General features: G+C 42.0%; 1 protein-coding gene across 1 annotated transcript; it reads left to right on the top strand.

The window, feature by feature from the left end:
* The first annotated feature begins 28712 nt into the window (after positions 1–28712).
* Positions 28713–57441, top strand: LOC116862993 (fibronectin type III domain-containing protein 3B-like). Its single transcript, XM_032850460.1, has 3 exons — positions 28713–28851; positions 50624–50699; positions 57265–57441. The coding sequence occupies exons 1-3, from the start codon at positions 28741–28743 to the stop codon at positions 57342–57344; spliced, it is 267 nt and encodes an 88-aa protein (XP_032706351.1). The 5' UTR covers positions 28713–28740; the 3' UTR covers positions 57345–57441.
* The last annotated feature ends 14301 nt before the right edge of the window (positions 57442–71742 follow it).

Below are 71742 nucleotides of genomic sequence, written 5' to 3'. Positions count from 1 at the left end.
GAGTGACACTAAGCTTGGGGGAATCCATTGCTTTCATACTATGCAGCAAGTGAACTCATTCTTTATCCAGAAGAGAGACCTCATCCCACCTGTCAAGTTGTTTGCTGTGAATGGAACTCCGAGAAATAGCCTGGGTACAGAATGGCCGGGGCCTTACATTTTTGGTTACCTGGCAGGACGCGTAGGAGCACAGGAGACTGATGGAGTGTGTCTCAAAACAACAGTGCCCTGTGATTTCTGTCCATTTCTGTATGGTAAGAAAGAGGCGATCAAATACAATGCGTTTTACTAGGAACCTCACAGAGCAAAACACATGATGAGGCCGTTAGGAAGCAAGTTCAAAGTCAAGAGAAAATGGTCAGTGCTGGATAATCAGGAGAATGAAAATGGGAAGAAAATATGAGCAACGTCATTGTATTTCTTTTATAAACTGACATCTTAATTACGGTACTTCAGGATGTGGTGAGATCATATTAGAAATGATCACAGCTGAGACATGAGGGATTACAAGTCTTGTTTCTACACTGTTAAATCCATGTATCCTTTGTGAAAGGAAAGTGGTAGCCATGTGGACCTAGGGATAGGTTTAGCTCTGTTTCTTCACTGCATTGTGGCCTTAGGTTTTATTATTTGTGTTTTGTTAAAAAAAAAAAAAATTAAATGGTGCGGGGGTGGCAGGTGGGGGTGTGGCTCAGTCGGTTAAGCATCTTGGTTTCAGTTCAGGTCATGATTCAGGGTGGTGAGTTCGAGCTAGGTGTGGAGTCTGTTTGAGATTCTCTCTCTCTCTTTCTCCCTCTGTCTCTCCCCATGCCCGATCTCTCTCTCTCTCTCTTTTTCTCGCTCGAAGAAATACATCTAAAAACACACACACACACACACACAAAACCACACACAACCCAAAAAACAATGTAAACAGTAGGGAGGTATAAAAAAGCAAAAGCCTTCTTTTTACCACTCTCCTTACCCCAGTCAGTTTTCATAGAAGGTGCTACCGTTCTGTGGGAGAGGAAGTGTTCTCCCTTTTTCTGAAGGGAGAGGAAATGTTAATAATAGTTGTAGTGCCTCCTTGTTGCATCTGAAGGATAGAACCTAATAAGCTCTGGGGCATTTAAGAGCTCTTCTGAATGCCTAGAAAGATTTAAGAGGCAGTATTATTCTAGCACTAAAATATTATAATATGTTCACTTTTCTCAAATGATAGCTGAAGACTGCCTTAGAACAAGGGGTGTTCAGTAGGCTGGGTAACAGTATCTTTCTTTGAGGGCTAAGGGAACTGAAGCATACAGAAATGATTTGCCCCATTAGAGGTCAGCCATGTTAGCCTTCGTAATTGCTTAGAAAACATTTTGGCCTCAACAAAATCTTTTGTCCCACACGAAACTAAATATGTAGTGCTCTTAATGCCACTTACCCTGCTCCGTTTTTAAACATAAGGTGTCACTTTCTTACACACTACTTAACTTACCTATTATGGTCACTGCTTGTTTCCGCTCACTAGAATGTAAACTCCAGAAGAAGAGTTGTTTTTTTTTTCTCCCGTGCATTGGTGAATTTCCAACGTCTGCAGCTGCATCTGACTCACAGTAGGTGCTCAGTAAGTTGGTGATTAAATGAATCAGCAGGTAGCATACGTATAGCAGATGGTGCTGTAAGTTGATGAGACTTAGGTCTTAGGTTGTGTGCCCAGCCCAAAGCGGGACATCTCTGATTGGGCATGTCTGGGTGACATTGGTTTTTCCATCTGCTTTGATGAGATTGAATTTGTAAGCTGGGCTGGAGGATGGGGCCTGCAGATTTTGTTTGTTTGTTTTTGGCCTTGCACCTTGTGTGTTTGTTTTTGTTTTTTAATTTGGAGGCAATACTTAGAAATGGTGGGATTTCGCATGAAATGGGCTTTCTGGTTTTCCTCGAAAATCTGGCAGTATGGGCCTGCATTCCTACATGGGGTTGCATGTAGGGCTGAGCTCTCCGGGAATTTTTTGTTTTGTTTTGTTTTTTGGGGGGTATTTTTAGAGGATTTTATTTATTTGAGAGAAGGAGAGAGAGGGAGACGGAGGGAGAGAGCACCAGCAGGGCAGGGAGGGCAGAGGGTGAGGGAGACACAGCCGCCCACCCATCTGAAATCAGACAGGCTTAACCAACTGAGCCATCGAGGTGTCCCCGAGTTTTACTTTGTAGTCGCCCCTGCCACTCTCTGTTGACTTCTAGATGCAGAAGCGGTCAGTTATTTTTTTGCCATTATGTGCATACTTTTAATTCTTCAATTTTTAAATGTAAAGAGATCTTTCTCTCTAGCCGTGTTTTCCAAAAGAGGGAAAAAGGAAAGGCAGGCCACTTTAGTCATTGACGTTACTTCCTTGGCTCTTGGAGGCATCTTAACAGTGCAGCCCCTTGATGTAATGATTATCTAAGATCTCCACTTCTTTTAGGTCTAGCCTTTTTATGATTGTAGCTGAGATTGCAGATGGTATGCAAGGGGGAAGAGCCGGCTGCTCAGACATTGAGGAACGAGCTTCAGTGCCTTGACTGTGAAGTGGTAGCAAGGAATGTGAGTCTGGAGAAAAATGCTTCCTTTGTTGAACTGTTAATGCATAATTGGTTCAGATGTTCAAAGTGCCTGGCCCCATTGTTGAACGCTCAGCTACAGCAGTAGAAGGGCCCTAAAGGTATATGTCCTCCATCTGTACATTTCCTGTCCCCTAGAGAGATTCCATTTTTCTCTCTGTTTGTAGTGGTGGCCTGAAATGCAAAAGATGGAGAGGACATTTTATTGTTTGGGGAAGGTGACATTCCGGGAAAGTGACATTCCGGGAAAGTGAATGTTGTAGGTTTGTTTTTGCTTTGAAGACTTGTAAGTTGAGCCTTGTATCCCTTTTAATAGAAAGAACAAATGGCATACTATTCCCAGGGAAAATTTGAATAACTAGACAATTATAAACCATGTTTACTGTGGAAATATGACTTAGATTCTCTTAGTATGTGGATGAAGAAGATTGTACAGTCCGTCCTTTAGGCTTGTGAATTGTTTACTGGGTGATGGGAGTTAACCAGTGGATCTAGTTTTCTTTGACTCTACCTAAGAGTCAGACTAAGTTCTTCTAGGAAGAAACAATGTAAATGAAGTGTTAATAACATTGCACATTATTAGATGACTCTATAAAATAGAGATATCACATAATTTCATTTGGAGAATTGAAAATAATTACGTGGCTAGAGCAGTATTACCTGAAGAGAATTATCTCGTGCATGCTAGCTCTTGAGACACGTTTGTGTGTTCAGAAAAATTTGACCTTGTTGAGATTCTCTGGTTTCAAGCTTGGTTGATAGAATTCTTTTTCTGTATAAGATGTCTAAGTACGAAGCAGAATATTTGCTCCATTTAATATACTTTGGAAATTCCCACCTGGATGGATTTAGGGGGGGAAACCCCCCAAAAGCGATACAACATGTAGTTGGCTCCTGTTTCCATATGGATTTATCTGTTTCTCTCACTTTTACTTGGGTTTGCAATTACTTTTCTTCCACACTACTCCCAGGAATATTTTGCAGTGACATGGTTAAAATTTAGTGTAGAATCCAGATGGACCGTAGAGGCTAATTTTGAGTCATCCTGTTGGTTTAGAAAACAAATCTGTTTGTATCGATTCCCTGTTTTTTAGGTAAGGCTCTTCTCGTTAAGGCCCATGACTTACCTGTACTGTGAACTACCATTATTAGGTGTGGTTATCTTTTTCCTTGCACTGTTGCCCTTTCCTATTACTAACTTAGGTAAGACTTGCTTTCTCTGAGAGCCTCAGTAGTTCTGGTTTGGGACTTTGCAAGATGGAAGCTGGTGGGGGTGTGGGGGCTGGGAGGGGAAGGTGGGAGGATAATGAACCATTTGGAATTTGATAAGCAAGAGTTGGTGTATGTGTGAGTGGTGTGGTAAAGAGCTCATAACTTGGTTGAGTTTCCTTTATAAACTTAAGTAAAAAATATGTTCAGAAATTTGAAGCGGTTGGAGAGGTTCAAGAAACCTTACCCTTTCATTGATCAGTGGTGTGACCTCTCAAAAATAAGGGATGGATAAGATACTCTTGAAAGTGCTGCTGATTTAAAAAAAAAAAAACTTAAAAAAAATTTCATTGCAAATTTTTAAATGCTGAGGTTGCATTTTCGAGCTCTGTGTAGGTTGTAACATGCTAGAAGGGAAATCAAACCCTCATGGTAGAAAAGTGAATGCTGATGTAAAAATATGATTTGGAATCTTTGGTATTTGCCAGGGGCCATGAGATTTAAATGGTTCTGTATTTGTGACCTTCTTACACCATATGAAGGCTGCAGTCGAATTTGAAGTTGTAAGGGACCTTATTCAGAGACCTTCAGGACGCAGTTCACTATAGCAAGGAATGATAGTCTAGTATATGCCACTTCTGCCTTTAGATCTTGGAAGTTTTTAACATTCGGCAACCAACCACTCAGTTTCAGAGTAAGTAATGAGGAGCTTAGCAGAGAAGTGCTTGCCTCATCTTGTTCCTGGAAAAGCCTGCAGCCTAAAAATGCTTATCATTCAAGGTGTAACCCGAAGGAGTGTTGTACAGCTGTTGTAATTTTTCTTTAAAGATATGTGGCTGAACAAAGTACTTTCTAGGGAAAAGTTCTTCTAAGTAGACCTTTACTTAGGACTTACCCGAAATGGGTGAGACTGTTATCTAAACAGAATTTAGAATTGGAAGGGAATGGGAGGGAGATCGTCTAGTCCAGCCATATCACATTGCAGATAGACGTAGGCTCGGACAAACCCAAGTCACACAGCTGCCACCCAGATCCTCTTTCTTTCTACCATGTTTTCATGCAGTGTGTCTGGTGCTAGAATTTCTTGTGAAATCTTTATAAAAAACTGGAAGATAATCTACATATAGCAGGTTACACAGATCTGCATCTTCCTAAGGATATTTTGATTTGCAATCGTTTTTTGTAAAAAGAAAAAAAAAAGTATGGTCTTATTTGTGTTGACAGCATTCTCTTAGGATATGTGTGATATTTAAAATAATTAGCTTGTACAGAAGGTATAAAGTATTTTGCTCACTTATCCAGCAGTTAGACTTTTAAGATATATAGACAAGAGTCAAATAATTTTCGGAGTTCTGGTTTAAGTAATAGGGAAATAAGCTTTCTTACGAACTGAGTAGGTATTGGGAGGGAAGTGATTTGTCTCAGTGTTGAATTTCATGGAATTAGCTTTGAATAAATAGTATTTTCAGTGAGCTGTGAGTTATTTTTTATTTTTTAAGTATTTTATTTTTTTCAAAGATTTTACTTATTTGACAGGAGAGAGAGAGAGAGAGAGAGAGAGTGCACGCACAAGCAGAGGAGCAGCAGAAGGAGAGGGAGGAACAGGCTCCCCCTGAGCAAGGAGCCCGATGCGGTACTCCATCCCAAACCCTGGGATCATGACCTGAGCTGAAGGCAGAGGCTTTAACCAACTGAGCCACCCAGGCATCCCCCAAATAAAAATCTTCAAAAAATAGTAATTTAGGGGCACCTGGGTGGCTCAGTTGGTTAAGCTTCTGCCTTCAGCTCAGGTCATGATCCCAGAGTCCTGGGATTGACTCCTGCATCGGGCTCCTTGTTCAGGGGGAGCCTGCTTCCCCTCTGCCTGCTGTTCCCCTGGCTTGTGTGCTTTTTCTCTCTCTCTGACAAACATAAATAAAATCTTTAAGAAAAAAAAATTATTTTAAGTAATCTCTGTACCCACCATGGGGCTCAAACTCACAATCCTGAGATCAAGAGGCTTATGTTCTGTGGACCAAGCCAGCCAGGCACCCCTAGTGCTGTGAGCTTTTTAAACTCAAAGTGAGTAACTGATCTCTGTAGGACTTTGTAAAGTAAAAATTAGCTCTGAACAAATGATTTTTTATTAATTCTTACTTCTGAATGAAGTATATGAGTCAAGAAAGAATATGCATAAAACATCTTCCAGAATGTATGTTAGAGGAGTATAATAAAGAATTGGGGGCCGGAGGTTTTACCACAGGATTTTCTTAACCCCTGGGAAAAAAATGGTAAGAATTTATTAGGGGTGAGGAAATTTCCTCAGTGAGTGTTGGAAACAGAGTGCGATGTGGCACAGCTGTCTGCAGAGGTTTGAAGGATTCCCACGGGATATTCCATACTGAGTCATCAGTTGATTGAAGGTGGGGGTGGTGGTTAGCCAGCAACATACCCGCCCGCAAGTTGAAGTTCAGCTTTATTAAGCTTTCAGCAGTATGATTTTAGATCATAATTTCAATCATAGCAAAGCCTTAATACCTTTGACGGAAGGATTTGGGAACCCTGAAAAGAAAAGATTCCAGTCAGGCTGTCTTGGAAAGATCCAAGGACATGGAGGTTTGAAAATCGCACTCACCATTCTCTATTATTGAGACTGTAGCTCAGTTACGTAGTTAGCCAAGTGTGCACAGCCGGATTTCCGGCGTCTGCACGGTGCCAGGTGCGTAAGATTCCCAGGAAGGGTTTGAATAGCCGAGGGAATGAATTTCCAGATCCGTCCACTCAGCTTGTTACGACTCCAGTCACACATATGATTTCCATGTATATCATTCATTTGTAGTAGTGCTCTGGTTGTGATTTGTTAAATGAGTTGAGTGGGTGTGTTTAATCCTGTCTGTTTTTTTAATAATTATAAAACTTTTTAATTGAAGTATAATTAATGTACAGTGTTATATTAGTTTCAGGAGTACAACGTAATGATTCTACTATTCTATACTTTACTCAGTGCTCACCATGATAAGTGTGGTCATCATCTGTCACCAGATTTTTTACAATTTTATTGACTATATACTCTATGGTTTGCTTTTCATCTCTGCCACTTACATGTTTTGTAACTGGAAGTTTGTGCCTCTTAATCCCCTGACCTATTTCACCCATCTTCCTACCAATCTGAGATCTTAATTATTAGATGTTGCTTAACATTTTTAAAAAAAAGTCACTTTTGAATGATCAGATATTAGTTCAGTCTTTGAGATGTTCAATGAATCGGAGACGGAGACTAGAGACTTTGTCGCCCATTGTCACCCCACACCAGAAGTACCTCCTCTTTTCTGCCCCGGCAGTTCTTGATCTACTGAGAAACCTAAGTGGGGAAGGTCTGTGGTGCTTTTTCTGATCAGTGGGTGGCAAATACGTGACGTTTCCCGCCCCCCCATCCCTTCTTAATCTCAGGGCCTTGGCAGCCTTCTCTATTATCACTGAACCAGTGCAGTGGATCTTTCTCAGCACTATCTCTAGGCAGGCACTGAATTAGTTGGCTTGGGCATGTGAGAACAACCCTTGGGGCTCTCACTGAACAGTGCACAGTGCGGGGCTGGAGAAGGGTCTGTGCCTAGGAGTTGTTCCTGGGAGCAGAGAAAGCGTTAATGATGGAACCCGGATTCTCCAGGTGTCCTGATTGTCCGGGGTAGTGTTTATGGTCACTTTGCTCTCTCAGGTAACACGATAGGGTTATGAATATAAATTAATCCCTTTACTTAGGGTCCAGCTCACAAAACTTGTGATCTGGGTACTGGAGATAAGGTGGCAAATTTAATTTTTTCATCCCAGTCATCTCTTCATGGTCTGTGAAGAATTTGAAAAACAATTAAGCAAAATGAACCTGGGATTGGGGAACTGGGGAGCGGGAGTAGAATAAATCCATCTTCTGAAGTACTGGGGGAAATATTTTTGAAGTTAAGAGTTGTTAGAGGTACAAGTGTGTCTCACCTGTTAAGTGGAACAGGTAGGGGTTCCACTTGGCAACACTGTTGAAAGGTCTAACTGCTTTTGAATTTGCTGTTGCAAGTGCTTCCTTTCCTGTATTTAGATGGCCTTTCCTCAATTAATTTGAAATACCAAGGTTTTAATCTATCTGTATGATATTAAAATGTGAAAAGACCAATCTGAAGAATTGGATATTTTCTCTTGATTTGCAAACATCCGAAAAAATACTAGAAATTACAGAAGTCACGTAGTTTGTAGATTTATTTATTTACATTTTAATAAATAAAGGATTTAAGTTATCTATTTGACTGGGGGGGAGAGAGGGAGAGAGAGAGAGAGAGAGAGCGAGAGTGCGAGAGAGAGAGAGCGCGCGCGCACAAGCAGGAGGAGGGGCAAAGGGAGAGGGAGAAGTGGGCTCCCTGCTGAGCGGGGAGCTCAGTGGGGGCTGGATCCCAGAACCCTGGGATCATGACTTGAGCTGGAAGCAGATGCTTAACTAACTCTCTGAGCCACCCAGGCGCCCCTGTTTTGTAGATTTAGAAATGGGCATTGTAATAGCAAGTACTTCATAATTTCCTGTTATAAGAGAGAGAATGAGAGTGAGAGTGTGTGTGTGCACGCGTGTGTGTGTCCCTGTGTATTTGTTTTGGAGCATCTTGGAGTTCAGCTTTACAAAGTTAGCTTTGTCACTGTAGTTGCTGGAAATACAAGAATGCATATCTGTACCTAATAAAATGGGATTTAAAAGTTACTACCTTCTTCAAAAAAGTTGGTCTTTCCTAGTAGGCGTTGCCTTTTAACACACATTTTCATGTGGAATTTGTATTTATTCATCTTGACCAGAGTAGTCACTGAAGAGCTGTTTTCAAAATTGTGTTGCTTCCGGTAATATTACTGGAGCGCTCTGGGATTTTACTGACCTAGCGTTGTTTGGGGGTTGGGGGTGGGGGGTGGAGGGCTGTAATGAATGGCTGTAGCCAGCCTGGGAAAATAAGACTGCGGATTGCTCACAAGATAGGCCAGCTACCTTTGTTCATTGCGTGCCCTGGAATGTACCTCTAACCTTAACCACATTCGAGTGCTGTCTTCAAGCCATCATTACTGGCAGAAAGGCCAACACACATTACAGGTGTTTTGATACAGGTTGGTAGTGTTGGAAAAGAAGAACAGCAAACATCCTCTGTCAGTCAGAAGCAGTACAGAAAGTAGAGGTCTCCCCACACAAAGATCTGTATGGATGCCTCAGAAAGGCCAGAAGTCTGTGAATAGACTGCACCTGCAGGAGTGACTTCTGCGGTATGCAGGACCCAGCAGATAGCTGAGCCTTTCCATATACCACACCCTCCACCGGTGTCCTGAGGACCCTGTAATGGGTACCCTTTCTCTAGCCTTTAAAAAAAAAAACAAAACCTCAATAAGTTATTTAACTTTCCTCTGTATTAAATTAAGTAGGGGGAAAAGTTGCACAAGACGTGTTACTTGGATATAACAGGGAGATTGAATGGAAGAAGGTCTGCTTGTCTAGCATTTTTCTTGAGTCTCTCCTCAGAGATGCTCAAGCTATCAGATGTGGAGGAAAGTCTAGTAGTTCATCATGCTGGTTTCACACTTGAGGATGCGAATGCCCAAAGGGTTCTCGGTAGAGGTCATTGTGTACGGGTGTAATCTTGAGGTACCTTTAAGTAGCAGATACGCCAGACAGAGTGGTTGGGTGTATTAGGACTGAGACACATTTTTGAGAGGCGCAATCAACAAAGTCTGTCTAGATACTGTTGGGGAAAAAGGTAAGGCAGTGTTAAATTTAGCGCCTGTTAGGGTGGGTTTGTGAAAATGCACATCTTCTGCCCTTGTTTGGAGGGAAGATAATCCCGGCCTCCCTCCAGAGATTTTGCTCAGTGGTGGAATTGAGGGATCTGTATTTTTAAAGTCTTATTGAGGTATAAGTCACATAACATACCGTTTTCTCATTTAAGATGTAAAAGTCAATATTTTTAAAGCATATTTACAGGATCCTAGAACTATCACCACTATCTAATTCTAGAACATTCTTGTACCTTCTAAAAGAAACCCTTTCCTACCAGTTAGCTGTCATTCCTGACTCTACCCCTACCCCAGCCGGCCCCAGGAAGCCACCAGTCTATTTTCTGTTTCTAGAAGTTCACCTATTCTGGACATTTTGTATAAAGGAAATCCTACAGTAGTATGTGGCCTTTTGTGACTGGCCTTTCTCACTTAACATACTTTTTTTTTTTTTTTTTAAATCCACAAAAATGTTTTTTTTTGGGGGGGTACTATAGCAGAGAATTGCAATCTGGGTCAGGCAAACTGAGGCAAAACCGTAAGCACGCCCCTTAGCATACTATTTTTAAGGTTTATGTTGTAGCATGTATCAGTACTTCTTTTCTTTTTAATCACCAAAGAACATTCCAGTGTATGGATGTACTGCATTGTTGGGGTGGTTTCTGGTCAGTTGGCACTTAGGAATAATGCTGCTACAGACATTTGTGAGGGAGTTACATTCCTTAGCAAGAACCCCACTTGATTAGGTCCCAGAGTTCCTGCTTCTTACTTGGAGAAACACTAATCAGGGCCATTAGTGCTTGGATCAGCCTCTCCCGCAGTCTGAAGTCCCTCATTCCACATCTCCTATGAGTGCTTATCTAGCCTCTGCTGGAAGAATCACTGGTTTTGAGCAAGTAGTGACATAGTGCAAGCGATGTTCCAGAAATGGATTACATGGTCTGCATGTGTCTGGTAGAATGGATGGAATGGGGGCCACAGAGAGATGGTAGGCAGGACAAGCTGGTTTCAGAGGTTTCCAGAAATCTAGAGGTGATTTAATTCCTGAGTGAGGGTGCTGTTGCTTGTGGTGGTAACAGAAAGGAAGGGTCAGGGATAACCTACTTCCATCAAAGGAAGAATGCTTTTAATAGTGGTGCTTTAAAAATAATCAGCAACTTATGTTTTTCACTGACTCAGACACAGTTCTGTCTAATTCTGACCTTATCTATTCCTATCATCCTGTTATTCCAAAGAACTGTATTTTTACTGACTATTTGGGAAAGGAAATCCTGGGATCACTAACTGAAGGATATAGTGTAATAAAAAAAAATTGGGGTTGTGATACTTTTAGGCCTCTGGTCTGTTAGAGATGTTTAGATTTTGTACAAGTCTGAGTCAGAACTGAACTTTTCAGGGTTCCGTTTTCGACTTAGGATTCTCTGATCTGTCGTGAAACTGAAAATGGCTTCTAGGAGGTTCACAGTCCGGGCATCTGGTCTGCCCAGCTGTGCCTAGAGTGAAGGGGAAACCACACCTGTGAGCTATTGCAGGATTTTAGAATATTGGGCTCTCACAACCAGTGGCCCTGATTGGGAAGTCATAGAGTTGGGTTTTGTGTAATAGCATTGTCATTGAGCAGATATCCATTGTCTGTTTCTCATTTTTTCCATTAGATTCTTCAACGGATACAGTGAGATTACCCCTAAGATGCTCCGTGTTCTATATATATACCCCCCTCTGCCCCCAACAAAAGCATCATTAAAAAAAAAATCAGAACATGTTGATAAAACTTGATCCTACCTTCTCACCATAATCACTGTGGACACTTTAGGGTATATTCTTTGATTTTTTTTTTTCTCCTGTGCGAAAAATTAACATATTCATAGTTTTGCACAAATACGACCAAGGCATAAACCTTGTATTTAACATGTGATTCCCTTCTGTTGTTATTTCTCTATAAACAGTGGGTTGTGAATGTTGTATTTGTTAACAGATCTTTTGTACAGCATTTAAAATTAGTCTTCTGTTGTATGGTTGAGGTAGTTTCCAGTTTTCCACTCTTCTGTGCTGTGTTCAGACTTGTACTAAGATATTTTAGTTCACATCAGAGACTTTGCCAGTTTGTGTCTCTGTTAATGATTTTCCTGGCATCATTACACCTAGATGCTCAGGGATAAGTGTTTTGGGGCATAGTGCTATTGACCTTGATTCCTGGTATATACATTCTGAGAGGGTAGGGCAGGTTTATAGTTGTGAAGGAAGTATTATAAACAGTTAACTTAAAACATCCTACAGCTCTTAGGAGAGAATAAAACTTTTTACTTTTTAGAAAATTATATGTATATAAACATGGGAACAAATTGAATTTACAGTAATTCATGGGGACCATTCACTTCCTAATTCTGGTTAAATACTTGAACACAGTCTAAGAGTATTATGTCATTATGACCTGATGCCTTGTCGAAAGAATTCTGCCTCTGGCTGATCACTGGGTTATGTGAATTTTGGGTGTATGGATTAAATATGTTTCCCCTCCCCTATCTTTCTGCCAAAGTCAAGGACCCTTGAAGAGGATTTTGCTACCATCTCTGAAATTGAGATTTTTAGGAACAAGTTCTTGCTTATTTCTTTAAAGTTGTCAATGTCATTGTCAGGATCATGAAGTATCCAGTAAAAAAATAGGCAGATTGATCTGTGCTGTGTGGATTGTTGCCCTCTGTATGAATTTCGTGGGGATAGAGAAAACTGAAACGAAACACATCACCATTTCAACAGTGGAGGTTTCTTGGTGATAGGATTATGAAGAATCAAAACTTTTCTTCCTGCTTTTCTGTATTTCCAGATTCCTAGAGTGAACATGTGTTATATGTTATAATATATGGGGATGAGGGAATGAAAATATGGGACAAATATTTTTAGAAGGTTTCACACGAGGGAGGGTGCGGTGGCGAGAACCCACAAAGATAGGAGTGGGTAGTTAGTTTTCCGCTGAGGAGGAGGCCTGCCAACCCTGAGGGAGCTCTCTGACTCCACCCTGTACTTTCCAGAGCCAGGGTTTTGGAAATCCTTTGTGCTAGTTAAGGACTAGCATAGTTAGCACAGCTAAGTAAGTATGTAACAGATTTCTATTATTAGTTTATCTTTGCTCAGTCTCATTTGATTGACAGAGTGTTCTCCACCCACAAAGTTTGATTTATTTTGGCAATTGGAAGAGGATTTTTTGGAGTGCTTATTATCTAAAAAAAGTAAGACTGGGGAACCTGCCTTTTCCTTACTCCCTTAAAAACAAAACAAACAAACAAAAAAAACAACAAACCCCAAAAACTGTTTGGGTTGGTCCTGGTGAGCATGCCTAATCTGGGGATTACGCAGCAAGCATGACCCGAGGGCTGGTTTTGTAAATGTCACCAAATCTGTTACTTAACCAACCGGAGATTTTTTCTTCCATTGTTGTGTCCCACATTTAGGGTTGAATAGTAGAAACCAGTTCTGTGAGACTTGGCCAAACCCTTGTCCTTTAGGTCTTCATTTTATGTTGGGCGGTGATTTGAAAGTATTTCCATTACAGAAATGTAAACCATCACATGGAGCAAAATAAATGGAAATATACCATGTTTCTAAGAGTTGACTTTTATCATTGTGAAAATTACAGTTGCTCATTGTAGGATACTTTAAAAGCCATAATAAGTACAAAGGAAAAAAAATACAGAACTCATCATTTCATTTATCCTAGGGTGTGACCAGTGTTAACAGTTTGATTCTATTTCATTTCAGTCTTTTTAAATAATTGGATGTTACATACATACTCTGACTAGGTAAATTTCTTTCTTTTTTTTAAAGATTTTATTTATTTATTTGATAGAGATTATAAGTAGTCAGAGAGGCAGGCAGAGAGAGAGGAGGAAGCAGGCTCCCCGCTGAGCAGAGAGCCCGAATGCGGGGCTCGATCTCAGACCTTGAGACCATGACCCGAGCCAAAGGCAGAGGCTTTAACCCACTGAGCCACCCAGGCGCCCTTGACTAGGTAAATTTCACTTAACATTGGGTCATGAGCATTTCCTCGTGGTATTTCTGGTTTACTTCTGTTTTGTAAAAGTGACTTCCTAGTAAGTGCTATTATTTATGGTTGGCATGGGTGCAATACCTTTTATTTTTCCGGTGGCTGCCTTAAATGTTACACTTTTAGTACTTAATTCAGGTATGTGTTAATTGTGATCTTCTTTGTTGCTGGGCCCAAACAGATAGATTATTAGAGCTGGCAGGGACCTTGATCACAGAGTTCATTCCTTTAATTAGAGAAATGAGAAAAACAATCCAGAAGAGTTGCCCTTTGCCCAATATCATTAAATTATTTAATGTTCTAAAAATATTACTGTAGGAAACAGCTGCTTACCACTTTTTTGCAGGTTGAGAAACTGGGGCAGTGAGAATTTAATGAACACATTTTTGAAAGAACCAGGTTGTGTTTTTTTTTTATGTAATTTTAAGTAGGAAAGAGAGCAGTAGTTTCCTATTGAATTGACAAAACCTCTCTATTAACTGTATTTTTCAGCCCCCACTTGGTGGATTTGATGGCTTATGTAAGTGGTCACCATTATTCACTAATATACGCATCCAGAAGCCGTTACTGGTGTGGTGCTGACCATGCCTGCCTTTCTATGAGGCATTAAATAATTATTTTTTCCTTTGCAGTTAACGAAAAATGGTCAGTGTTTAAGGAAGCATAGCTTTCAGGGGAGATAAGAAAGTGATTTTTTGAAGTTTTGATATTTTAAGTTGTGTATTCAGTACAAACACTTCTCATAAGACTTTGAAAAGCGGTAGATTCTTAGAGTATTGTACAGTGTATTTGAGAAAAAGATGTTATGGCCTTGTGATTTCTTTTTATTTTCTTTTATTACTTATTTTTTAAACAAGGTGATGTCCTGAGAGATTAGCTAAAATAATGAAATGGAATCTGGGACCATTTCACTTTGACCTTGGGAAGAACCCAGGGCAGTGATTGGGGACAACACCAGCTTTGTCTACCCCCTGGTGTAGGCAGTCAGGGCCTGTGAACATGGCTGGTTCACCGACCTGCTGCCTTGGAAAAGTCCTCTCTGGAACAACCAGAGGTGCTCTTAGCAAGGCCTGCTTCCTGTGTGAGTACCTATTGTGGAGCTCTCTGTTGAATGGGAGGTTTGTGAGAAGCGGTTTCCCACCGGCACACAATGCCGCCTCTCGGCAGTGTAAATACACATTCCACTCCCGGGTCAGGCTAACAGTGACTGTCCAGAATGCCTTTGCACAGAAAGATCTTTTGGAGTTCCATTTATTTATAGTGGCCAGTGGAAAATTAATATGCCCATTAAATCTATTTTTAAAAAATAAAAGGGAAGTCTCTTATCTGGTATTGTTTGTTGAATGCAAATCAGTAGCTATGCTGTATTTTAGTTTTGTTAATTTGTTGCTCTAGGAGATGAATTTCAGTGTCTTGCTGACTTGTCTATATTTGAAACTTGACTTTCGTGTTTTAAGAGTTCTACTTAGGCCACAGAAAACTTTCTTTGGATTCTTTGAAAGATATCATAGACTGTGGCAAAAGAAAATGTTAGTGATAGAAAATACTAGGTCAGGTTGTCTCTTGGTTTAGAGTGGGCTCATTGAGCAGTAAGTAAGTGAAGGTCTAGAGATCAGAATAGGTATGATTCTTACTTGAGAAAAAAATTAAAAAAATTTTTTTTGTCCTTATTCCTTGGACTTGATTTTTTTTTTCTAACCATTTTAACTTTTATTAATCAAACAAAACTAAAGGCAGCTGCTTTGTTCTTGTAGCTTACCTGACCATATACCATATAAGTGATTTTTGATGAGGACCTATGTGAGAACTATGAATATACAGGTTCTATCAAAAGTGGGTTATTTCAATCTCTAATAAAGTTAGGTAAACGAAATTTGAAAGAGAACAGATTAAATATTAGAAATCACAGAAATCTCTCCCTCAAATATCAGGGGCCTCCTTTAACAGTCTTTAGTGTAGTTCATTTGCAATCATGAAAAATGCATCAAGATCAGTCATTGTTGCACAAGCCCCAAAGGAAAACTGAGGGAACTCATGGGTGATTTTCACAGCTCCATCGTAAAGTCCGAGATCAAAGGATGGTTATCTTCTTTAAACTGGACTTAGGATGCACACATATTGGTTGCCTTGGCCATTATTCTTCCAGCTTCTTCCGTAATTCCAGAGATTTCTTCAAGGGGCTCCATCAACTCAATGGTTCCAGATTTTCCTTCTCCATCTGGAAGAATAAACATTTTTCCAGTAGGGTGTATCTTTCCAGCCTCCCTACAAAGCAGACTTGCTGGTCAGTGAACAAGCTGGCATGCTGGCGTGGATGTGTGACCTGCGCAATCCGTCATGTCCACCATGATGGTGATGCCAGCTGATGACTTGCTTTGAATGCAGAGCATGAGTCTGACCATAGATGTTGAACGGGAGTCCCATCTAGTGGGTGTGGGTTTATTGGAGTCAGGTCCCCACCTGTTCCTGAACTCTGGTTTTGCTGATCAACCCCACAAGGTAGGACCTGGCCCTCAACATCCATTTTCTATACTTCCAGCATACTGCTCTTACTTCCTTCAAGATTTCCCAAATGAATTTGTTTCACCAAAGTGGTTTATAGAGTGTAACATAAAGTCCTGGAGAGAGAAATCAATGCTAGAGTTTGGAGAGCTTTTCATTTGCATTAATATATTTTTTGTTCAGATTCTGTCATGGGAATTATGGATATACAGAATATAAAATAGGGAGTGTAATCTTGGTCTCCTAGAGAGGGAATTTAAAATTTTCTTCTTTTTACCTATAAGTAACTTAGTTTAGTGCATTGGTTCTCAAAGTGTGGTGTGGGGGACCATTGGGCATTCCTAAGACCCTTTTGTGAAGTTTGTGAAGTCATAACTATTAATAACCCTAAAATGTTACTTGTCTTTTTCATTCTCTGTGTTTCTGAGTTCTTTAGTCATATTAATGGAAACATTTTCTGGTGTGTTTTCATGCATTTTCCTATGGGGAAATATGAAAATTGGAGAACACAGGTTTTGTATCAGAGTTGAAATTTAAAATTATTTTGTTGGAAAAGTTTTGAAGCCTTTAGGAGACTCCTCAGATTTAGAATTTGCATGATTTCAGCGTAAAAGTATCTTACACAGAGCAGAACCTAGATATGTATTCATTAAATAAATGAATGCAGCCCCCTTACATTTTCTTAACAAATAGTATTATATAATTAATGGTGTCCTCATTATTCAAAGGGAGTGCTTAGAATATCAGCAAGCACCGTGCGTTCAGACATTTCGATTCATCCATTTGCACATAAACTCTGTGTGTACACCGGTCATTATTTTCACCAGGTAAAACCAGCCTCCTTAAGGCTCTGTGGTATGTGACAGGGCATCCCCCCCCCCCCGCCTTGAAAAGTAGAAATTATTTTTTTGTAGAGAATTACATTTTTATAATTTAAAAAATGTTAGTCTGACTTAATAATGTGGTTTGCATATATTACCTCATTAAAATTTTATAAAAATGGGCTAATTTGAAATAGTAAGTAGATTAGTAAGTAGTTGTTTCCTTATAGGAGTCTTTGCACCTGCTAATTTGTTTCTTTGCAAGTTTTGTCATTTCTTGTGAATTTTCTGTTTCAGTATATTATAAGCCCCAAGAAACACCTGGTGTTTGCTTTGTGTTCCGTCACTTTAAGTGAAAATCAAAGCTGCTTATGAGAATGTCATCAGCTGTAGTGATTCTTCAGGCAACACCATGCTTATAAACTGATTTTCAGTGTATCCTATCCTATTCTCTCATTGACACCCACTCCCTTCCCCATAGAGGTGGAGAAAAGAATCATATTTAAAAATATGTATATATGTGAACCGACATCTGCAGTTAGTAATGAAATGTCAGAAATCTTTGAAATAACATATTTAAGCATAAATCAGAGAAAACATTAATGATCTTGACGGTGCAGATTGTTTTCCTTATAATGGATGTTTTATGACATCTATAGGAGTAGACAAAACTGAGTTTGTGAAATAAATGTGGTTGAATTCTGTATGAGCTGATGAAAGCAATAATTTTAGTATCCTCCTGGCTGATCAGAAATGAAGACTGAGGTGTAAGGGGCATGTTTTGAAGATAAATTCATCTTCTGGAACACTTAAGACTAGAAAAGAGAGGCCACAGCTGGGAAACCAAATTTAGACCCTGGAGCTTATCTCAGATGAAAGGTTGCATAGAGCAGGGAGGTCTGCTGACTTCGTGTTGTTTCATCAGAAGTGTCAGTGTGGATTACGTTTTCCTTACTGAGTATAACGTTTCACTGTAATGCTGTTTAGCCCTATGCCTGTGTTTTTAGAACCATAGGATCTTAGTTCAGTGCCGGGCATATAGTGGCACTCAGTAAATATTTGTTCCAACAATGGATGATAGCTTCTGTTCAGGTCCTTTGGTTTGATGCTATTTTAGAAGGTACCTTTCAACTAAGTTCTTGTGAGATAATAAACAATAATAGAATCTTGAAACCCTTGGTAGCAAAGGCCTTGTTCTAGCAGCCTCCTCCGTGACTTGCTGAGCTGCCTTCTTCCTTTGTGAGTAATTTTGCTTTTGTAAAAATCCCCATGGAGGATAGATCCCTTTAGGAGCTTAAAATCTGGTTTATGCAGGTTCGTTTTCCTCCCTGGTTAATTCCTAACCATCCAGACTACATGATGATGCAGTGAATTAGCTTAACCTTCCTTAAGCTGCTTTAAAAAAGGTTCTATAAATTGTTAAATCTGCACCTGGGTAAGGATACCTGAAAAACTCTGATAGGAAAGAAATGTATTTTTATCAGGTTTCTTTGACAGTTAATTTTTGAATTTTGTATCCTGTGCTTGTTCAGTTTAAGAAAAAAAGTGTGGGGCGGGGAGAAAGGAAGTAGAGTTGACACACAGCTTGTCAGTTGCACGTGCACAACAGCAACTCAACAGTGATGGACATTGGGAAAGACACACCATGATCATGTTTTACCGAAACTTTAAAACCACTGACCTGTGAATTCTTCATCAGAGTTTCTCCTTTTGCCTTGGTTGTGAGATTCTTGAATGTTAATCAGTTGGTTAAGACAGCAAGGACTCCTTACCGTCACTTTCTGTTGAGTCTCCTTGGGCCAATTCCTTGATGTTCGCTCCTACTTCAGGTGAATAGCGTGAGGCCGGATGAGCGTTGAGTGCCTTCACCCTAGCAGGCTGAAGGAAGAGCTTCAGAACTCTTCTCACTTTTTCCAGAAGCAGTCAATCATTTGGTGCTTAACACTTACTTCCCCCCAAATAAAGGGTGTTATGTGTGGCTGTTAGGTACTCAGTGGTTGCAGGAAAGGGAATTTAATTAATGATACATATCTTAAAAACAGTAATAGTACCTACTGGGTTTTTTAAAAAGGGGAATCTAGAATTTATGTGAAGGAACCCATATTACAGATGAAGAAACTGAGACATGGAGAGCCCATGCAGGAATACTTGGAACCACATACCACACACAGCGCTCTGGGGGTTCCAGGCAGATGGTTGTGCCTGAGGGCTGGGGAAGGAGGGAGATTCTGGTTCTGGGAAGGAGTGAATGTCTTCTCACTTCCCCTCTCATCTCTTCCTACCTTTTTATGCTGCTGGGGGTGAGTATTTGGGGGTGGACGTGAGGGTGGGAAGGCCTCAATCTGGAGGTGGGGGTGGCTTGAGAAATGACCTTTCCATTCTTGGACTGGCGTTTTCTAGACTTTTCTTCAATGTCCTACAGAAAAAGATAGAAGCAGCCATATAAGTCCAAATGACAATGAAAATGCAATTTTTCAGTTACTCTCATCCATGGGTCAAGTCTGTGGGACAGTTGGCTTGGATATATGTACAGATAAGTGCTCAGAGCTTTGCAATGTTTCCTTGTAGGTGCTAGACTGTCCTCCTTGGGATGTCACATTTACTGTGCTCAATGTAGCTGGAGTCAAGGTGTTCTAATAAAAACGTCTAATTACACTTGTAAACTTCTTTAAACATCCTTTAAAAACAATGAAAGAAGCAAACAAAGGTTTGGTCAACTTTTTTGGTAGGTGGGGCCCCTTCCTTATTAGTTAACATTTGCAGAACTGAGCATGTGGATCTTAGGTCCAGAGATTGTAAATATACAGTGACGTAATTTTTTTTTTCCTTCAGGTTTTAGGTGTTCTTAAAGATTTGGGACATCCCGGGGGTGGGGTGCTGTGGAAGCAGTATCTCTGGAGAGCTAGAAGAGTAGCCTCAGATTACTCCAATGTTTGCATCTAAGCCTTAGATCTATAGTCTTCTCCCCCCACTGAACGCAGTGCCTTCTGTATAGTCATTTTGCCTTCAGACGTGGCTGTGCCTTGATGTTTAAGTAAAGGCCAATTGAAAACACACCGCAGAAGCATCTAGGTCTTCTTGAAGGCAGGGCCTCTGTCCATGAGATTACTTGGCACCCATCCCTGTTCCCCAGATTGCCATGGACCATTCTTTTTCACTTGTTGAATCAAACCATTATTTATTTTAATACCAGGGCGGGCGGCGGCAGTGGTGGTATTTTTCATCTGACCAGGATTTCTTTGTGGATTTAAACAGTGCACCTCAATATCCTGTGTTTATTTTTATTTTGTTATTATTATTTTTTTTGTAAAGATTTTATTTACTCGTCAGAGAGAGAAATCGCAAGTAGGCAGAAAGGCAGGCAGAGAGAGGGGGAAGCAGGCTCCCTGCTGAGCAGAGAGCCCGATGCGGGGCTCAATCCCAGAACCCTGAGATCATGACCTGAGCCCAAGGCAGAGGCTTAACCCACTGAGCCACTCAGGCGCTCCAATATCCTGTGTTTATAATGGGAGGCAAAAGGCAAGAGTGTTTTTAAGGTTGAGAACTTTTTTAGACCAGTGATTTAACTTCGCTAATGAACCCATATCAGACAAGAAGACAAATTCCAGACAATCTGTGCCTCAACCAACCAGCTGGGTGCATACCTCCAGGTCCTGCTCATGTCTCAAGAGGTTTTTCTGCATGAACAGTTAGCACCACTCCTTCTTTCATTCAAGTGGCAAGCCATGGCAAGAGTCTTTCTTCCACAGCTGTGCGGAACTCAGCTGTAAAATTAGATTTCATTGGCATACAAACACCGTGATTACCATCACTCTTTGCTCAATACATTCTTTTTCCAGCATTTTACTTAGATTCTTCCTCTCTTTTATGCATAAGGCTCAGGTTCTACTTTCACGAGTAAGAATAACTATAGGTTTTCAGGGTTTCAAGTAAACCTGTCCTAGCTTGAGGTTAATCTCAATGAAGTCGAATGAAGTATGAAGTCGGCAGCGGTGTTTGAAACATGGTCTGTTAAGAGCAGAAAGGAACCTTAAAGGCTAATCTATAATCTTGTCATTTTGTAAAAGAAGAAATTAAGTCACGTTCAGAGTACATGGGCAAACCGTGGATTAGGACTCGGATTTGGCACTACCCAATCTTGGCGTTGCTCTTATTAGAAAGCTATTTACCATAGCACGCTGGTTCTTTGAACTCTCGATTGTGGAGGGGCTGTGAAAATTTCCGATAAAATTCCTTAGTCCCTCTCTGTAGCCTCTCCCCCTGCCCAGTCTCATTTGATTTACTAAAAAGCAAAGGGGAATATTTGCCTGTACCCAAGGACCTTTCCAGCCCACAGAGTACGGGAGAGGTGAGCGCAAGAAAAAGCCCCCAGACCACTTCGTGTGCAGGTTCCTACATGGCCTCACACTAATCTGCGTGGGCGGAAGCGGGCGCAGGGCACTGGCTTCTGGTTGCCTCCAAGGGAGAGCCAAACCCTGCTCTCCTAGTCACGGGGAAGTGGCCAGAACAGATGTGTGTGGATTTTGAGCAGCAGTTCTTTCTCCGTTTCAGAGGTAGAGATGATGGTTCAGTGTTTTTGTTTGAATCATTTTTTTCCCCCTATTGTTGCTGTTTCCATAGTTATTACTAGAAAGCTGTTTCTCGTTTTGCTCAGAAGGCTAGAAAGGACAACCATTTTCAGAGTTTCAAATCAGCATGGAGCCAGTAAAGAGAGAGTTGTTTCTCATGAGGAAAAGAAAACAGCAGAGGATACTGTGGCATCACGTTAGTTGTAGGAATGTGTACAGCTAACTTTTGTCCCTTCTCTCCCCTCATTTCTTCAGCTCTCTCCCTCCTTCCTGTTTGTCTTTCTAAGTCTTGCTAATAAAGCTTACAAAGGAAGACCACACTTGAGGAATTGCCAATCCTTGTGACTGATGGCATAAGTCCATAAAGTCGGGTATGAGAGGAGGTTCATGAACATAGTTGTTTCTTTTTTTCATATGCTTTATGATTCTCTGTCAAAAATTTGGCTTTTCTGCATTTTTATTTGTTGCTACAGTCGTGGCACAAACAAGCTGCACAAACGTTTGTCATAATTTTTATTAGACTTGGGTTTTATATTGGAAGCCACTTAGAAACTTGTAATCACTCATAAAGCATTAGCTGCTTGATAGTTACTTTGTTTTAAAAGAGAATACAGTAATTTCTTAGTAACCTTGCAAACACCTTTACCCAAACACAACCCAGCAAAGAAAAACTACCAGCTTCTGTGACTGAAAAGTTTGTCCTGTTGTCTTTTTGACTACTGCTGGTTTTTTTCTTTTTCATATTTTGTTTTTTGTATTTTTTTGGCTTTGCAACAGGAAAAAACTTTTTTTTTAAGCTTTATGTATTTTTTTCTTACTACTACTATATAAATCGCTAGAAAATTTCTCTGGGACATTTGTGACAATTCTGAAACAGGGCTGGCAATCAAGTCTCACTATTAGAAGTCAGTTGGTATTTTTAGCAGACAAGGAAACTTTCTTGAAGTATGAATCCAACTTTGATTTTACTAATGTTCCCATGAGGATATTTTTCTCAGGCTGTAGAACCAACATATTGTAAGCAAAATGTTTACATGCTGTTTAGTTTATGTGAATGTGATGGGTTACTTTGTATTTTATTGGAAAAGGTGCAAACTTTTTGGAATCATAGTTACCTTGAGTGGTATGAATTTTTTATTTATTAATATATATTAGATGACTTATTTGCCCTGTTGCTTTGTAAGAGGTTCCTGTCATTATTGATGTGTTTTCTGTCAATTTCCCTTTCAACAAGGAACCCATTTGATTTTTGAAAGTGCATTTTAAACTACAGAATGGAAACAAAAAGTTAACACTGATCATGTGCAGTCTTCTTATTGGTTCCCTTACTGTAGCTGCTTTTCTAGACACTTCCCTGGGATAGTCTAGAAGTCAGTCAAAAAACACATCAGAGTGTAGGTAAAGTGAGCTTGGGAGCAGGTGCCTCTGCCCTGACTGGATTTAACGCGGAGACTCAGGTCCATATCCTGCAGCCAGGCTGCCCTTGGGTTCTGATGGTAGTACTTCGTTCCTTTTTGTGTTGTGACGTTTCTTTTTCTCTTGTCATCTGAAACTAATTTGGGTATTGTACTGCTCATTCACATCTTGAATTAATGTAAGGAAATTTGGGTCATTGGCCCACGGAGTGAGGGACCAGGACGTTTTGTTATTAATTTGAAGGCCAGGTCCACCGACTTAAAACTCTCCCCGCAGTGATTAGGGTTTTAGTTTTTTTCAAGTGAGAAAAGCTTCCTAGTATATAATTGCTTTCTCTGGCCTTTGGAGGTTCTTTCCTGAGAATCATGTTTTTCATGAATTTGGCCAATGTGTTTCTTGGTATAGGCTGGGGCCAAAATACCATGGAAAACCTTTTTAGATTTGGAGTGGGGGAAGCAACATAAGAGGAAAAAGTAATAAGCCAGTTGCCTAGAGTAATGTAAAAACTGAAGACCTTTTGTAATATTCTTTTAAAATAAGGTGTTTTTTAAAAGCTTTGGGGCATATGTTTGGACAGAGAGAAATGTCTTACTAACAGTGAGGATCTGTTCATTTTGTTTCCCAGAGTGCCCAGGCCTCCCCCCGCCCCACTGCTGTTAGCTCGCGAGGGACTTCATCCCTAAGTCCCTTAGCGCTGGTCCTTGCTAGCAGGTACTGAAGGTGGCAAGGAGAGGGGGAAGGTAACCACAAGTGCTCACGTGACATCCCTCCCCTGTCAGTCAGAAGGCTAGAACTGGCTAGGCATGAAGCACTTGTGGTTTTAGTGTTAGGATGTGTGGTTAGGGGGGAGAGGTGGTGAAGGCCTGTGGTTGTTACCCAATTCTTTGAAATGGAAGTATGGGTAAGAGCACAGTGAAGACAAGGAACGAGACCTTGGAGCTGTGGAGGCAGGATGGGGGAAGTAGAGATGGTTAGAAGAGTGTTGTAGCAGGGGTCCTCTGTGGTCCTCTGTTTTCCATTTTTTAATCCATATTAGTTTTGCAGCACAATTTTATTCTTCATGTGTGAAGGGTAGTGGTCTAGAGAATGGGGTCCTTGCAAGAACTTGGATATGTGCGAGGGGGAGAGTGTGAATGTGGCACAGCCTTGAATAAAATAATGTGAGTTCTGGGACCGATTTGGCCAGCTCAGATACACACCTGTCTAGGGGAGAAGGAACCCAGACGAAGAAAATAAGTGTTTTTTGTTTCTGATTTTGTTTTTTTATTTGACAGAGAGAGAGAAAGAGAAGCAGCGAGAGCAGAAACAAGCAGGGGCAGTGGGAAAGGGAAAGCAGGCTTCCCACTAGGCAGGGAGCCCCACACGGGGCTCCATCCCAGGGACCTGGGATCATGACCTGAGCTGAAGGCAGATGCTTAACCATCTGAGCCACCCAGGAGCTCCGGAAAATAAGTGTTTTGTCAGGGTAGTTTCTTCCGAGACTTTCTGACTCTAACAAAAAACAGGCGTAGCTCAGTTTTCTGGAGGTTACCCGTCTGGCCATTCAGCTTCCCTTAGAGCTGATAATCAGCAAATAATCAAGGAAGATGGTTGAAGACACATCTGGGAGCTTCAGTGACCCCACAAGGACCCTTCCCCTTATGTATGTACATGACTAGCCCTCTGGCTTCTTAGCCCAAGGAAGATGTAAGACAGCAAGCTTAGGATATGGTCCTGAAATGCGAGGGGGTTTGGTGTGTGGCTCGCAGTATTGCCTCATGAGAAAGAGGAGAAAACCAACAATTACTCATAGGATCTTGAAATAGGGGTGAATTTCTCTGGGTATGTAAGGTCAGAATGCCTCAGTAACTCCTTAACACATCACCCTGTGACTAAACACAGTATCGTTGGGAACAATAACCCCACATCCCTAAGAAGAAGTCAATTTACGGCCAGCCTGCTCTTTAAAGAGGGGGATGTGTCATTCCTGTCCACAGTCATTACAGATAAAGTAAGTTTTGTTCCTTAAAGTTAACTGTTTGGATAATAAGGCTTCCACACTTGCTGCTTCATCTGTGATGCTAAATTGTTTGTATTCCACAGTCATTTTAAGGGACAACTTGGCAGGCCATTGCCTTGCTAAATAGCTGGGCATTATCTTGCTTAGAGATAACTTACTGACTTTTTTCATTATATCTTTTGCATTCCAGTCAAGTGAAACTATTGTATGTATGGGCAGAGAGCCTAGAAATGGGAATTTAAGTACTGATGGCTGCAAGTACCTCCCCACCTAGATGAATCTTTTTTTTTTTTCTAAATTTTAATTTTATTTTTTTCAGTGTTCCAAAATTCATTGTTTATGCACCACACCCAGTGCTCTATTCAATATGTGCCCTCCTTAATACCCACCACCAGGCTCACCCAACCCCCCACAAATCCCTCCAAAACCCTCAGTTTGTTTCTCATGAATCTTTTACCTGATACTCCACTGGGGATAAAGTTTGGTTTACTTCTGATAAAACTCTTAGGGATTAGAAAAACAGGCCTTGGATTTTAGCAAGCCGGCCTAGGGACAAGAGGATCAGCAGCTTTGGTTATGGAGAAGCGGGGCTCCGTGCCCGGCTTCACGGTGACTTTTGTTCTCTTTATTCATTCTTCAGTTTCCTCCGTGATTAACTGTGGTTGAGTTTAGGCATTAGGAGTGTGGGATGTTTATAAATTCACACTGACGGCTGTCCGAGTGATTGTCACATAGTTGACTTTCTTTCAAGCACAGTTCCCCAGTTCCCTCTGTCCTCCCTTCCCCCTATCCGGCCCCCTTCCCAGTAATCTGAAATAATCACCATACATCGGCGAGGTAGACAGGCATGGGTGAGGTAGATAATCCATTGTAGAAGGGGGAAAAAGGGATTCAGGCATCTTTTTTCTTTATAGAATGGCTGCATTACCCAAAGTTGCCTGTACAGTTTTCAAAAGCAAATACAATTATAATTATCTCTTTTCCCTAGTGGACTTGGTTTTGGTGGGTATTTTTGTAACTCTGTGTGGGTCCCCTACTCTCCCATTCTCCATCTATAGGACCTTTTAGGCCTCAGGTCTATCTCCTTATCCCACAGTTGTAGAGCCTGGATTTAACTCTATAATTTGGACCTGACATCTGTGGTTAAGAATGTTCCTATTAATAGCAAGTGCCATGGGTTAACTTGGCGCCAACCAGAAATTTTCTTAAATTGGAATTGTCACTGTTAGATACAATGTTGGCCTTGAGATACTCTTTTGTATTAAGGACAGGGGACCAGGGGACCAGGAATGCCTGAATTTGGTTTCAGATTATAGCTATCTCCTGCTGCCTAGTACCTGCAGATACAAGAGACAGTGAGAAGCAGGTTGATGGGATTTGAGTCTCAAACATGAAAAATCAGGCAGCTGGGTTGGACCATGTGGAGAGAAGGAGCCCACAGCCCAAAGCAGGTCCTGACTGAGGACCTCAGTCCTTTGTACTACCCCTCTCCCCATTCATTATTCACCATTCTCTGGCCTAATGGAAGGACCTAGAGTAGAGGCCGAAAGGACCTAGGGACAAATCCCTGAAGTCGGTTTGCTCCAGCTGCCCCTCTTGGGAAGAGAAAAGAAGGACAGATTCCGTCCTTGGGTTGGTCTGTGAGATGAAGGCTCCTGTGGCAAAGGGCTTTGGCCCCTCCCTGGGGGAAGGGGGAGAAGAGGGAGCCATAATCCCCGCACCACAACCTCCCCAGCCCAGTGCCTTGGGACTCTCCTGGGGAGGATCGAGGAAAAGGTGGAAGAGAGAGCCGCTTCACCCTGAGGCTTTACATACTCAGACCCCTGATGTAAATGACTGTCCTGTTTATCCAGCTTGCAATTTGGAAGAAACATGAAATAAAACATTCCACTTCAGAAGCAAACCTGTGTAATATCGGCAGTCTGAGGAAAGTAGCTGCCCTATCCTTATGCACTGGGAGGATTAAATATATTAGAAATAAAATTGAAATGGACATCAGTTCTCCCTCATTCGACCTACTCAATCAAACAGTGATGTCATGATCGTGTCAATGGAATTATCTTAGTTAATTTTATTGTGCAAGAATCTGTTTCTTTCATCAGGATAAACTATTGGGCTTTGGGTTTTGTACTTTTATTTGCTTAGGAACTGAGTAATTGCCTCATAAAAACAGCAGGATGGTACTATTAACACCGAATTATAAGACCTGTTATTACAGAATGTGCTTCCCTAGTTGGGACAAGACTTCGTTGTTTGGTGCTTAAAATAATTAGTTTCTCTGAATGGGGTTATAATGAACAGTGTAAAATTTTACCTTTTTAAAATAAAAAAGTTTACAGTCTCTTGGGTGGCTTTTATGCATCATTTGATACTTCCAGGGAAGGAGTTTCTTTTGGGTGGGATTGCAGGAGAGGGAAGTATATTTAATGTTCAGAATGGAGGGGTTTAAGAATGAGAAAAATATTCTATTTCTGTCACACCTGAGACAACTTTGAGATAATTGTTAAAGGATTTATCCTACCGTTTTGCTTGATTTGGACATTGGGGTTCCCAGTTGTGATTTGGATTAAAGGATTCATTGATCAGATATCCTCGATTTGATATTTGGAGGGATTTCATTATAAGTGATAAAAGTGCATGTCCATTTGTTTCTGAACAGATTTAAAATGTGTGTCTTTGTTTTCTCTTCTTGGCACATGATGTTAAACTTCTTATGCCATAAATTTTTAGGCATAAGTGAAGGATATGTAAATACTTCTTAAAGAACAAGTTATAATTTTATTTTTATTTTTTAAAAGTTTTTCTTTATTTATTTGAGAGGGACAGGAAGAATGAGTGGTGGAAGGGGCAGAGGGAGAGAGAGAGAGACGCAGATTCTGCTGAGCAGGAAGTCGGAGGTGGGGTTCGATCTCAGTACCCAGGGATCATGATCTGCGCTGAAGGCAGACTTAACCGACTGGGCCACCCAGATGCCCCAGCAAGTTATAATTTTAAATAGGAATTTGTTGTTATTTTCCCACTGTTGAATTGGAAAGGTAGTTTTTGGTAGCAGGTACCATTTTGGAATGACAATGGCTTTGTGTTGTCTTGAATACTTGTATGAAAATCATTTTTTCCGAGGAAGCAAGGTCGTTTGCTTTTCAGCCCTACTCTGCACAAGGTGCCATGGGTTCTGTCTGAGATACAGGGGAGTTCAAAATCTGCACAGTGATGAAGACATAAATGCACAGCATGTTAAAGTCAATTCAAGGAAATAACAGGAGAGAGATAATTAGAACATGATTAATTACCAAATTAGTGGCAGGGTCAGAAATTGCAACAATTGCAGTGTAAGCTTTGTTAACTTGCTTGGATTAACTGCTTATGAACAGTATTTTGATCCTAATGAAAAGGAACACCTGTTTTTGTAGGTCATCCTCTTTGGCCTTGTTTCCTATAATTAAAGATAATGATACCACCAGTTTTTGTTTGACACTTGACCTTCTCACAGTATTGTCTCATTTTAGCCCCAGAAATATCCCTGGGGTAGGGTAGTTAGAATTACTCATATATTTAAAAAATTTATAACTAAACGACAAAGTCTACGTCTGGGAGGTTATGTTCCACACGGCTGCTCGGAGACTCAGGTTGGTGGTCTCCTAGTTCCAGCCATTTTCTTGCTTTGGCTTTACCCCTCCTTGGGGCCTGGCACAATAACGCCGCACTATAGGATTAGAATAATTTGACTTTCAGCTGACTTTCTGATGGTGCACTTAAATTGCTGATGTTGTTCTACATGACTTTTTGGGGTCCTGGGTCCTTTTTAAAAAATGGTGGTTCTCTTGCAGGAAGCCAGTTGAGGGAAATTCTCCATGAATGTACGTCACAATGATGATGACCGACCAAATCCCTCTGGAACTGCCACCATTGCTGAACGGAGAGGTAGCCATGATGCCTCACTTGGTGAATGGAGACGCGGCTCAGCAGGTTGGTGTAGTAAGAGGAAAATTTAAGTCCCAACTGTCTAAGTGAAAACCATTAACCCAGTTCTTGTTCTGGTTTGAGATGCAAAGGTCTGTGCTTGTGAACATTAATAGTTCCAGAGGTAAGTGTTTTTGCTGTAGAAATAGTAATGATTTTTACGAATATCTGATTATTTGATAACAGCAAATCTTACCTCATTCAGTTGGTATTGCTGCTGAAGCATCAGAAAAATGTCTGATTTTTAAATGAATCATTTTGAAAATATGTACTAGTCTTCGGAAGAAAATGTCTGTTTATTCAGGTCCTGTGTTGTGCTTGACTAGTTGGCCTGGATGGCCAGAGCAAGACACTCTGAGGGTGAGTCAGGTTTTGATCTCACACGGTGGGGGAGAGGGGTGACCTCGGCAAGATGCACAGGTCCACGTGAACCCACCCCAGCTCCTAGAGCGGTCCTTCCAAATGGAGAGTCTGCTTCCCAGAAAGTGACGGGACTTATTCTCTGTCAGTATTACTGAATATCGCCAAATAGAAAAGATATTGCAGACTCATTCATGTAGCACTTGGGAAGAAATTTAAATGGGAAGTAAAACTTTAAAAAATCATTAGATGAACTGTTCCGATAAGATTTTTTTTAGTGACTGAGAAAACAGGGTTTGCTCAGTCTTTTACTAAATAAATACCCTTTTGTCTTTGCACAGTTCTTCAGGAGCATGAAAGTAAAAAAAGTCTTTGTCTTAGGAAAAGTAGGATTGGGAACAATTGTGTGAAAAATGTTTGCCCAGACTTGATCAGTAACTCAGATAAGTTAATCAGCCATTCCTTTAATGTCCGTGTGTGCTTGCCCCCGCCACCTCAATCTGTTACAGTACGTGAACAGCCTTTATCCATCACAGTCCATTCATACTTTGCCTCTATTGGATCTTACTTTGCTGCCTAATTTATTTATATTACTTAACTGTGCTTTAGACCATAAACCTTTCAAGAACAAAGAATATCTATGGGTGTTCAGTAAATGTTTGTTGGTTGGATGAACTTTACCCCTTTTCACCACTGATAAAGGCACTTCCCTTCCTGACTCAATCTCTTTCTCTCTCTCTGCGCTGGATCATTTCCACCAGACATCCTGTAGTATCTTTTACCTCAAACCCACAAACAACTCTCCAGCACAAGATCCTCTCTCTTGACTCCACATCCCTGTGGAGTTACCACTTCCTGTCCGCCTCCCTGACAGTAGGTGTTCTTTAAATAGAGCCTCATCTTCCTTTGCCCTGTTGCTTTTCAAGCCCAGAGTCTTCACTTGCATCTCTTGTCCTCTTTTCCCAAGCCTGTCAGCAAGGCCTGTTGGCTTCATCTCAGAAACATGTGCTGAAACCATTAATTTGCCACATCTACTTCATTGCCGCTACTGCCACTGGACTCCAAGCCAGCATCTCTCGCCAGGGTAGGGCATTCCTTCTCCCTGGTGTCTCTGCTTTCACTTTTGCCCCAGCAGAAAGTATTTGCCACACAGCAGTCATTTGAGAGAGTTTCCAAAAACACCACATCAGGGGTGCCTGGGTGGCTCATTCAGTTGAGTGCCCGACTCTTGGCTTTAGCTCAGGTCATGATCTCAAGGTCTTGCGATTGAGCCCCGTGTGAGGCTCTGCGCTCACCGTGGAGTCTGCTTGAGATTCTCTCTCCCTCTCCCTCTTCCTCTGCCCGCCCCCCCTGCTTGCACATGTGCGTGCTCTCTCTCTCTCTCCAATAAATATGTAGAGAAGAACTTGAAGAATACCCACGTCATGTCAGTGCCCCGCTCAGAGCTGCCCTAGAACACCTGGAATAACATTGCAGTGCAGGGCTGAGGCCCGTCAGCCCTCCAGGTGTAGCCCTTGGCCTATTCATTGTACTCTCCATGCTCTGCTCACGAGGATTTCCAAAGTACAAGGGACCGTTTTAGGTGTCTGGTCTCCCTTTTCACTAATTAAAAGGCTGAAAAAGCCAAGGTATTCAGATGTGACTTAACTTGGGAGGCACCTTGGGCCTCCGCTCAGTCATCTAATTCCCGTTCGCGTAGGTACTTGGAGACCCGAGGCCACGTGTCCACGTCACTGTGCACCATTTTTGTGTTTTGGTAATTTGTTCCTCGGTGCTGTTCAGTTTGCACAGAACACCCTTTTGTAGTTTATGATCTCTGGCACACCAAATCCTTAGTTACAGAATTGTTGAATTCTCTCTTCACACAGAATTTTTGAATTCTCTCTTCACACATAAACTTTCTTGCACCTAGAAATGACCAAAGCCTGAGAAAAGACTGTGGACATCTTCAGGTCATGTGGCATTTCATTGCTCTGCACGTCTACCTCAGCTCTAAGGAGAAGCTGCTTAATAATTTGGATTAATAAGATCACATTTTTATTGTATCTGTAAAGCCAGGAATGGGAAAATCTTAATTCATTTTTTTTCTGCACCATCAAATATCAAGCTTTCTCAAACGGGCTATATTTACTCTAAAAATGATCATTGGCACGAAATGTTTTAGGCTTTCTAATTAGCAGGTATGGTCGTGCTCACAGCATTAACATTTACAGGTTATATGGGCCAAGCTGTTGATTGGCATGAACCCTGAGTTTCTCTTAATGGGACATACTTGTTAAGTGGGCGGAGTGTGTTTGAAATCTCCCTCCTTGCAGGATCAACCCAAGATTTATCATGCCTTGAGGTTACCTCTTTGTCACTGTGGCTCAACCTAGGCAGTGGCCTCTGTGCCTGACGTCTTTCTTCCTCTTTCTGCCCCCAGAGTCTCCCCATCTGTGTCTCCCTCCTTTCCTGAAACCTCTGCTCTTTCCTTTGGGCCGTAACATTTAGCCTTGGCCTAGTTAGAGTAGAATCTTCAGGGCCTTTGCGTGGAACCTGGGTTAAGGCACAAGGTGAAGACAGACCTCAGGAGCAAGCAGAACCAAAAACAATGGAAAAATACCAGAGAGGAGGTAAGGAGAGAGGAGATCAACAAAAAGAGCAAGGACCAAAGGTCAGGATCCAAAAGTCTGGGACTGCACAAGTGTTGGGTGCTTGCCTAAGACACCTGTTGGTATTTGCTGCTTGTTCCTAATAGCCTGTTTGGTGTGATGCTCAGGAGACCTGTGTCAAAGGATCAGGACACGAGACACACCGGAGAATATGATCCCTACTAATGTTTTATGGTTTTGTTTTTTTTTTAATTTTTTAAAAATTTTCTGAGCATAACCTAGAGATTTTATTGTCTTCATAATATAACAAAATACAAAGCTTAGAATTGGATCTCTTGGTCCTTTCTCTTCCATCTCCTCCCAGTTCACAAGGCTTGCATCTCTTTTTTATTTTTACTTTGAACTGATCTCTAAACCCAATGCGGGGCTCGAACTTACAACCCCGATATCAAGACTAACATGCTCTACCAACTGAACTAGCCAGCCCTCCCTGCTTGTGTCTCTTAATAGCCAGCCTTCTCTTAGCTCTGCAGTTGTGCTCGATACATTCAAGCCTAGCACAATCTTCTTTGTAGTTTTAGCCTTTTTTGCAGAAAATCTGCTTCGTCTGCCAAGTATAGCCACTGTGCTTCCTCTCATAATGCCGCTTTCCCCTGGGCGTAAGGAGAATCTTTGCCTTTCTGGTGCTGTGTCTCTTTGTGGGGCTGGTGCTGGCCACGCTTGTTGCAGGAAGCCGGCTGGGTTTTAGAAATGCCCAGCATGTTCGTGAGAGCACTGTCAGCGTGGGAAGCTCTGCTAGTGTTTTCTCGTTTCCCTGTGCCGTCCCTCTGAGGCATTACCTTTTCGTCTCAACCAGGACCTTCTGGAGACCCAGGGTTGACTTCAACAATGGCATGGCGGACGCTGTCTGGCGGACGCTGTCTGGCAGACCCTTGGGGGTGACATTTGAAGGGAGGGGAGGGCGGCACTTGAGCCACCACCCAAATGAGACTGTCAGGAGGAGCTGCCCTCCGGCCGCGGGGCTGTGCCTCGACCTTCGCGTTCGAAGCAAATATGGCGAAGCTTACCTTGCGTGCGTTTACAGCATTCTTAATACTTTGCAGCTGTGCAGAGCACATTGTAAACATTTCCGTATATGCTAAAGAACCACCGCAGTTATGAGGAAGCTCCCCGGTCCCCCCAGGCCGCCGCCTCCTGAGTGTTGTCGTGATGGTTTCTGGATCCCGTTAGTGTGCGTTCTTGCCGAGATCGCCCGCTCTGTTCTGGCTTTCTAAACGAGACGCTGTAAAATCTCGGTATGCAGAGTCATGTTAAGATTGGAAACGTTGGTTTGTCATTTTATAGAGGTAGCAGGAAAAGGATGATTCTTTCCTTAAAATGAAAAGCCCTCCTCGTCACGAATGAAGATTTTAAAAAATATGTTATGAGTGGAATGAACAAGCACAGGAGTAAACACACAGTGTGGACAGAAGCCACCTAACAGTTTTTGCGTGTTGAATAGCTTTTTTGACCTATCATCCACACGCCCTGTCATTCACTTATTTAAGGTACACAGTGGAATTTGCTATAGTCACAGGATTGTGCACGCATGGCCACAGTTTTAGAACCTTCTCATCATGATAAAAAGAAACCCTGGTGTGGTCACTTCCCAGTCCTTTCTTCCCCATATTCCTAGGCAACCACTAATCTCTTTCCTTTCTCTGTAAGTAATTTGCCCATTCCGGACATTTTGTCTAAATGAAAATGTGCACGTGTGGTCTTTTGCTTCTGACTTCTTTCAGAGGTTTGTCATAGCATGTATCAGTACGTTCTGCCTTGTTAACTGGCAAGTATTAACTCTAGCACATGAATATATTACGTTTTCTTTCTTCATTCATCAGTTGATGGGCATTTGGGTCCTTTTCACTCCTTGGCTGTTAGGAATAACGCTGTTGTGAACATTTGTGTGCAAATTTTTGTGTGCATGTAAATCTTCATTTCTCTTGGATCTCTACCTAGGAGTGAAATAGAACAGTTTTATTTTGAACCACCGTTTTCTAAATAAAGTATCCCTGTTCCTCTCACTATAATTTCTTCTGCCTCTAAATAGATCAGTGTAGCTAAGTTAAGTTTGCTTCCCTGAATATGTCCGACAACATACTATTCTTGTCAGGTTTCCTGACCTGAGTTTTTGTGTATGGCCCTATATAAATTATGGCCAGTGCCCATCAATAATCAGAGTATTGGTGCCTACATTTCCAGAACCTATGATACATAAATTTAACTGTCTTTGGTTTTAGAGGTTTAGAAATGTAACCGCTAGTTTGAAGCATGAGAGTGCAAGCATCACCAATTTCCAGCTTTTTCTGTTGCCTTAGTATTTTGTTTTATTGCTTTATTTTTTTAAAAGATAAGTTATTTGAGAGAGAGAAAGAGCGTGAGCACACAAGTGTCAGGGAGGGGGCAGAGGGAGAGAAACTCAAATAGACTCCCCACTGAGCAGGGAGCCTGATGCAGGGCTTGATCCCACAACCCCAAGATCATGACCCGAGCTGAAATCACGAGTCGGACAGTTAACCGACTGAGCCATCCAGGCACTCCTCTATTGGTTTAGTACTTTAATAATCTCTGAAGAAGAATTACAGCACTCACCCTGTTTAAATAAGGAAAACATAAGGTTAAGAACCGAAGTGTTAACGCAGACTGTACTGATTTGCTAATTTAATCTGTGATACTTAGAACCTATAGGAGGTTGGTATGTATGCCTCTTTCTATCTTCTATATATGTTCATTAGGGGATCAGTGAGGGTGGGGATAGATTTAGATGCCTCTTTCTCCTTCCATTCTCAGAGGGCAACTAGCAAATGTTTCCTTTGTCGTATTTCTTACTTTTTTTTTTTTTTTTAAGCTTGTAGGATATTAATGGCTAATGAGTAATCGTACTGCCTCTTCTTCAGGAAGTGGATATCCTTAATGTAAATAAAAAACTCGATTCTCCCAGTGGCTTGGGATGACATGGGCACACATGGGCTTGCCCTGAAAGACGGAAGATTGAGATACCTCATCCGTGTCTACAGTTCTCTTGACTTTGTCTTTGCCTTTCGATCAGCATGCAGCCTGTCATTTTATCAGGATCCGGTTTCTTCCCTCTTTTGTTTCTTCATTGCCAAAGCCTTTGTTTCCCCTGGAAGGAGCACACAGCCAGTGGTGATTTCCTGGAGCGTTACTCTGAGTACACATTTCCAGTCAGCACATTAAACATATTAAAATGTTCCACGTTCTGACGGTGCTCGTCATCGGTGTGTCTCTTACATCAGATGTGCTTCTCCTCCGAGTCCGGTGACCTTTTCTGTTCTGCTTGATGTCTTCTTAATAACTTTTCCTTGATGGCTCCCTCCTTGCATTCAGTGGTTCAGGTCCTCTCACCACACAGGTTTACTCTGTAAATATCCCGATCGCCACCGTGTCAGGGAGACCCAGAAAGCGGTCCACAGTCAGTATAGCGTAGGCTAATGAATGAGCAGTTCTTGGGGACTTTGCTCAGGAGGAAGAAAGATACTCAAACGAGAGCAGTTAAAATAGAGGCTGTAGCTCTTACTGCTGAGCCACATTATATAACAGCGCCTTTTATGACAGGATCCTATTTAGAGGCTGGGGCTTGGGTTGAAAATGGAAAGAGTTAGGTTGGTCAAGCGTTGTTTTGGGGAGCTCAGCATGGGGAAGCTTGGTCTTTGGGCAGACTCTTCCGCATCCAGATGTATGAGGAGAGTACAGCTTGTGTAGGTGTTGAAAGAAAATGGTCACCGCAGACTGCTGTCCGTGTTCCGTCCACCACTCACGCTTCCAGATGCTGTCATCTCCTTTTCTTCGAGATTTGGGATCGATTTGGGCAGGATTTACGACTGAACTTGGACCGCGTAATAGATTTGTTCCTTTCAATAAGTATTTGTTGAATGTCTCCTGTGCTCGCGCTGTATTAGGAGCAACACAAAGATGAATTAGATGAATAGGACCCTGTTCTTGCCCTGAAGGAATGAGCGGTCAGGTTGGGGAGCAAAATGTGGTCCACCAAAATAGAATGGTCTGCATGTATTTACACACATGTAGAGCCATAGGAGAAGTGCTTGGATTGCAGAAGATGCCCTTGCCCTGGGAGCACCGAGGAGGGGTGGGATCAGGGAGTGGACGAGGCAGGCGGGAAAACAGACGGAGCTAGGAGAACTCACTTGAAGTGAAGTCTAGGACTGTTACTCAGCTTTGCACATCCTGTCGTCTGTTTCTGCTCCGCGTGGGGACACTGATCTGTAAGGCTGGTGTACTCCATGGAGAGCTTATGTTAGTGGGACCTAAGCCAACCATATCTGCACATTCTGCCATCTCTTCTCTGCAGCTGTGGCTAGTCCGTGTCCTTGTTAGTGACACTTTTTGGTCCTCTGATGCATCCAGTATGGCTGTCCACCCCTTGCTGTCTGTTCCTCAGCATCAGTGATCCCACAGTGATGCTGACTGTGAGCACCAACCCCCCTCCCCAGCCCCGAGCTACTTTCCAGAAGCACAGGCAGCCGCCCCTGCTTCTGAGGGCCTGCTTTAAAAAGGTGTGAGTTTTATCCAGGTCTGTGGTCTGATTTTTACAGTCCTCTCTGCCTTAGGTCTGCCAATTCTGCTCACTACAAAGGCTTCTGGAAAGTCATAGCCTCTGTGTAATCTCGGTCTCGTAAAGGAAAATGTTGATGCCGTATTATCAGAGGGTGTTGTTATATGTGGCACCCACAATAATTACCACGTACGACATGTAATTATGACAACTCTGAGCTGTCTGGGTTGAGAGACACTTCAGAATTTAATTAGCCAAAGGCAGTAATAACAAGAGACAAACTGCAGTCCGTAGCCTTCAAGTGGTAGAAATGGAGCCGCCTTCAAAAAAGGAGAGGATTAAGGAAAAACACCGGCGTGGCAAAGTTGCACTGCGAGAGAACGGCAGTTTGAAACTCTGCAGTGGTTCTGACATCGTGATTGTTTTCAGCTTACTTCAGCGTTTGGCTGTTGCCCTGTAAACTCAGTAACAGGAACTGTGTCTCCTCTTCGAGCGATGCCTGGCGCTGGAGGTAGCATCCGGTCGGTCCTTCGGAATGGTTGATGGATGAATGAAATGAACAAATTTAATTCATCCAAACCAGGGCTCGAAAACTGACCATTGGTTGTATTTGTCACACGGGCCCTCTTCTCCTCCCCGTCTCTTTATAATTGATGTAATTAATAAAAAATAATAATTAGGTGCTAGTACTTAAAATTGGAAGATTTACCTAAAATTCTGGATCTTTCTGTGATAACACTGGACTGGTCTTCCCACTTGGCAGATAGTGGCAGCCGCCTGCTCCAGCTGGGGACTGTCCTCCTCAGTCCCCACTCTGTCCCCTTCACTCCGTTTCTGCATTGCCTGCTGTCTGTGCTTGTCTGAGGTTGGAGCCTGGAAATTAACATTTTTACCTTTGAGATTGCATTGTGTGCTTACGCATCTTGTGTTTCAAATAGAGCAAAAATGCTTGATTTTTCAGGCATGGTCGTTTGTGTGTCATACTTAGGAAGTGATTTTAAGCCTCTTAGTTTTGTTTTTTTTTAAGATTTTATTTATTTATTTGACAGAGATCATAAGCAGGCAGAGAGGCAGGCAGAGAGAGAGGAGAGAGCAGGCTCCCCACTGAGCAGAGAGCCCGATCGATGTAGGGCTCAAACCCAGGACCCTGGGATCATGACCTGAGCCGAAGGTAGAGGCTTTAACCTACTGAGCCACCCAGGCACCCCAAGCCTCTTAGTTTTTTTTCCTCATGACTTGCGAAATGAACTGGCATGGGGTCTGGTTCATATGGCTTAGTGGGAGGGTTTCAGTTACCCGTCTTACAAGTTAGGACCCAAGTGTTGTCTTTTTTTGGCCTCTCCTTTTTAGTGAATAGAGTCTGAGCCCCCGATCAGTGCCACACTGAGCACTTAGTAAAGCATAGGAAGGGCAGAAGGAACGAGAGGGTGCCTTGATTTTACTGTTTACAGACTAGTTAGGGACATAAACACAGACAGATGCAAGCTATCAGCATTCCAAGGGCAGCGATACAAATACTTGTGTTTATCATCTTGTTTCAGAGGCTCCAAGAATTGAGACTTCCTTGAGGGCTTATTGAAATAGAATTTTTTAAAAAGCAGACACTTCTGGTATTACCTCGAAGAGGCATTCCATACCATTTCTGTGTTAACTTTCTCTTTGGTTAAGGTTAAATATGATGGCTTTCCTGCCTCTCATGTCTGTTTTCTTTTGGTAATGTGTACTTGTCATGTTCAATGTGATTCGACAGCCATGGCTGTATCTCATAGCGCAGTAAAAATAATACATAGACACACAGAGGAAGAAGAGAAGGGATAGTTCTCCATCTACATGTAAGACATATGTTTGCATATAACTGTTTTCATGTTGGCAGACTTTTCTTTTTTTTCTTCAAATGATTGATTTTAAAAATAGGATCATATAGAAATGATATATGTTCCGTTCCAAACGAGACAATAGTGAGCAAGTAGCATAAAATTAGTACCATGAATCTTTAAGTTCCAAATCCCTATGTGAAATCCCTCCGCGGGCGGAGGAGCCAGCTGCTGAAGCCACACAGTATTATGTGGAGATAATCCTGCAGTCAGATGCCCTACCACTGAGCTATATACCCCCATGTGTGGACATAATTCTGGGTTTAGCTGCCTTCAGACTGCATTTATTTCCCCATTTAAATTGGGATTTGTCAGAACCAGGTGCCTCTTAGTAATTTTCCAGCCACCCCCTACCTTTAGAATAAGTTGAAGCTAAGCTATAGTGGGCCTCCAGAAAAAAAAAAAAAAGAAGTCACATGTGTGCCCCTTTAGTGTTCATTCTGACGTCGAGGTCGGTGTTGCCTCTTAGCCCTGGGCCTTTTTCCTTAATAGGCTACCATCAGATCAGATCATTGCCGAGAGGGACTGTGTTTTATGGGCAGCAGGTGTGGTTAGCATGATCATTAATTAGAATATTTGGCCCTGCCTCTCCTAGATTCACTCTTTATTGATCATTCCTTACTCCTTGGGGTAGAGTAGGTGTGCATTTATTTGGATAAAATGGACAGCTTGCATTTAGAAAATTACCTCGCTAGGGATTTCTGCTTTGCAAATAACTGGGCAGTTAGCATGAGCTGGAGCAGACTGGTCTAGCTTTGGGGGCAGGTCAGCTAGAAAGTCATCAAAGTTCCATTCCTATTATTTTCAAGAAATGGAAATTAAATCATGTGAGCCAAATCTGAGATTTCGAGAGAAGGGGGCTTGTGCTTGTTACCCGTTTATGTTACATGACTTAATTTTTAAGAGGTGTTGTTAAAATGTCCATATGTTTTCTAAGTAGTTTAAAAAAATGCAGCACTGACTGAAACGTATTACTACTTTAGATAGAAGTTTCTTCGGTCTTTGTGCTGGATTGTCCTAGTTCATGTGATAAGGAAACCTTGACACCCTGAAGCGAGTGCTTCAGTTAGTGATGTGGTTTGGTAGCTGAATTGGCCAGAGTTGTGCACCTCATACATCTTTTCTGACTTTGCCATTTTTAATTTTTGTTTTGTATTGTCAGAACGGGTATGTTTGAGGCCCGTCTTCTCATTACCTTGTGAAAAGTCCATATAAAAAGCATCCTGAAAAAACTGTCTATTTATAATTGGGTGACTTTAGTCATGATGAAAAATAAAAGTAATATATAAAACAGGAATATAATATGAATTACGAAGGAATAGCATCCATATTTTTCTTCTAGGGGTTGTGATGGGAAATCAGACCTTGGGCTTATATACACCTTGTCTGTGAATAGTACCTGTTTTAAAGACCGGGGTAGTCCATGGAGGGTGCAGTTGGGTGACAGAGGACATTATCCTCTCAAGAGTCTCCATTTTCGGGGTGCCTGGGTGGCTCAGTGGGTTAAGCCTCTGCCTTCAGCTCAGGTCATTATCCCAGGTTCCTGGGATCGAGCCCCACATCGGGCTCTCTGCTCACCGAGGAGCCTGCTTCCGCCTTTCTCTCTCTGCCTACTTGTGATATCTGTGTCAAATAAATAAATATAAAAAAAAAAAAAAGAGTCTCCATTTTCTTGTTTATCAAGTGGTTTTCTGAGGGTCAGGTGCTGAAGAGTTTTCCCATTTTTTTTTTTTTTTAAAGATTTTATTTATTTATTTATTTGACAGACAGAGATCACAAGTAGGCAGCGAGGCAGGCAGAGAGAGAGGAGGAAGCAGGCTCCCCGCCGAGCAGGGAGCCCGATGCGGGGCTCTATCCCAGGACCCTGGGATCATGACCTGAGCCGAAGGCAGAGGCTTTAACCCACTGAGCCACCCAGGCGCCCCAAGTTTTCCCATTTTTTATCGATGTCCCCTGCACGTCATGTTTCTTCAAGGGGCCTTGGAACTTTAAAGAGCCTCCCTCAAGGAGACTTGAAGATAGGCCTCACACCAGGTGTGTGCTGTTTCTTTGGAGGGAGGCAGTGGCTCATTTCCTAACCCTTTTTCTAACAACAAGGATAGAAGATTCTGTAAGGTTTGCCTCTTCCAGAGATTTCAGTGCCGTAACAATGTAGAAGATTCATTAAAGGTCAGATGTTTGACATTGAAAGAATTCCAAGTGTCTGAGTTTTTGGCATTTACTTCAGACCTAAATGTTACTCTGTAAGCTTGCTGATCGCCAGCAGGCTTTTGGTCTCCTGCTTTTAGTTGAGTGGTTATTTGTGGGCAGTAAGTTGAGTTGGTGGAAAGAATGGCTTTTATTTGATATTTTGATTTTTCTGTTCCCTCTGTGGTGGAGGGAGTGAATAATAACTGTTTGAGGAATGGTGCTAAGCACTTATATACATCATTTCATCCAGTAATCATACACCCCATAAGGTGGTGATCATTTTTACAGACAGAACCGGAGGCGAGAAGGGTTAAGTACTTCCAGCTGGCAAATCACAGGACTGGGATTTGAATCCATTTAGAACCTTCCCAGAAGGGTAGGGTTGCTTGGGTTGGGCATGGCTCATTGTCTTGTTCAGGTAAAAGAGTTGGGAGAGATTTTGGGGACTGGGTTTTGCCAGATAGTAAATTATGAAAGTTCATTGTGAAGACTCTTCCTGTTCTGTGATCTTCGTGTTGGTTCTGGAAGGTGATAGTCATCATTTTGGATCTGCAGCTTCTGACAATTGCTAACCAGGTGCTGGTGGTGGTGGTGGTGTCTGAGGCTTGGAGGCAAGAGTTGAGTTGGAAGGAGGAATTGGGAATGAGGTCATCAGAGGTCTGGGTCACTAGAGCTCCTCCCTTTCTTTAGGCCAGTGGTTCTTTCCCTGAGATTAGCCGCAGGGGGAGTGGTTCCCACTGGGGTCAGCAGCTTTGGACCCAGACAGAGTAGCTGGGGTTCCCTGTCCCCTGGAGTTAGGAGATGACCTTTTGGTCAGCCTTCCTTTCCTCCCAGACCCCGCCTTTCATTTTCATTCAAAAATTACATCACCCCGGAGGCACAGTTTTTGTGTCTGAAGAAATCTGAAAACTTATTGTAAGACTTGAAACTATTAGCTTGTTTTTCATGCTGAATTTATAATTATGTCTCTTAAGTAATGCCAGAATGACAAGAAAAAACACCCTAAGTTTATCCTTAAAAGAGAAAGAAAATGGCCACTTGGCTACGGGAGCGTTTCTTAAATCTTTCACCTCTGCTAGCTTCTTGTTCTCAGGGGGAATACAGAATTAAGTGGCCTGCAGGGTTTGTACCCTGAGCCATGATACCACACCCATTCGCTAGCCAGTTCCTCTTTTCTTTGTTTGAGATTGATGAAGGGCTGTTTGGATTTTGTCTCTCCTCAAGATGTTAATTATATGTTTCAAAATCATGTGTTCTGTTAAAAATCACTTACGCATAGCCTTGGAAAGAGAACTGGAGGCCGGGAGTTGCTTCAGGGGTGCAGAATATTGTTTTGGAGGCCTTGGGAAATAAATCTTAAGAGTTAGTTCATTTACCACCAAGACATATTTAGTCAGTGTATATAAACAAAAGAAGTCACAGTGTGCCTGGACGTTATTTGTCCCAGATGGAGTTTAAACTTGGCTCATTATACTGCACTGATGTCATGGCGCATAAACGGGCCTGCGGATTAGAGCCGTGCAGAGAGTCGCTGTGTGCTTGTGTGCTGCAGGCAGCTGAGGAGGAGGGGAGGGGCTGGCCGGAAAATCTTTGTCACATTTTTCCTTCGTTGTCTGCAGAGACGAGTGTGTCAGTCCTGAATTTGGACTCGGTGCAAAATGAGAGAAGAATTGGAATAATCTGTTCATTTGTACAAATTGGTATGTGTGCGCGCCCAGGAATCTCATCATCTGGGGCCCAAGAGTACAGATGCGCGCCGAGCTTTCCAGCAGTTGCTTACAGAGCTCTGGTACCAAGATCTAGAAAGGAAAATCTGAAAGCATTACATTTTTGAAGAGCGTTTTTCAGTCTGTTGCTCTTGAAACGTCAGATCTGGACAGTTTCTCTAAACTTTTAAATGATCTTAAAGTATCCAGCTGTATAATTCTGTTTTCCTGGAATGTATGGTGGATAACCTCCCAAGCTCCTTGCTTAAGTGTTTAAAAAAGGCAAATGCCTGATGCTTCTTAGAGAATCTGGCCAAGTTTAATTCTTGCTGTGTGCTTTGAGAAGGCAGCTGATGGGTCAGAAAAGGGTCTTCTGGAGTTCTGAGCAGTTGGTAGGAAATTTCCACATACTGTGGTATAATTTTATTACTTTCTATTGCTGACTTCCATTAGGATAGTCTTAATTAGACACGTTTCCAAGTAATTCAAACCATTTTGTAGATGTAAAGGGCTTAGATTTCAGAACTTCTGTGAATGGATTCCAAAGTCACTCTGGTTGCCTGAATCCAGGGAAGCCGAACAGACACTGGGATGCAAATGAGTTGGGAGGTGAGCTTTTAAGGAAAGTCAGAATGTTTCTCAAACTGAAAATCTGGTCAGAGATGAGAATTGGCTATGTGGTTTTGTTGTTGTTGTTGGTGGTGGTGTTTTGGAGAAGATAAAATGCAGATTCCATAAAAAGCGGCAACAACTTTTTTTTAAATACTCTTTATTTAGAGGCCACATTTTTTCTTAGAGATTGGTCACTGGTCCTTACCAGCACCGAAGGTTCTAGATTATGGAGGTGCAGTAACGTTTCCTAGACCCTAGCGTATGACCTATTTGTATTCACTTCTGATTGGATGTTAGTGGTCATATGCTAGCAAGCAATAGTAGTGTTAATTTCAAGCAATTGAAAAAGTATACTAATAGAGAAAAGTCAGCTCTAGAATATTGATTGATGAAATAGTGGGACCTGATTTCCTGTCAGTTATAAGGATGAGAACATTTCTTCACAGATATATTATTTCTTGATTATTTCTTTGAGAGGGGGAAAGAACAGTGTAAAATGAATGACATGGCCGATGTTGAAACCCGTTTAAGAATTATTAGAATATTGGGAATATAGGCAGTTAAATGTTTCTTCCCTGACCTGGGCTTGAGATTCTGATAGTAGAGATTCTGATAAGTTCAGTGCATAGCTTACCAGAGGGGCGTGACTGGAAGTACCACATCAGCGTGAATGGGATTACACTTTCTCAGCCAATCGAAAGTAGACAGGAGGTGGCTGGACCTGAATGGTGGGAGACTGTCATGTGCCATGCACATGCAGGGTAGTCCTGGCTAGGTGGAAAGTAGCCTGAACTGCACCTTCCCTGTTAGTGTGGCCAGAGCCCAGCCTATGGACGTGGGGTGCATTGATGGAATTGAGGGGTAGAAGGGGGTTGTGTCTTAACCTGATGGACATTTTTTATAAGGATTAACCCTGAAGTGGTGTTGACAAGAACCAAATTTTGTTCCCAGTGAGCCTAATTGTCAACTAAAGGAAGAAGAGTTCTAGTGTTGGCACTGAGAGCTATGAGCAGAATGTATTTAATAAAATTAAAATTATTTAAGTAAACGTGGTGCTTCAAATGCACCACGGGTATTTGGTGGCTGTTACTTTAGCCGGGGAAACTATACTTAAGCTTGCATAGAATTTTGGTCTTTTATATTCTTGGTTTTTATCTTGAAAGTCCTGTAGTTGAAATCTTAGACTCTGGCATTTGTGGCTCTCTTAAAAGAGGCTTTTAACCTAGTTTTGGCCATCTATATTACATTTCGCATTTTTTCCATTTAAGTTAAGGCTATATTTTTATTCTTAAACAGCAGCCCTTTTTGTAATAGAATCTCTTTATTCAGGGCAGTGTACAATTAGAGTAGAAATGTATGATTTCTTACAAGCTGCCATTGTATTCCTTTTATAGCCCTTAGCACTATCTATAAATGTTTTCTTTCTGTTTAAACTCTATCCCCTCTCTACCCCTCTTCATCCTGCCTAAGTTCTATTTGTCAGCCTGAGGTGAGCAGAACTTTGTATTCTCAAAGGCTCTATTCCCAGTGCCTGGAGGAATGCCTGACCCATTCTTGTCACTCTTGATATTGGCTAAATTAATAGAGATATCATAGTCATTCTTCTGAGGACTGTCATGAAATGGGCTTTTGGAACTCTTCTGAATGTATAGAGTTTCAGCAGGCACTGGCGTAATTTCAGTGCATAAAAATGTCCTCCCTGGTTTGTCTGATTTCTTTTCCCTTGGTTACCTATTAATCCGTTCCTGTCTTTTTGTTAATCATAGGTGGCTTTGGGAAGCGCAGCAGCCTTAGCTGCCATTGTCCCAGGAGTCCTCTTTTACTTTTCTTATGCCTACTGTTGGGGCATGAGAAGTGGCATCTGGTGATTGTGATAGCCCGTGATTCACTCCTTGGTCCGTCTTAGGAATCCAGGGGAGTTCAAGGACGTGATAAGGACTTGATGAGAGTAAACCTGACTCAGTATAAAAGCCATTGTTGTTAGTTAAGGTTTCCCTTACCACCCAACTGTCATATTGGGAGTTACGGGCCCTGGCGTAGGGAGTGGGCTTGGGTTTCCCAGAACAGATCTTGTCCTTAGAGCCCATCTTGGAGACTTACCCTTGACCCGGTGAAGTGAGTTCTTCTCTCCTTGTAACTGTTTATTAAAGTATGATCACAAAGAATTGATTTTGTGAAGCCCATGCCTATCAGAGGGGCGATTTGTGTAATAGAAGAGCCTGCATTTTGGTCAGGTGGGGCTGGATTCTAGGGCTAACTCAGTCGTTTTGTAGTTTCCTGACTTTACACAAGTCACTTACCCTCTTTAAGCCTCAGTTCCCCATCTATGTAATCTGGTTAATAGTACCTACCTGGCAGACCACAGGGGTTTAATAGTAGCTGTGTAGAAATCCTTGTAGAAAAAATGCTGTTAAAAGGAGTTGATAAAGTAGCCCACATCATTCTGAGCTAATTTTAGAGATGTGTAATAGTCCATTGAGGGTGACAACTTTTGAACCTTCCATTCTTTGAAGACATCAAGAGTACTAAAAATTTTGGAAGCGTTGGCATCTTCTTGCTCCTTGCTTTAAACTGAACAGGTCTGGGGGTGTCTGGCTGGCTCAGTTGGTAGAGGGTGGGACTCTTGATCTCAGGGTTGTGAGTTCCAGCCTCACGTTAGGTGTTAAAATCTTTAGAAAAGAAGAAAATAAACTGAATGAGTCCTACAGCCCAGGAAGAAACAAAACAAGACTGTTTTGTCCTACCAGTGTTGGAGCGAGCAACAGCTTCAGTACCATGTGTGTCCCTCTGCCTTGACCCAGTGAGTAAGTACTTCTTGGGGCTTCCTGGTCTTGTGTGTGTTTTTCCTGCCAGCTTTGGAGTTAGGCTTCAGGTAGGACAGGTGAGCGGATAAGACAATCAGTACTTTCTCATCATCTTCTAGTACCTTTCTATTTTACCTGTCATATTTTAATCTTGGTGTATTATCACCACCAGATAATTATTGGTTATTTGCAGCCCATCTTCTCCCTTTTCCTGATTTGGAGCAAAGGGAGGGGACTCAGAAAACATACGATGCTCACTTTTCAGTTTGTTGGAGACCAGCTCTGGTCTCTAGTCCAGGCACCAGGTTCTCAAAGTTGTGTAGTGATGGATAGTTTGGGCCTTCCAGGGCCTGGGTGGAGCTAGTCAGGATTTCTGTGGAGTTTGGGAATCTGGAGTGTGTGCATATGTGTGTGTGTGTGTGTGTGTGTGTGTGTGCACGCGTGCATATCCAGAAAAAAAGTGCAGTTATTCTTCTCATAATCAGTTCTCAAAGTTGTATATTGATGGATGGTTTGGGCCTTCTAGAGCCTGGGTGGAGCTAGGCAGGATTTCTGTGGAGTTTGGGAATCTGGAGTGTGTGCGTGTGTGTGTGTGTGTGTGTGTGTGTGTGTGTGTGTGTGTGTATCCAGAAAAAAAGTACACTTATTCCTCTCATATAATCATAAGTCCCTTTTTAAGAGTTATTAGATATTCTTGGGGCACCTGGGTGGCTCAGTCATTAAGCGTCTTCCTTTGGCTCTAGGTCATGATCCCAGCATCGTGGGATTAAGCCCGAGTCAGGTTTATAGGGGAGCCTGCTTCTCCCTCTCCGTCTCCCTCTGCTCCCGCCCCCCCCGCCCCGTGCTTGCTCTCTCTCTCTCTCTCTCTCTCAGTCTCTCTCAAATAAATAAATAAAATCTTCAAAGAGAAGTTACTACCTATTGACAGAATCCTTCCTTAGGTGGAACTCTTCTGCAGCTTTTAGGTTCATTTTTCCCCCCTAAAGATACCTGTTGGATAATCATACATGCTGACTACAGGTGAGAGGTATCCATTTATACATAACACAGTTCAGAGTAAGACAAGCCTCACAGAGTGTGGCAAGTGGAAGAAGCTTCCGGAATGGAACAGGGTCCCCTCTCCTGGCACGGTTTGTATCTTGAGTGTCTGGCTATTGGATTTAACTTACAGGAAAACTGCAAATGTAACATTCTATCTTTGGTCGGTCAGTACTGTCCTCTAGCAGTAGCTTCTGTGATAGGCAGTGGCTGGTTTGGTCAGGGGGCTGGGAATTTTTTTGAGGTGTAAAGTAGGAATTTGCCTCCAGGAATGATCTTCCATATCATTGATCTGGTTAATCAGCCACCCACAATTTAAATTGAAGTAGTAGCTTTCCTTTTCCTCCTCTACTGGGTACGAAACCGTGTTGGATTTATACCTTAAAGGAAAGATCTATTGATGCCTGTTTTGGTAGTCTTGTTGGGCGGCGCTTTCTCACGATGCTGTTTAAGCTTTTAGTTAAATGATATCAGTTCTATTACTTGTTTTATTAAGATTTTGGAAGAATGGGTACTTACTTGTCATTAATTTTTGACAAACTTGCCTCTGATTATTTTGGGCTACTTGGTTCCTGTAGCTGGAACAGATGTGAAACTGACCTGATGAAGCAAGTGTAGCCTGAAGTACGCTTTTATGATTTGATTAACACGATTCTATTTTAGCATCTCTGGAGGAGAAGAATCTATCAGGAGTTAAAATCTTTTTTCCTCTGACGAGATACAGAATGCGGCTTGAATTGTTTTAATACTGACTTTGGAAATGCAGGAAATGCTTAGTGAGTGGACAAAAAAATGATGAGGTTTGGACAGTGATAGGATGTTTTACATTCTGCATTTGTGAGAACTTGTAACAGTTATGTCTGCCTTGTGGCCAGAGAGAGAAAGGAGGGAGGGAGACAGAGTAGGGGCAGAGAGGTCAAGAGAGAGAGAGAGGGGCAGGCTGCTGTCATAGGAAAGGTTAAGGGGCAGGGAGCCTGCCAGGGCGTGACTCATGTGCCTCAGGGCTGGGTGATGGAAGGCTCACTTCTGCCCTCTCATTCATGTCTGTTGTCAGGGATGAGATCCCTGGACTGGTGTGTGTCGAAACTTTATTTTTTATCTCTCCTTTATTGACAGTGAAAACAACAAGGTGGTCAGTGGACCTCAGTATAATAAAATGCTTTCTTTTAAAATGATTTGGTGCCAGGATGAATGCGGGTTGCTCAAATAATGACTTTTGCTCTTACTAAGAAATATTGATATTGGGACGCAGGAGATTTGCCTGGTTTCTGAGGTAACTTGGAAGATTATAATCTGGTTGCCATAGCAACCCAGCAGCAGGGAAAATTACAGGAACGAAACATTCGAAGGGAGGTATTTTAGTAGGATGCATAAAAGCTCTTTACCTATCCCCTTTCCCCCTGAAGAAGCAGGGTGGGGGTCAGGAATCGGCCTCTGTAAGCAGAGAGAGGTTATCATAAATGGCTTTTGGAGGCTTTGAATGGTGGCCTGGTGTCAGGGACTGCTAAGGAACCGTTACAGACACTTTTCATGTCATGTGAGGAGCAGGTAATGTGACGGAATGTGGAGTGTACCCCAGTTCAGAAATCCCTTTTCTTGCTTGGGACTTTCCATAATACTGGTGAATTGTACTTTCAGGACCTCCATTCAGGACACATTGTCTGACAATTATGAGAGCGGTGGAGGACAGAGTATATGAATTTGGGATTGTCAGAGAGTATCTGGGGCATAGTCATGGTGTCCTTTGATTTTTATTTTTCCTAACTAATTAATTCTACAGGCCTGTATTATACGTCTTACCCCTAGAGGTTTCAACACAAGAACTGATTTCTGCTCTATTACAGTAATGTTGGAATTGGTCTAAGGACTTTTAAAAAGACACGGATAATTTTCTTTATTGGAGTGTTTTTTAAAATTCTGTTATAATTGAGTTATGTTCTATGTTTATGTATGAATAAAGTTAAATTGAAACTATTTTCATGTTAGGAATGCCTTTAAAAGCTCAGTTTCAAGAAAGCAATTGAAATGTTTTAATCACTCTATAGAGATCTGAAGGGATTTCCTTTTGAGTTCTTAAAATGGCACAGTGTGTTTACATTGGTGATAATTTGAATACTTAAGACTGAAAGATTATTGACACAGTTACTGTACAGGAAAAATAAATTGCCTTGAAACCACCGTTATAATTCAAGGTAATGAGAAGCACCAGGGAGAAGCTGGGACTGCTTTTTCCTGAATGATCTTGTTTTCTCCAGTTAATGCATTTCCTGATTTAAATAATTTTAATATCCTAACAGTGTCTCCTGTGGTGAATTATTAGAAGAAACAAAATACATGGATATTAAAGGTTTAGATTTTAAAGATGAAACGGCTCTGATCTCAAAACATTTTTACGGAACAGAAATTTAGGTACATGCAGTAAATAAAGTTGACTTTTTAAAAAAAACTTGACTTTTTAAATTGAATATTATGAAAGCTTAATTTCTAAGTTAAAATATTGTTTGCACTGGTTTTCCTTGTGTTTTTACAACTTTGATTATTCATTCAGTAGAAATAGTTATCAAGCGCTTATTCTAGGCCGTGTACAGTTTTGAGCCCTTAAGTCTTTACAGAGTCAATATTAAAGAAGCAAAGACAGACCCTAGAATAATTGCGGAGCTCACTGGAGTTGTCAGTTCTAGGAAGGAGATGTACAGATGTACAGATGTGTGCAAGGGCGCACACACCTGTGTTACGACACACGGTGGGAGGCCTGTCCTGTCCTGAAAAGCTGATTCCACTTCTTAGGCTGACAGGAATGAATAGGCATGAGTCACTCGTCAGGGAAGGAGTAAGGTGGGTGGCAGGCAGAGATGAAGAAGGACAGGGAACGGTACGCCTGATGGTTTCGACGCAGGGAGGGACAAGGCTTGCTCGGAGAACCCTGAGATGAATGTGACACCGACCTCTGTCCAGTTTCCAGAAATGGACAGTCAGTATTTTCGTAGTGTCAACCTTGCCCATGGTGTGATATTTCACCTCAGTTTTTAAGCTTAGATTATGTCCTTTGGTTTGTATTTAGATGTAAATCCAGTGATTTTTTTTTTTTTCCCCTGTTGTTACCTGAAGAACTAGATGAGATCTAAAACTGAGGCTCTTGGAAGAACATACTTTGCCATGGCTCTGCATGGTCTAGCCTTGAAAGTTGCCTACTTAGATTAAATATTAGGGGCGCCTGGGTGGCTCAGTCAGTTGAGTGTCTGACTCTTGGTTTTTGGCTCAGGTTGTGATCTCAGGGCTTGTGGGATTGAGCCCCCATGGAGCTCTTCGCTTCAGCAGGGGAGTCTGCTTAAAGGGTCTCTCCCTCTGCCACTCTCCCACTCTTGGGTGCTCTGGTGTGCGCACGCTCTCTCTCTCTCTCTCAAATAAGTAAATAAACTTTTTAAAATAAATACTAATGTTCACTGACATTTAGATAACAGATTAAAAAATTTGAGTGTTTGAGACCTATTTATAATATTATTATTCATTTATTTTATAGTGTGTATTACTAATTCCAGAACTTACACAGATACTTTATTTTCTGAACATTTTTCTTACAAATTGCTGCCTTTTGTTACACAGTGGACTCCTACAACCCGAATCAGTAATGGACACTTAGGAAGAATGTGTGCCGCAGTGTTTGCCCAGAGCCACGTTTCTCTGTGCCTTTTTCCCCTTATAAGCATAGTATCTGGTCTCGTTTCTTCTTGATTTCTCGTTTCTAAATTAGTGAAAGAAAAAAAGGAATTGTGTGAGAGTAAAAAAAGTTGAGCTTTTTAGGTATGTAACATCATAACCAATGCAGGAGAATTCACTTAGCTATATTCAAGTGGGTATACTGACCCCCCTCAACTCTGAACCAGGTCTAAGACCCATCCTAAGTTTTGTGTTGATACAGGGTTCTGTGCCGCACACATCCTGTCTAGTGCATAAATTCAGGTAATAAAACTGTGGAAGAGAAGCCCAAGATGCTCTAGTGTTAAATTGAAATTAATGTGTTATTTTGCAGGTCATTCTGGTTCAAGTTAATCCAGGTGAGACTTTCACAATAAGAGCAGAGGATGGAACACTTCAGTGCATTCAAGGTAAGGAAATTCTTGTAAGCCTCTAACGAGAGGAGTTTCTCTTTTATTTCTTGTTTTAAGGGAGTAGAGTTGTTCTTTGTGTCTCCATATCACTTATCTTGGATTTTTAAAAACGTTTTACTCTTTCTGTGAAATAGAGTCTCGATGCTAATGTAGGCCTATGATAAATAAAGGGGCAAAGGTAAATACCTCTAGTGTTCTGTTGACTTTTAAGTGAGTGAGTTTAACTTGGGAAGACTTGCAGTATTTTTTAATATATTATGGAATTTGGAAAATGTTGAGATTTTGAAGGACCTCAAATTGTCAATTGAGAACAATAACTTTTTCAGATTAGTTAAAACTTTCAAATACATAATGTGAGGCCAACGAGATGATGTTTTTTGAGGTAAGATCTGTAGTAAGTATCTGTTACTTGTTTTACTGATTAACAGATTGCTCCAAAATTTAGAGGCTTAAAACAACAACATTATTATCTCAGTTTTTGTGGGTCAGGAATTTAGGTCCAGCTTAGCTCTGTCCCACAGCCCTGGGCCTCTCAAGATACTGAAATCCAGGTGTGGGCTAGAGCGGCCATCCTTGGAAGGTATGTCTAAGAGTCAGTCTGTTTCCAGGCTTGCTTGAGGGGTTGTTGGTAGGGTTTAGGTTTTTGTGGGCTATTGGCAGGTGGCTTCCCTCAGTTCCTTGCTAAGCCTTCTCTGTGAGGCAGCTGGCTTCATCCGAGTAGCAACTAGAGGGCAGGGGGGTGATACCAGGTCCAATCCACTTGAGAAAGGGAATTTGCACAGTGTGGGAACACCAGCAGGCCGAAATCATTGGGGGCCATCTTAAAAAGCTGCCCATCATGGTCCATCCCCTGTCCCTAACAATTCATGGCCCTCCATATATGGAATAGTCCCTCAGAAGTTCTCTAAATGTCTTAACTCCATTACAGCATCAGCTCAGAGTCCAGAATCTTGTCTTCTAAGTAAGTTCCAGCTGTAGGTGACACTTCCTTGGGTGTAATTCTTTAAGCGTAGCTCCTAGGGCATTTCGGTTACTTCCTGTTTGTATAATCCAGTGCCGCCTCATTGTAGTTCACTTTGGAGAGAAATGGCTTAGATACTATGAACCACAGGATGCTCAGTCCAGATACATAGTTAGTCTGAAAACACTGCTGTGTCGGGCGGCGGTGTTTGCAGTAGCTCTTTTTGGCAGTGATTGCGATTATAGGGCAAATAGCAAATTGGCATGTAATGGAATTCAGTACTAGGTTAGTGATTGGCCAAGAATCTGATCAGAGCCCTCATCTTTAATTTCTGAACTTGCTCACCAATGCAGAAATGAATGAAGTGAAATGCCCTTCAGTTTTAGTTTCTGGTAATGAGCTGCATGAAAAAAGGTGATTTTTCTACTGCTTTTTTAATAGCAGACCATGCCACTTTGTAGTTTTGTTACTTAATTTTGTTCCTGTAGGTACAAAAACTAGGAAAAAAACTTCTACTTCTGGAGAAATGAGAGTGTTTTCAAAGATTCAGGCCCAGCCAGTTTTAATTGCAGATAGATAATCCAAAATGACTTAACCATTTTATTAATGTTTTTTACATTTTACTAATGATTTTTGCATTTCTCTGACCATTATGTTCCTGAGATTGATCTTTGGTTTTCTAAGCCATTTAAAAACCGAATCTAGTCTTTGGTGATGAGTCATACAAAGAAACTTAAGGTAAAAGAAAGGAGGAAATAAATATTTTAAGATAGTATGGGATATAAAATCTTTTACCTACTTGTAGTTCTGTAATAAAGAGGTATTATCAACAAATAAAACCTCAAAATCCACTTCGAAAAAGGATCATGCTAGAAAAATTAGATAAAAAGTCATTTCACCTACATAGAATAAACCTGGTATTTTCAATTCAGTAAGAATGAATTTGAGCTTCTGATCATGGGAACATGGGAGCCCCATGAATTAACTGGCCGGTGGACTGTGTTCCTCTACAACTGAGTGTGTGTAATACTTTCTATTGAAACCATAAAAGCAATGGATTGCTGAGTAGATCTACATATATGAAATCCACTCTTCTATGCCACCTGCTTTTGTTACGCGTGCATGGGTGCGTGTGTGCGTGTGCTCACGTGTGTTCATCAGGTTAGTCTCTCCCCCACTTTGTGTGCGTGTGTGTGTTCATGTCAGTAATTGGTGTATTCTCCAGGAAATGTTGGAAATATTTCACTCTATTCACAATGGAAGCTTTGTATTTTTTCATGATGATACTTTGAGATAAGTGACATTAACACCCCATCCAGTGATTTCAGAAATGCCTTTGACTAAAGCACAATTGGGGAGCTGTTTATCTTGGGCTTCCTTAGTCTTCCTATTCTTTGTTCTCTTCTGAACACCCATAGACTATGGTTATCTCCATTTGGGGCGTGGTGGTACCTGGCCCAATTAATTGAAATGACAGGATTGGGTGCAAGGGACCAGGACAGGGAGCTAATTAGTTTGCTAGGGCTTGGGAAGCCTTGGAACAACAGAATGAATTGCGGGAGCTGGAAGCAACCTGGAGTCCAGACCCATTGACTGTCACCATTGCATAATAGGCAGTCACTGAGTGGTGGCTTCCCCCCAGCCCCCAAGCCTTCTTTTGAGTTCCTGTGTAAGTTAGTGAATGCTTCACTCCAGGTGGGTGGAGAATATCATCATAGAATGTGGCAATAGGCAATGTATTTGTAAATTCCAACACAAATTGTAATGTTATTACTCTTTCACTTCATTAACATCCCTGTTGTTGCCCCGATTTAGCTCTTATGTTATATTCTCTGTTAATGAGTATGATAGATAAACATGAGGCTGAGGCCTCTGGAAGTTAATTTATACACCTAAATTCCCATAGTTAGAAGAGGCAGAGTTGAGTTTCTATCCCTGGTACGTCTGACTCGAGAACATGAACTCTTTATTGTCTTGCTCTGTGGCTTTACATCCGGGAACTCCTGTAGTAGGACTCCATTCCCTTTGGGCATGTGACAGGAGCGAGGTGGGTTCCTGTTCCTGGAATAACAGGATTCTGAGCAGGATACCAGGATTAGTACTCAGATAGCCAAGATCAAGTAGAGATGGTTTTCAGAGACTGGGTCTTCGGGATAAGACAGATGTACTATTACCAGAACTAATAGAACACAGTATGACACAGGAGTACTGATTTAGAATTCCTTAAGTTATTTCTGTCCTGAATTAGGAACGGGCCCAGAGTTGGGGTGGGCTGAGCTTCTTGGTGGGGCTTGCGACTCCAGCTGCTTAAGAGGAAGCGTCTAGTGGGAGAGGACTGGTAATGCGAGGGGGGGGCAGTCTTCTTGCTTACCTTTTAAAAACCTATCAGGAAACCATCTGAAATTGGATCATATTGTAATGGGAACTTGGGAAAGAAGCATTTGCGTTCTAGTGGAGATTAAAGTGAGGAGAATGAAGCTCTAGTTGTGCTCTTTCAACCCCAGCCAGCAGGCGGGGAGGTGGTGGTTTTGTGTGTGTGTGTGTGTGTGTGTGTGTGTGTGTGTGTGTGTAGGAGTGGTGGTTGGAAGTGGCCTTTCTGGAAATTTTGAAGTCATAACCATCACTTATAGCACTATTTGAAACTGGAGGTTTAATAACTTGGCTATTTCAGCACTGATATTTCAGCAGGTTAGGGATTGCTGCTGCGGTGGAGGGCGGGGATTGGGGTAGGGAACCAAGTTGATTGCCAGGCCTTCCTGGAAACTTTGAAATTATACTACTTGAAGTCAACCCTCTTTACTCGTAGTCGAATTTGTCTATAGGACATTCATGATGTCACTGAAAAGACAGCAGAAGCTCACTGTGATGCCATGAAAAGGCAGTTTGGAAATTCGGAGCAAATCAATATAAAGAATATGGTTACTCTGGGGGGAAAAACAAGATTTTGTTTTCATGAGAATGTCTTTGGTGATAATGAAGGAAGAAAAACACAGGAAACCTACAGTATGCTGTGAAAGCAGATTCATTTCTAATGGAACATTTCTCAATATTTTCCATGAAACATGAATCATAGGTCTTGAAAGGGCCCCAAGAGGTCATCGTTTATTCTCACTTGGAGGCAGCACTGTACCTATGGCACCCTAGACAAAAGATTTTTCTTTCCTGGGCCAGATGAAAGTATAAAGAGCCAATTGTTAGGGGGGGAAAAAAGAGATCTTAGCAATCAATATGAATTCTTGACTTTGCTTAAATTCAGGAATTAATAGAGGGCAGCTGCAGGTCTGTCCCATTATTTTCATATCCTTGTTTGGGCCGAGGGGCTGGCAACGCAGTCTTCCTTCCTGTCCACACATGCCATCTTTTTATCTGGGCCATTTCTCTGTTCCCTATAAAATCCTTCAGCCAAAACAAATAGTACACTTCCTTTAGGGCTCCGGATCTGTCTCTCCAGGAGCCCTCCTAGACCAGTCCATTCCATCCCGACCTCCGCGTTCCTGGAGGAGCAGGTGGAGGTGGCATTGTCCGCAACAGTCTGGTTATCTGTGCGCACTAGTCTGGGGCTCTTGAATTAGACTGGGAACCTAGTTGCGACACAGTATCCTCAACCTGCTCACCAGCCCCACAGCCTCTTAATGATTGCTGACTAGATCCCTGAACGGACCCTGGCATCCCATCAGGTGTGACGATTTTGCTTTTAAATTCTACCATTGTGCTGGGAGCTTTAAGATGTGTAGTTCAGCACTTTTCTCATGGTCTCTCAAGTCTCCTTAGAAGGACTTTCATTTCCCACAATGTTGGATAATTGAAGCTCGTCAGTTTCCTTGAGAGAAACATGTTGAGAATCTAAGGTACTTTCATATTACTTCATATTCCAATATTAAAACTTGCAATTTTTTAAAAAAGATTTTATTTTATTAGCGAGAAATGGAGGGGGAGTGGGAGAGGAAGAAGCGGACGACCCCCCATTTCAGCCTGCCCCGCTGAGCATGGGGCCCAACATGGGACTCAATCCTAGGACTCCAGGATCATGACCTGAGCCAAAGGCAGACCCTTAACCAATTGAGCAACCCAGGCACCCCTAAAACTGCAATTTTCATTTGTGTGTGTGTGTGTGTGTAAATTTGTGTTTTAAGACTTATATACAGACTGTGAGCCTGAAGAAAATAGGTGGATGTCATGGTGACAGAAGAAAAAGATTAAAGTAAAATGCTTGGGAAGCACCATTATTTTAATAAAGAATACTATTTAAAGAAATGTAATGCTGATGCGTTTTGCCCACAAGAAATGGACGTCTTTTGCAGATGTGGTTTACTCTGCTCACTTGCAGTGAGTGGGTTGAGACCTAGAAATGACAGTAGAGCGTGTGGTAGGAGGGGAGCTCGAGGAGACCCCTGCTCCGACCGGGCTGTGGCTTGGCTGCCATGACAGTGGGGCACTTTCCCCTCCCCTCCTTATTCTCTGCAAGCCGCCTTCAGCTCTGTGTTGGATTTTCCTCCTGCCCCATTGAGCGTGGAGACTGTATCGTTGAACACCACGCTCTGCTCAGGGACTCTGTGAATGACGCCATGGAGAGTGGTTCCATGTTGCTGAATCTCCTCGTCTGTCCCCCACCCCTGCCCCTCTTTGTGTGATTCAGCACCCAGACTGCCACAGGGACTTAAACGTTACTTTTTTTTTTTTTTTTTAAATTCCCTCATTTGGTACTTCTCTCATTTGGACTTGTTTGGCACATTAAAACACTGCCCTGTCATTCTTGCTTAGAATTTTATGACAGGTCCTGAGGAACGCATGTCTCTGGCTTTGTGGAGAAATGACAGGAATGGTGTTAGAGCGAGGATTTACAACCTGAGGTAGACTATAGTTTCACAAGCGAAGCTTCTATATGGTCTACTCCTTTAAGGCAGACTCTGCATATAAATAAGAAATGCTTGTTTTACTGGCTTAAAACCAAGGAAGGAGACCTGTGGGGAATGAGGCTTGTCTGCTAAGGCTGATTGAACTCTTACCTTGGCTGACATCTGCAAACAAGTGTTCCATCAGAAATATTTGGGTGGTTTATATGTGAGTGACTTCCCTTCCTCTGCATCTTCGCAAGCATTCGTTACATTGTTGAGTATATTTGTAGAATGTGTTTTAAGTTGAAATATTTTTTTCTTTTTACAAGACTAGAATTTTGAGAAACTGCCTTGAAAATTCACTTCTTTTGCAGTGGAGGAGGAGGGCAGTTTGTCACTGATTGCTAATCTGAGATGTTATCCTGAAGAGTTGGGGCTCCCTTGAAAATCCTTTAGAATTGCCCAGGCTAGCTCCAGTATCCTATCTTTCTGATTGCTCCAGAACTGTATTTGGGGAGAGTTCCTCCACAGTCCTCCAGTGAGGACTAAGCAGGGAGGGTCTGAGTTTCTAGGAAAACTTTGAAAGTACTCCATTAATTTGCCGGTTCATCTTATGGCTCTTAAATGGTAGCTTCAGGACAAAGCAGTCTTTTGCCTGGTGTATGTGTGTAATATTGGGTCTCAGTGTTTTGGAGTATACCTGATCGCTGAAATGTTTGAGAGGTTTATTTTGAACGTGACGATTTGGCTTTTCTGTCACACATAGACATGTGCAGCTGTTACTTGCAAGCAGGCATTCTCAGGGTGGACCTAAGAGGCCTCTTTCAGACCCAAGCTTGTTGCTGAGCAACTAGAAGTTGACCAGTAGCGTGGTCCCCACAAGGGCTGGTAAGTACTAGTGGGCCTGGAGCAAAGTCCAGTTTCTGGAAGGGATGGGAGGAAGGTCTGTGGTGGTACTTGCAGCTGTCATCACGCTGGGACTGAGTCATGTCATGAGACTGGGTTACATCAGTGTCAAATTATGTTGCTTCCCGGGAGGTGTAAAGTCCCTGTCAAGGGAGGTACCCAGTGTGTCTGCTGCTTTCTGTCCTTCTCCTTCTGCCCTTGCCAGTTATCTTGATGGTTTATTGCTGTTCTTGCATTTGCATAATTAAGACAGATAAAACCTCACTCAATATTACGTTGTCAGACGTTGGCCTTTTTCTCCGTGTAAAGTTCTAGTGATTTGATCTGTTAGAAGTTGTAAAGATGATGTTTTCAAAGTCAGTGCTATATAGTATGATCCCTGGCTGTCCGCTAGCTAATGCTTAACCTCTCAGCCTCCCTCTTCTTTCCTGAGGTGGGGATAACGCTAATACGTATCCATTGGAAGAGCCTTTGTCATCACCATTATCTAGTAATGGATGCAGCTTTGCTGATTATTTTTGTTCTAAGGAGATGTCACAATAAATCGTGGGCTATGATGTGATTATCCTGCTCATGGAAATCTGTAGAAGAAGGTCTGGCCTCCATTTTACTGCCTGCGTATACTAGGCTTGCTTTCATGGGGTCTGATGAATGTTAATGGGAATGTATATATTGTTCAGATGCAAGTTGTGGATAAAACCAGCCCATTGTTCCATGCATTTAAAGTAAGCTCTGTGGTAGCTCAAGCTTTAGTTATTGCTTTCCTTTGGGGTGATAGGTAGTTAACTCTCACAGCAGGCCCGAGGGGCCATATTGAGACAGGCCTACAGAGCAGTTCCTCTGGGTATGCCTTGCCTTTTACATTTCGATTAAATTCCATACTACTTTTTTTTTTTTTTTTAATTTTTTAAGTAGGCTCCACACCCAGTGTGGGGCTTGAACTCAGGACCTTGAGATCAAGAGTCACATGCTCTATCACTGAGCCAGCCAGGGGATCCAAGTTTCATACGGATTTTAATCTGCATTTAGTGCGTCCTGCTCTTTGGCATGACTGAAGGGCTGTAAGGCATATGGGTAAGATCTTGGGGGTTTTGGAGCGAGATTACCTAGTTTAGGACTTCCTTGCATCTTACTTGTATATCATAGAATTAGTTACTTCTCCATACCTCTGTTTCCTTATCTGTAGAGTTGGGAATGACGATATTGGTCTTGAAGTGTCACCCCGAGGATTAAATGACATACTGTGTAGAAAGTTTCAGAGTCCTTGTAAACTCCAGTAAATAGGAGCCATTGTAAGGGTAGACATTGAATGACTCTTCATTTTCGTTACCTGTCATTTTTAAAATATCCCAGGAGAGCCTACGTGAACTTGTGGGATTGGTTAGAATTTTCTCTTAGATGTCTTGGGGCACCCGGGTAGCTCAGTCGTTAAGATGTCTTCACATTCTTGTTGTAATGCTTCAAAAGAACACATTTCAAAAATTAGGTGATGGGAATTTAGCTTGTGTGCCCTTTTGCCTTTCAGACTTGAACAAATGTTAAAATGTTACTTCTGAAGGTACCACTGCTTGGAGTTCCTTAAATGTCTCAGATCTTTGCATGCCTGCCTGCTAATTCAGAAGAGTGAACAGTGTCCCATTACCTCACTTGTCTGCCACATTTCATAGCTTGTAGTCTGTGGGGTCTTGCTTTCTTCTTTCTGTGTTTTTTACTCTTAGAACTTGAAATGGAAAACAGCATGTTGGAAGTGTCTTTAAGGAAGACTGTAAAGGGTTCTTTGGAGGGTAGGTTTCTTCAAGGGTGGGGGTCATATCTACTGATCTTTGTATCCCAGAACCTATCCAGCACCTACTGGGCATCCAGTATAAAGGAAAGTCACTAATAAACTGCTAAAAATTCATGTTAAAGTGATGAAAAAATTCTGAGTTACTTCACAGAGAGGTTCTTTTCCCTTTTTGTTTGTTATTATACTTAACTATGTTTACTCCCAGTTTTTCAAATTAGGATAATGAATGCAGGTAAGAGGGGTTTTTAAAAACATAGCTATTCTGAAGAAGCCGATTATATGGGTTAGGTCCGCTTACCAATAAAAAGCACGAGGGAATGATTATTCTATTCATTCTTCTGATAACTTTTTTCCTTTTATGAGAAGTAGGCTGGGAACATCTTGGAAAATATTTTTTAAGGCTATCTAATAGTAAAAGATAGACCAACTTTATCTTTTATGTTACTGGCAAATATTTTTGTGTAGATTACTTATTTATGTTTTATAAATGTTTTTGTGCAGTTAGAAATTATCGCATTTATCTGTAGTAATGAACTCTCAAACTCTGTCAGACCCAGGGATGGATAGAGTACACTCTATGAGACTGAGGGGCACGAGGATAGAGTACACTTTACATTGTAAAATTAAATGGAGTAGTTTTTCTGTACCACCAGTGTGATCAAAGTGGCAGGGAGGGAGGTGGTGAGATGGGTGATTGGGAGGGACAGGCAGGAGGCCAGGAGAGTCCGGGTGAGGGCAGTGGAGAGGGCAACGTGTAGAAGTGGAAGCAGAAATCATAGGTGTGTAGAAGGTGGTCATGACTTGCTGGCCAAAGGCACATACGCAGAAGAAATGGGGTGAGTGATGGGCTCTAACCGAATTGTACGTTTCTCGAAGATAGGCAGAATCTAGTCTTCGGAAAAGTTTTTGTCCTTTAATAGTGAACATTTTGTACTTTCTCCTAATTGGACAAGCCATGGGATGAACAAAAAAGGATTAAAAAGAAGGGCAAACTTGGGGTGCCTGGGTGGCTCAGTGGGTTAAGCCTCTGCCTTCAGCTCAGGTCATGATTCCAGAGTCCTGGGATCGAGCCCTGCATCCGGCTCTCTGCTCGGTGGGGAGCCTGCCTCTCTCTCTCTGCCTGCCTATCTGCCTACTTGTGATCTCTGTCAAATAAATAAATAAATAAAATCTTTAAGGAAAAACGGAGGCAAACTTAAAAAAAGGTAAATACTTTTTTCTGCTTATCAACTTGGGCATTGCTTCTCTGAGGCAGTTTTCAATGACTTGGAAGGTGTTTTGCTCACTATTTTTGAGGATGTAAAGGCAGCTGGGTAAAAGACTTTTCAAGTCTTCAAGTCTTTCTTTGTCTTGGGTTAAAATGGAAGCATTGCAGACTTTAAATGTGACACTTTATGGACACTTTATATGTTGCATTATAGAACCAGAATTAACCCCAGTTTTGTGGTAATTTTCTGGCTGTAGAAGTTTCCACATTTTTACTTAATTTAAAAAGCTTCCAATTATTAACAAATTATAAGTTATTTTAAAAAAAAATATTTATGAGAGAGAAAGAGCCTGAGCAGGAGAGGGAGAGAGAGAATCTGCAGCATGCTTCACGCCCAGGTTGGGGCCTGGTGCTGGACTCCACCTCCTGTTGAGGTCATGACCTGAGCTGAAACTAAGAGTAAGAGGCTTAACCAACTGAGCCACTCAGGCACCCCTGTACTTAAATTGTCTTTGAGTATAAGCCTGAAATAATCACAAAATGTTAATAAAATATAGCCCAAGCATGGCATGTTATCCCATAAATTAGAAATCAAGATCTGAGTTAATTCAGTTAATTTAGTCTTTATTTATTTACTTATCTATTTATTTATTTGGGAGAGGGAGAAGTAGACTCCCCGCTGAGCAGTGTGCCCAGTGCCAGCTCCATTCCAGGACCCCGGGAAATGACCTGATCTGAATGCAGAAGCTTAACTAATTGAGCCATCCAGATGGCCCTGGTTAATTTATTCTTCATGATCAAGACAAGGTTTTATTCTGTGGGTTGAGCATTCACATTTTCAATGACCTCGTTCCTGCATTATATACTTAAGATAACCTCTCTGACATCTCAGAATTTTATTAATATTATTTATTTATTTCAGGATTTTAAAGCTGGTTATATTAACATCGTGGTTTGTAAATTTTGTATCACATTACTTGGGGCACTTGTAAAAAAAAATACACAGTTGATCCCTTGGCTAGTTTTGGGAAATTGTCAGATTGTAGGAGAGTAAAGGCCGGGGGCGTTGGTAGTTTGGGAATGTTTCACAGTTGAGTTGAATACGAAGTGGAGAATGAAAATCTCTGGTTCGCTTAATTCTCAGGCCAGGCTTTCCCAGGATGTCATGCCACACCTGCTGCGGACCTGTGTCTGTTCATCAGGCTGGTGTTCTTCAAGAGGTGTTGCAGCTTTTTCAAGCGTTTCAGGATCTTTTATCTTGCATTCATATACTTATTAAGGAACCTCTACATGGTTGTTGTTTTTATTGAACTTACTAATTAAAATTGCTGTTTAGTTTCTGTTAATAAACTTCTGTTAAGTCATTAACAAGGGTCATCAAAGAGAAATTGGAGTTTGCTCCTCTCCCCGCAGTACACATTTGTTTTACCTTTATTTTGATGTAAACTCAGTATTTGTTTCCTTATTCTGTTGTAAACTTGCACATTTCAGAGTTGATTATAGCAGGTAAGATTGTGCAGGGTGGATGGAATTGAAAAAATGAGATGAAAGATAACCATGTTACAACTTGGCATTCACAGAAGCTTCGTTTAACCTCTTTCTACTTGACTTCAGGAAAGAAATTGGGCTGGCACTGTTGCTTCCCTCTTTGTTTCCTTCATTCTAGATTTTGCCTGGTACCTTGAAAAGGGGTAAGTACCCAGGAAATGTCTTGGCATTGGACTCAGGTGGTCTCCACAGCATACCTGAATCTGGGGTATTTTATCTGGTGTCAGAGGCTGATGATTATCGATAACTTCAGCATGGAAGTGTTGTTAAAACACAGACTGGTGGTGTGTCTGTGTCCTATGTGTGTCGTTGCCCACCCCCCCAACCTCCCCCTTTCTAATTCAGGTTTGGGCTGCAGGTGTGCTGATAATTCACATTGCTAAGAAGTTCCCCAGGCAATACTGATGTTCTTGGTTCTGGGACCAGGCTTTGAGGAAGACTGAAGGGAAGTAGGAGATTGTTGGGGTAAGGAGCCCTTGTAAGGAAATGGGATTTACAGAAGTAGTGCCCTTAAACAAAAGAGAGAACTCTTGGGATTCAGTCTGGTCACGAATTGGACAAAAGGGGGAAAAAAAGTCCTGTGAATGCCAAAAAAATAAGAAAGAATTGGCTCAAATTCTTCAGTCATTAACTCAAAGATAGAATTATTTCTTGGTCTGAAATTTTTTCCCCCTTCCTCTTCTAGAATTTTAACAAACTGACGTTTGAATCGGGGACTCTATTTTTAAAGCATTTGTTTGTAAACAGTCTTTCAAGTTTATATCTCTTGAGTCAATAGCCATTTTATCAGGAATTCCTCTTTCTTTGTGCTTCCATTCCCACATGAGAGTAAATAGGATTGGCAAAGATATCCTAGGAGTATTTTAAAATTGAATGAGTAACATTGTGTGTATTGGGGGGACGGTCACAGAGTTAGGAAACTTCTGCAGATAAACATACCACACTGTGTGCAGGTAATCAGCACACACGTTCTTTTCCCAGTTAGCTGTGTCGTCAAAAAGCCAAAGGCGGGGGTAAAAACTTGGTAGACTTATAGGGAAATTGGCTTCAGCGTGTATATTCTAAAGAAACAGGAAGGTTTTAGGGCATAAAACTAGGAGGAAAGGAAGTGACTCAGAATTCAAAAGAGATAGGACTCCACACCAGTAAGGATCTGGAATGGAGGCATGGCGCCTACAGCAGAGAGGAGAAGCGAGCCACAGGAGGCCATTGGGGTTGGTGAATGACTCCATAGTAACGTGGAAAACAGGATTATACATGTTGTTTCTTTTTTTTTCCCCCTCCTGTGGACAGGGCACCATTGTAGAAATTCAGAACTTTGTGCCCTGTTGAAAAACTCTGTTTCAAGGGTCAAATTGAATTCCAGACCGATTATTGGTAATGAAAGTTACAGCTCTTGGGGAGCTTTCTCATGGTCTCTAGTTCTGCTGCTGTTCTGTGACTTGAATTCATTGATCATTTTTCTACTCCTCACTGCACCTGTCATGCTGGTATCAGCAATTAACATTCCTCAGAGGTGAATAGAATGCCAGCCTCCATCTCAGATGGAACTCAAGAACAACAGGTGCATTCTACCTGTTTCTTGGCTTTCCCCAGGGTAGTCAGAAGGCAAGTAATTAACCACAGAGCAGACTTTGGAGAAAATGAGAGTCTTTCGAATTTGAGCCAGAGTGCTGAAAAATGGCACTGGGTAATATATTTAGGAGACCTAGGGAATGGCTCAACAGGAAGAGTGAAATAGCCTTGCTAACCTGGCCTCTTTAAATTTATGTCAAGCCTGTTTCCCTTTGTCCATACTCTGCACCTTCTGCACACTCTCTGTTTTGTGTAGCTTTTTGTTGTTGTTGACTTAGGTTCACATCTGAGGTCACTGGACTTGAACTCATAGAGTAAAAGTCAGCTGATGATATTGTTAATTTTTGAAACTCTTCCTTTTAAATGAAGAAATCTTGTGGCAAGAGCGCCCTGATACAAGTTTAACTCTGTTTTCATTCAGTCTAGTTCCATTGATCAGAGCCTCTCTTTCCTCACCTGAGAATAAGAGGATTGGATCAGATCCTGTTCTAAAGTTTCTCCTAGCTTTCAATTTCTCGTTACTCTCTCACTTTAATTCCTTTAGAGTTCTCTGCCATTTATACGTGCCTAATTTTCATGAACAGTCTAAGCTCTTAAAGAGGTTCAAGTGTAGGCAGAGTTCAAGAGCTTAATTATCTAGGATTTTCTGTTTGCAAGTGAGATGGTAAGTTATCATTTGAGGCGCTTTAGGTACTATATGAATTTCTCTAAAATTTATTAGCAGTAAGTTAATCTTGACTAGGAACAAAAAAGGGAAAGAAAATTACCCAGGATAAATTTTTTTAATTTTAATAATGGCCACTTTTTTTTTTTAATTTAGAGAGTACTTTATTACTTTCTGTAATCAAACCTATGTAGGTAAGACCTTACATATCTAATACAGTGCATTACCCCTGTACAAATGGAAAAAATTATGTGTAAGATTTCTAGACCAATATGGCTATTAATTTCTGTACAATGCCAGTCCAACAGAGTATAACTGGGATACTTTTCCTAAAGTTGACAGCACAGCTAAAGTTTCAAAAAACTAAAAAAAAAAATATATGATACAATATGTGTATGTATATATGTGATGTATGTATGTATTAATTTATATCAAAAGACCAGTAGCAGTATGTTGTGTATCAATAGCAGCAAAAGCTTTCAGGTTCTGCAGTCACCTGAACACAATTATAGAGATATCCAGCATACTCCATTAATAAAAAAGAAAAAAGTAAAAAAAAAAAAAACAAAACAACAACAAAAAACAAACCCAAACCCCAGAAAGCAGCAAAACTCTGTTACTGCAGTGGTACCTGGCACCATTTTTAAATTGGCTTCTCACTCAGTAATTGCCACATTTTAAAATATATTTGTGGGGATGCCTGGGTGGCTCAGTCAGTTAAGCCTCTGCCTTCAGCTCAGGTCATGATCCCAGGGTCCTGGGATTGAGCCCCTCATCAGTCTCCCCGCTTAGCGGGGAGCCTACTTCTCCCTCTCCCTCTGCCTTCTGCTCCTGCTGCTTGTGCGCGCATGAGTGCTCGCTCAGCTCTCTCTCTCTCTCTCTCTTTATCAAATAAATAAAATCTTAAAAAATGTGTTGTGCACCTGCTGTATGCTGGACGCTTTACACCACTGGTGGTCATCCCTCACTGTCCCGCTGAATCACTTGGGATTTAAAACAAGTGATAATTGGGTCCCTACCTCCGGAGATTTAGGTATGATTGGTTATGATTGGTACCCAGTATATTTTTGAAGATTGAATTGTCCTGAGTGTCATTAATTTACATTGCATTTGGTAAAACATTTGGATTTTATTTCTGTCATCTAGTATTTAAGGTATTAAGTTATTTGTGAATGGGAAAACTCCTAAAAGCACAAAAAGAGATGCTTTCTCATCCTAGGCATACTGCCTCAGCAAAAGGGTCCATATATATGTGTCTTGACTCCATATATATGTGTCTTGTTGTGCCTACCTTTTTTCCATGAACTGGGTCGCATTGCCTTGCTGCTTGTCTCTCATCTACAGAATAGCACGCATGCTTATTCTTTTTGCGCTGGTTTCACAGGATCATTTGCTATCATCTTTTTGGATCTAGAATGCCATCGATGTTAAGATATGCCATTATGTCACATACCTTTACGAAAGAGAAGTCACTATCATCAAATGACTTGCCTTCAATGTAAAATGCTTTCCTATTTCACGAGATGTTAAAATGAGGGAAAAAGGTACTCAGAATCAATGAAATACACTGATTTAGTTTTTCATTTCTCTCTCAGATTTAATTAGGTCTTTAAAAATCACAGATTGATATGGGTTTTTCCTAGTTCTGTGTTTGCATCATCAGTTCGTGTTTCCTTGTGTGTATAAAAATTGGAATAGCTTACTCTTCTGTCTGTTTTTCAGTTGTAGAAATGTGATTCATTTGTTAAACATTATCCCTTCTAAATATGTCCTGGAGAATTTAATACACAAATCACAATCTTGTGATGCTCATTGTTCGTTTTAGCTTCTCACCAAATGTAGCTCCCATTATGCCAAAAGGCCTTTTTACTTACTTAGTTATTTATTTATTTTTTATTTTTAAAATGATTTTTTTTAAGATTTTATTTATTTATTTGACAAAGAGAGAGATATCGTAAGTAGGCAGAGAGGCAGGCAGAGTAAAGAGGGGGAAGCAGGCTCCCCGCTGAGCAGAGAGCCCAGTTTGGGGCTCGATTCCAGGACCCTGGGATCATGACCTGAGCCGAAGGCAGAGGCTTAACCCACTGAGCCACCCAGGAGCCCCAAAGGCCCCCCCCTTTTAAGTGCATATATATGTATGAATACATATGAATACGTGTGTGTGTGTGCGCGCGTGCGCAATTTCCAGTGTTACCACTTGGTGTGCGTTCTGTCTAAAACTTTTGGTAAGATTTTCACTTTGGGTTTCTTTTTACAATTTTCAGGGCTTCTCTGTGGTTCATCCTGTAAAAAACAATGTAACCCAGTTAAGCAACCTTATCATGTGCTTCTAACGTTTATATGGGAAACATTTAGTTCTTGTGACTTATTCCTGCCCCCCACCTTTTTTTTTGGCCTACAGTGTTAACCAAGAAATATATTACCCTTGGATCTAGACCATCTACCTCTAAATACCTTCCTTGCATAAGAGCTAATTTAAACTTATTCCAGGTGTATAAGCAGTGTACGAGGTTTAGTAGTTTTTTATTTTTGAGACGCTTTTAAAGCTTCATTGTAGTTTATCAAGGCATCGAGTATTTTTCTTTGGTGAAAATGCTAGATTTCTGTAATGCCTGGAGTAGCCAGTGAAACTCAGAATACTTGTCCGGTTTCCAGTCAATTAATTAGGTAGCTGAATCTGATATTTTGTTTCTCATCTGTAAGGAGGTGCTGGTGAGATGCACTTAAGATGCCCAGTTCCTGCCTGAGGACCAGGATTGAGAGGCCACTCAGATTAGATGTGCTGTGGGTGTTCATTTTCTGAATGGCTGAAGATGAAAAGAGAACCTTCTGTATCACTAAATCCTAAGTACCTTTAATTTTTGGTTTTTGTTTTAGTCTCTGGTTCCTCATGGAAAGTGAGTGCTACAGCCACATGGATTCTCCTGGCGCTGTGTGGTTTTCTCTTTTTCTGGATTGTTCCTAGTGCACCTATTCTGACTCCCCTTGGCAGCTACATCGTCACTTTTGCATTTGGGTTTGGGTGTGCCCACGTGTGCTTGGGGTGGGGTGGGGGGATTAACAGCTGCTCTCTGCAGCATAGCTCCATGCCTTCCAGCACTGATGGGATCAGACCGTCTTCGCTGTGTCTCTGCAGTGTTGATGTGTGTCGCTCTGTCCTCCATTCTGTGCCTTTTCTCTCATGAGCACACCCTCCTTCTTGTCCCAGACTTCTCTGCCTTCACTTCCTTTCTCTATTTTCTTCAGCACACATGCTGTTTCTGAGGAAAAAGATTGACTTTGGGCTCTCCACTTAAGAACACCTTCCAAGAGTGGAAGGGAAAGCCCTCAAGGAAGAAAACCACGTTTTCTTCTTTTTACGGAATCCCTGTTCTCATTTCCACACATCAAGAAACTTAAGTCTCTTAGGTGCATAGGAACCCTGCTATTTCAGCATGGTAACCTCAATCCTGTTGGTCTACGTGAGCAGGATCAATTTTGGAACTTACTGGACTGGCTACATAAAATATGGCATAGTAGTCCCCCCCCACCCCTGTATCTAATGGGTTGTGTTCCAAGATCCCCAGGTGGATACCTGAAACTGCAGGTAGTACCAGACCTTGCACAGACCATGTGTTTCCCTGTACATATATACCTATGACGAAACTGAGTTTATACATTGGGCACAGTAAGAGATTCACAAGGACTGATAATAAAAGAGAACAGTTACTCCAGTATCCTGTACAAAAGTGATGTGCATGTGGTCCCCTTAGAATGTCTTGTCCTGGACTCATCCTTTCATGATGATGTGAGATGATAAAATGCCTCCAGGATGAGATGAAGCGAATGACGCAGGCTCTGTGATGTAGCGTGAGGCCAGTGGGGACCTTCTGATGACAGGGCAGGAGGCTCATCTGCTTTGTGGATAATGAAGCTGGCAGAGCAAAGCCTCGGAGAAGGGGAACTCTGTTGTGTCAGCAGTTCATTGTGTCTCTCTGTCCGGGTGCTTCCCGCGCTAGTTGTCATAAGTCTCTCCTGGGAGTTATCACGATGACATCTGGCACATCTTACTTGTTTACTGTTTTTACTGTGTGTGTGTGTGTGTGTGTGTGTGTGTGGAAGGAAAAAGACCCACAGTGACCCTTTTGTGTGTCAGCCCCTCAGCTCAGGTTTTCTTCCCTGATCCAGCGCAGGTCAGGGCTGCTGAGATCGGTTGGGTATGCAGAATTTCTCCGCCCGCCTCAGGAGCCAGAAAGCCACGACGAAGTTTGATTTGGCTCGTGGCAGCCTTTTCCAAATATGAATTTGGAGGCAGTGCAGTAAGTCCTCTAAGAAAAGAGGGAGAAGGGAAACCAGTAACTATAATTGGAAATATTTGGGGAACATTTAGAAATGGGGCAAGCCACCCGTAGTGTTCGGAGTCTCCCCTAAGCTTAGCTTGTGTGGCTGTGGCCCGCAGAGGCCAGCCTTTTTTTTCCAGGCTCCGCGCTCCCTTCGCTTGGGGGAGAGCATAGAGCCGCCTGTGTCCTGCGGGTGCTGCACGCTGACTTGCTCCAGACGGTCTCGAATGTGACCTGGCAGCCAGCGCTGTTTCCTGCTGACGTGGCCTCCCACAACTGAGCCGAACAGAGCCGCCTCAGTGTGCTGAGGAAGGAGCGGCCGCGGGCATGAATCACCAGCGGGATAAGGAACAAATTAAGAGGGGAAAGCGCCTGGCTGTTCAGGTTTCCTTCAAGATACGCTTAAAAGACACCTCTTTTATAGGGAGGAAGAAGGAGGAAGAGAAACAGGAGTGGTGATTTGTTTGGCGGTAGGAAGGGTTTCTTATCAGCAGGAGTTCGCTTCTGGGGTGAGACCCAGCCTGCCAGAGACTCGTGAGGGGACGCCTCAGAAGGCCAGGCTGGGCTGCATCCTTCGGCCTGCGTGGGCCGCGCTCGCGCTTGGGCTGGGGGAGTGTGGCCTCCCGGTGACATCCTGCAGACAGACTTGCAGAAAAATGGGAAAAGTGGGGTTTGTGTTTTGGTGGAAACCGCACTTTTCAGCTCGGCAGGCCCAGGAGGAAGGTATGTGAGAGACCAGAGAGGAGTGAATCCCGCCTCGCCTTGCTCCCCTCTGAGGTGCCCGCAATCCCATGTGATGCTCAGTATCCACCTACTTCATCCTCCTCCTGGTGCTTGTTTGCTTCTCCGAGGTGGTCCAAGGACAACGCCTTGTTGCCTTCTGAAGGGCTGAAAAAGTCAAGTTAGTGTGGAATTTCGGATTGGGATGGGACTTCTGCTTTGATCTAGACATTTAGTGGCATCCTCTGTTCTGAAAGTTATCGTAGAAACTTTTCTTCAGTTAGTCTTTTTTTTTTTTTTTAATTAATTTATTGTCAGAGGGAGAGAGAGAGAGAGCATAAGTGGGGCGGGGGGGCTGCAGGCACAAGGGAGGAGCAGGCTCCCCACCGAGCAAGCCCATTATGGGGCTTAGTCCCAGGACCCTGGGATCATGACCTAAGCCAAAGGCACATGCTTCACCACTGAGCCACCCAGATGCCCCCATTCTTCAGTTAGTCTTAAATGGAACTCCACGCCTAGACCAGATGCATGTGGGCGGGCTGGGGGCAGAGAGGCCTGGGGTGTACCTGCTCATCTCTCTTCTGGCACTGGCCCTTGAAACCTCTTCCCTGACCACTTTGTACTCATACATACTTTGAAAAACCACTGAGGTAATCTGCTGGTCTCGTTTTATAGGTAAGAAAATTTACTTTTCAGGCAAGTCAGTTTGTTAGGAAGTACTGTGGAGACTTTCAGAGTGTCTAAGAATAGAAGTTCTGTTCTCTGTCTCCTGCTTTGGAGCCTTCATCATCTCAGCTCTTGTAGAAGCCTCTCCTGGCCTCCCTGCCTCCAGTGCAGCTTTCGGACAAGCACTGTGTATTCGTAGGCTAGGGAGCTAGAAACCATGGAGTTAGTCACTACTAGTCACTACTATAGGTGTGAGGTGAAGGTGGAGTAAGATTGCAGATGAAAGGAAACCTTTGAAAGGAAGGCCCATCAGCACCTTTTGAGCATCGTTTAAATTTTTTAAGTGTGGTTTAAATTACAGAAATTGGAAACTTACAAAGAGAAAGTGCGAGATGACCTTCAAATACTCAGCCAGCGCCATAGGAGAATGTGGAGGCCATCTGCCGCAGAGATTGGGAAAACTTTCTCAGTTTTCAAAAAGTTCTCTTGATCTTTTAAGCTCCTACGAGTTCCTCTGATTGAGGACTCTGGGGTGGGCGGAGCAATTTGATACCTGCTTTTCTTTATTGTGTAGCATCCCTACGAGGTCAGTACTGGGTGGCTTTTGGGTTGCGGTGTAACCCTTGGTTCCCGGTGTACCATTTATACATATAATTCACCCAGATTTGTTTGGTGGGTTGTTTACCCTCGCTTAGGGAATAAAACTGAGGCAGATTCAGGTCTAGCCTATGATCTCACTCCTGCTCCAATGTCTGTTGTAGATGGACTTGAACTTAACAGGACCTTCTGCAAGTCCTTTACATTGGCCATATTTTCCAGCGTTTCTTCCTCCCTGTAAGCCTCTCTTCTGTTGCTCCCCAAATTACCACCCTCAGCTCAGGAAACAGAAGCCTCAGCCCATAGCAAATGAATTTGCAAGAAAAGCAAGTTGAATAAGCGTGGCAGGGAGAGGATGTATGATAACTCTATTAAATGGATAGTAACGGTGTACTTATGCTTTCAGGAACGTCCTCTGATTTCCTCTCACTAGACCTTGATTTATTTTTCATAGGCTATACACTGGTGGAGTTAGAAAGTTACTCCAAATTGTTTGTGGTGATCTGTTGCTGTTGCCGGCTGGGCTTAAACTTTGCGAAGGGACTAGGTGGGGAGAAACAGCTCTATCTGTTAATCCTCTCTTAGTGGTAGGGGTGTTGTATATATAATTATATGCTTTAATTTTCCTCTCTGCTAATACTGTGGAGGAAAAAAAAGTAACCAGAGACTCTTAATTTCCAAATGTTCTTGGTGAATCTGTTCTTCAAATACAACTGTGAGTAGGAAGCCAAGGCAGTGGGAGTGATCATTCTTTTGTGTGATGGTAATGAGATAATTTGTGCATTACAAATTTTCAGGACATTCTTTGTTGAAATGAAACTTCAGAGTCTTTGTAAAGCCGCATTAGTGAGTCTCTTTGCTTTATTGAAAAAAAAAGTCTTTATTAATTTCATATGTTTTGCTGTCATCAGTTGCATCAACTAATGCAATTATTTTGCAAAAAAAGAACTTAGGGCTTCATTTGTTTGGTGTCTTGTCTTTTCTTCTCTTTCCCAGATACAGGTTGACGCAAGTCTCGGTAAGAGGTGCTCTTTCTTGTCCCCACCATTAGCCACGCAGCCTCAGTGGCAGCTGCCAAGCGGCATTTGATCCCGTGTTGGAGGAAGGCAGGAGGAAGCCTTCAGGGTTGGGTGCGGGAGTGTTGCTGGCAGGCTGGGCTGCTGCTGGCAGGCAGGCTCTCCCAGGGGCTGCCAGCAAGGGACAGTCACAGGGATTTCCTTACACTGGGAGGGAAGAGGTGGGCCGGACAGTCCCAC

The sequence above is a fragment of the Lontra canadensis genome, unplaced genomic scaffold (genome assembly GCF_010015895.1).
Source record: "Lontra canadensis isolate GAN:19392208 unplaced genomic scaffold, GSC_riverotter_1.0 scaffold426, whole genome shotgun sequence".
NCBI classification, from domain to species: Eukaryota; Metazoa; Chordata; class Mammalia; order Carnivora; family Mustelidae; genus Lontra; species Lontra canadensis.
Note: the sequence above shows the minus strand (reverse complement) of the source record. Positions and strands in the feature narration are given on the sequence as shown.

Coding starts and splice junctions, on each gene's coding strand:
- LOC116862993 (XM_032850460.1), top strand. CDS start 28,741: ATGTACGTCACAATGATGATGACCGACCAAATCCCTCTGGAACTGCCA. Junction 28,852..50,623: donor ATGGAGACGCGGCTCAGCAG/GTTGGTGTAGTA, acceptor GTTATTTTGCAG/GTCATTCTGGTTCAAGTTAA. Junction 50,700..57,264: donor AACACTTCAGTGCATTCAAG/GTAAGGAAATTC, acceptor TGTCACACATAG/ACATGTGCAGCTGTTACTTG.